Raw genomic sequence first — 72,089 nt, forward strand, 5'->3', positions numbered from 1 at the left:
ATTATCCAAACTGAAACAAAAAGAGAAAAAAGAGTGAAAAAGCGAAACAGAGCATTTGTGGTCTAAGGGAGAACACCAAAAGGCTAACACACTTGTGACTGGAATCCTAGGAAAAGAGGACGAGAGCAAAAAGGTCAGAAAAAAATATTTGAAGAGATAGTGACCAAACACTTTCCAAAACTAATGGAAAACAAACAAAAAACCCCCAAACTATCACTGTCTGAGAAGCTTAGAAAATCACAGGTGGGATCATAGTCAAATTGCTGAAAAAGGATAAAAATTTTCTTATGGATTTATTGCAGACTTAGAGGAACAATGACAAGAATGAGAACTGACTTTTCATCAGAAACTGAGGTCAGAGACAATGGAAATGCCATCTTTAGAGTGCTGCATGGAAAAAACAAACACAGCAAAACCTGTCAACCTGGAAACCTACATCCAGTGAAAATAAACTCCAAAAATGGGAATGAAATAAAGACATATGGACACAAGTAAAAGCTGAAAGAACCAATCTCCAGAAGAGCAGGACGTGCTAAAAAGGAGTTCTATAGACTAAAGGAGAACAATTTCAGAGGAAAACCTGGTCCTATGGAAAGGAGTGGGCCCAAGAAGGAGTGAATAGGTCTATAATTAAAAGGACTTTTAAAACGTATAATCAGTCATTTAAAGTAATAATGACAAAGGAAGATGGAGGTTTATGGTCTTTTAGAACTAAAACCGATGGCAACAAGAGTGCAAAGAGTGGGGGCATTGTACTTGGAAATATACTGTCCTTAGTTCTTAAACTATTGAGGAAGTAGTAAAATATTTTTTGAAAGTAAAGTGATAAATATAAATGTGTACTTTCTGGAGAAATCACTAAAATAGGATGCAAAAAAGCATGCCTAACATGACAGTTGTTGTTGTTTAGTTACTAAGTCATGTCAATAGTAGATATGAGATGAAATACTAAAAATACTAATATTAAAATACTAAAAATATTTGTCTCATTCCAAAAATTCAGGATAGGAGTAACAGAAAAACAAAAGGTGTAAAGGACTAATAGTAATCAAACCGGAATTTGGTATATTTAAAACAAAAGCATATAAATAGTTAATTACATGCAAATGGATTAAACTCCCCAGTTAAAAGGCAGTGATTGGCAAACTGGATAAAAATGCAAGACCCAACTATATGTAGTTTATGGGAAATACACTTTAAATATAAAGTCACAAACAGAAAGCAAAAGGTTGGGAAAAGATACCATGCAAACACTATGCTTAAGAAAACAGTTGAAGCTCTCCTAATATCAGAATGAATAGACTTCAAGATGATAAAAAGATAAAAGGTGCATTTTATAATGGCATTAAGTGCTAACTAATCAAGACATACGAATCTAAAAGTTGTACCTAATAACAAAGCTCCAAAATATGTAAAACAAAAATTGACAGAACTAAAGCTGAATCACGGCTGAGGAATGTACGACTCTTCTCTTTGTAACTGATATATTGAAAGATTGGTGAGTATATAGGAGATCTGAACAATACTGCCAGTAACCTGATCTAATTTACATTTAGCTAACATTCCACCCAACAAAAGCAAAATGCACACACTTCTCAAGTGCATATGGAGCATTCCTCAACATAGATCATAAACTAGACCATAAAACAAGTCTAAATAAACTTCCAAGGGCTGAATTTCTAAGTGTTCTCTGAACAAAATGTAGTCAAAGTAGAAATCAGTGACAAGATACCTACAAAATTCTTCAAATATTTGGAAATTCAGTTCAGTTCAGTCGCTCAGTCATGTCTGACTCTTTGCAACCCCATGAATTGCAGCACACCATCTCCCAGAGTTCACTCAAACTCACGTCCATTGAGTCGGTGATGCCATCCAGCCATCTCATCCTCTGTTGTCCCCTTTTCCTCCTCCCCCCAATCCTTCCCAGCATCAGAGTCTTTTCTAATGAGTCAACTCTTTGCATGAGAACAGTACTAAATAATGGACTAAATAGTCCATGAATCAAAGAAGTCACAAAAAAAATAGAAAATATTTTAAATTTTATGATAAAAGGTGACATCAAAATTTGTGAGATGCACAATTTTTAAAGGGAAATGTATAGCTTTAAATGATTATCTTAGAAAATAAGAAAGATGCAAAATCAATTACCTTTGTTTGCACCTTAAAATGTTAACAAGAGATAAGCTAATTAAACCCAAGTAAGAGTGGAAATCAATGCAATAGAAAACAAATAATAGGAAAATCAGCAAAGACTAATGTTGTTTTGTTAAAAAGAGTAATAAAAATGATAAATACCTAAGAACATTTATTTAGTGGATACAGAATTTCAGTTTTGCAAAATGAAAAGTTCCAAAGATTGGTTACACAGCAATGTGAATATACATAAAACTGTTGAACTGTAGCCTTAGAAATGATTGTGGGGGTAAATTTTATATTACATATATATTTAATCATAAAAATTTTTATAGAAAAGGAAAAAAGACACAAATTATTGATAAACCAGGAATAAAAGACGAGCTATCACTAAGGACACTAAAAGGATAATGAGGTGATACTGTGAACAACTTTACAGCAAAAGTTGTACAAAACATCCTGTTTCTATTAATACAAAGTAGCCAACGTTCAAAAAACACCCATGTCATCAGTGACATCTTACTTGAAAGGGACATACTACTTGAAAAACATAACTTGCAAAAGTGACACAGGAAGAAATAGCAAATCTAAACCCTGTACTCACTAAAGAAATTGATTTGGTAATTAAACAGTTCCCAACAAACAAATGTCCAGACCCACATAGTTTTTCTGGTGAATTCTTTCCGATATTTAAGGAAGAACTAATATCAATTCTACATAAGCTATTTCAGAAAATATAGTATGAGAGTATACTTCCCAACTTATTTTATGAATCCAGCGTTACTTTGATGCCCACATCAGACAAGGGTATTATAAGAAAGGAAAATTACAGATCAAAGTCCCTTAGTAACATAGGTATGAAAATCCTTTAAGTGTTAGCAAATGTAATCAACGATATATAGAAAAAGGGTAGAGTTCATCTCAGGATGTAAAGTTGATATACTATTAAAAACCAATCAGTATAACTTATCATGTTAGTTACAGAAGAAAATCATCCTTGCATAGATGCAGAAAAAACTATGGACAACTTTTGGTATCTATTTATGATAAGAACTCGGCAAACTGGGCATAAAAGAGAGCTTTCTTAACCTAACAAATGGTATCAACAAAAAACCTATGACTGATATACTAATTGAATATTAGTATAACTGAATGCTAACTGAATGCTTCCTTTCAGAGGCTGCAGACAAAGTGAGGATGCCTCTTTCACAACTTTTGCTCAACTTTATACTGGAGGTCTTTGACAAGGCAATACTATAAGCAAAAGAAATGAAGGACATACAGACTGAACAGGAAGAAGTGAAACTGCCTTTACTTATAGGTGACATGATTTTATACAAAGAGACTCCTAAGGATTTTTAGAAAATGAGTAGAACTTAATTAAGTAGTAATTATATTTTACAATAGTGAAAGATAAGCAGAGTTAGGATTCCATATACTAGCAATGAATAGTCAACAGTAAAATTTTTATTTATTTATTTATTTATTTTTATAGTGCCCAGTAGGGTTTTTTTTTATTTTTTTAAATTTTTAAAATTTTAAAATCTTTAATTCTTACATGCATTCCCAAACATGACCCCCCTCCCACCTCCCTCCCCACAACATCTCTCTGGGTCATAAATAACATTTACTGTAGCATAAAAAATCAAATATTTAAGTGGGCAATTTTTCCTTTGACAAAGTGACAAAATTTATATGGAAAGAAAAAAAGGCCTAGAATGACCAAAACAGTATTGAAAAAGTAAAACAAATTTGGAAGACTTATCCTACCTGATTACAAGACTGACTACATAGCTACAGTAATCAAGACAGTGCAGGATTGATGAGAGGGATAAATGGAACAGAAGAGAGTCTGCACATGCACCTACAGATATATGGTCCAAAGATTTTTGACAGGAATGTCAAGGAAATTCAATGGGCAATGACAATCTTTTTGACAACTGGTATGGGAACAATTGGTTATACTTTTAAAAAATAAAAGAACTTTGGCGTCTATCTCTAATCATGTATAAAAATCAATTCAACATAATTGAATTACCTTTTTCCTAAATGTAAAAGGTAAAGCAGTAAAATGACTAGAAGAAAAAAACAGAACTTTTTGCAACCCTAAGGTAAGCAAAGATTTCTTAGAGAAGTCACAGAAAACATGAACCATAAAAACAAAATCTGGTAAATTGGATTTCATCCAAATAAAAAATTTAGGCTCATCAAAGACATTGTTAAGAGAATAAATAGGTTAACACACATGTCTGACAAAAGACTTATAAAAACTCTTTAACATTTCAAGAATAAAAACAATTAAAAATGGGCAAAACAGTTTTAATAGAGACTTCACTAAAGGAGATAGGCAAATGTATATCACCCAACAAGTAAGCACCTGAAGAAGTGTTCAGCATCATTAGGTTTGAGGGAAATGCAAATTAAAATTACAGTGAGTTACTACTAGTTATCCACTAGAGGTTATCCACTGACAGGGTTAAAGTGAAAAAAAAAAATTGATAACATGAAATGTGAAAGAGGAAGTGGAGGGACTGGAACTCTCCTGCATTGCTGGTGGGAGTATAAAATGATTTAACCACTTAGGAAAACTGATTATTTTCTTTAAAAGTTCAAAATACATTTACCCTATGACCTAGCTATTCCACTTTCAGATATTTACCTGAGAATGAAAACACATTTTCACAAAAATTCTTGCATCAGAATGTTCATAGCAAATTTATTCATAAAATTCTGAAACTGGAAGAGAGCCCAGGTATCTATCAGCAAAGAATGAATGGATAAAGTGTGGCACAGTTGTATGACAAGTTACGAGCAATATAAAGGGATGAGCTTCTAATATACACAGTATCATGGGTGACTCTCAAAACTAGAATGAGTGAATGAAGCTAGACACCAAAGTAAGTATACTATGTGGTCCACTTATAAGAAATTCTAGAGTAGGATCGGGGAAGGCAATGGCATCCCACCCCAGTACTCTTGCCTGGAAAGTCCAATGGACGGAGGAGCCTGGTGGGCTGAAGTCCATGGGGTTGCTAAGACTCGGACACGACTGAGCGACTGCACTTTCACTTTTCACTTTCATGCATTGGAGAATGAAATGGCAACCCACTCCAGTATTCTTGCCTGGAGAATCCCAGGGATGGGGGAGCCCGGTGGGCTGCCGTCTATGGGGTCGCACAGAGTCGGACACGACTGAAGTGACTTAGCAGCAGCAGCAGAGTAGGAAAAACTAACCTATGGTAACAGAGGTCAGATAAGTGGTTGATTCTGAGGGTGAAAAATTGAAAAGAGGTGTGGTATACTTTCTGGTTGAGAGAAATGTTCCATGTCTTTGTATATATTCTTCAAAATGGATTGAACAAAACACTTAAAACCTGAACATTTCACTTTATGGAAATTATATGCTAATAAAAAAATATGGGATTAAAAAATCTTTTTCTTTCACTAGACTTCAAATCCCAGTTACCAGATTTGAAAGTACTGTATTTAAAATAAGTCAGTGACACTCTCTAACATAAATCACAGCAAGTTCTATAACCCACCTCCCAGAATAATGGCAATAAAAACAAAAATAAACAAATGGGACCTAATTAAACTTAAGAGCTTTTGCACAATGAAGGAAACTATAAGCAAGATGAAAAGGCAGCCTTCAGAATGGGAGAAAATATTAGTAAATGAAACAAATGACAAAGAATTAATCTCTAAAATCTCACGCAGCTCACTACCAGAAAAATGAACAACCCAATCAAAAAGTGGACCAAAGAACAAAAGAGACATTTCTCCAAAGAAGACATACAGATGGCTAATAAACACATGAATAGATGTTCAACTTCACTCATTATTGGAGAAATGCGAATCAAAACCACAATGAGGTACCATCTCACGCTGGTCAGAATGGCTGCTATCACAAAGTCTACAAACAATAAATGCTGGAGAGGGTGCGGAGAAAAGGGAACCCTCTTACGCTGTTGGTGGGAATGCAAATTAGTACAGCCACTATGGAGGACAGTGTGGAGATTCCTTAAAAAACTGGAAATAGAAATGCCTTAGGACCCAGCAATCCCACTTCTGGGCATATACACTGAGGAAACCAGAACTGAAAGAGACACATGTACCCCAGTGTTCATCGCAGCACTGTTTGTAATAGCCAGGACATGGAAGCAACCTAGATGTCTATCGGCAGATGAATGGATAAGAAAGTTATATGTGGTACACATACACAATGGAATATTACTCAGCTGTAAAAAAGAATGCATTTGAGTCAGTTTTAATGAGGTGGATGAAATTGGAGCCTGTTATACAGAGTGAAGTAAATCAGAATGAGAAACACCAATACAGTGTATTAACACATATATATGGAATTTAGAAAGATGATAACAATGACCCTATATGCAAGACAGCAAAAGAGACACCGAAGAACAGATTTTGGACTATGTTGGAGAAGGTGAGGGTGGGATGATTTGAAAGAATAGCTAGAAACATGTATATTACCACGTGTAAAATAGATGACCGGGACAAATTCGATGCATGAAGCAGGGCACTCAAAGCCAGTGCTCTGGGAACGACCCAGAGGGATGGGGTAGGGAGGGGGGTGGGTGGGGGATTCAGAATGGGGGGGGACATATGTACACCTGTGGCTGATTTATGTCAATGTATGGCAGAAACCACCACAATATTGTAAAGTAATTAGCCTCCAATTAAAATAAATTAATTAAAAAATCAGTTAATGATATAACTACATTTTGATGGGCAAATGCTATTATAAAACTATTGTAAACCTAATTTGAAATATTTTATGAGAGCTACATCCTATAAGCCTGTTCTTTAGCAGCAGCTCCACTCAAACCCCAGAGAGGGTGGTGGCACCCCACTCCAGTACTCTTGCCTGGAAAATCCCATGGACAGAGGAGCCTGGTAGGCTGCAGTCCATGGGGTCACTAAGAGTCGGACATGACTGAGTGACTTCACTTTCACTTTTCACTTTCATGCATTGGAGAAGGAAATGGCAACCCACTCCAGTGTTTTGCCTAGAGAATCCCAGGGAAGGGGGAGCCTGGTGGGCTGCTGTCTCTGGGGTCGCACAGAGTTGGACACAACTGAAGCGACTTAGCAGCAGCCACAGCAGCGTGCTCAAACCCAGATCTGCCCACTCAGCCTTCCCCTGGGGAGAGGAGAACTGGGTGGCAGGTGAGAGGCAGCCCCTGCCGGCCTCATGGTGAATAGGCAGAGTGTCCACAAAAATGAGCTTCAGTTATATCTGTTAATTATCTGCTGCTGAATCTGGAGCTTATGAAACCCTGTTCACTAGACTTCAAAAGCTGGTGAGTCGGCTCGGTTATCTCTTTGAGGAACCCACTTTATCCCTCTCGCCAATCTGTGACAGCAAAGATTTGGTTTCATTGCAAAATTGTCTGGCACGATGGCGTCAGGCTGACTTGGGAAGGGTTGGAAAACAGTGATGACTCAGAGCTCTGCTGAGGAGCATCTAACCCACCTATCTCCTCTGCATGCCTTAGCCTGGTGAAGGAGGGGGCAGGGTGGACCTGGCCCCCATGGGAAGGAGGCTCCTGAGGCCTTGCAGAGGTGTGGGGCTAAGTCCTCCATCCTTCCGTGGGAGCAGACCTCTCCACCGAGGCTGGGAAGGGCAGGGTTTGTTTGCTTGCTCGCCTTTCTTTTGGGTCTTTGGTAATAGTTTTCATTGACTTTCATTGACTGGGGAGTCAACGAAAACGGCATTCCTTTCCTCAGCTGGTCAGGGGCAGCTTTGATTCTGGGTTTTCCTTTTCCTATCCTTTTATTAGAGTGAAATGAGGTTCTGTATCAGGTTCTTAGGTGAGAACATATTTCTGTTTGTTCTGCTTTCCTTGTTTTCCTTACTGGAGTTTAAGTGTTGTTTTCCTAAAATGACATATATATTAATTTGTTTACATGTTTCTAAAATGAAGGACGTTAGTCGAATTTATTTATAGACAAAAACAGAATGAAAGATTGCTTTCCTACTTGTTTTTCTGCTCCCTGGCATTAATTTCAGAAGTTAAAAATCTGGGTTGTTGCTTCTTGTGCTAACAATTCCCATCTCACTAAATCATGGCACAGATGCAAAATTTCAGTTTAATTTGGATCCTGGTATTATGCTTACGGAGGTAAAGGAAGACCCAGGCTTCGTAAATCTTTTTTTGTTTTTCCACTTTTATTTTTACATGTAGCTAGACTCAAAGTTTATGTCCATTTAGCTGACCTTTTCAATAGTGAGAGCTATTTTATAAGGCAGCAGAAGTGAAAGTTATCAGCAAGACTGGGTAATGTACAGTATTTATGAATGAACGTGCAAAAACCAACCTGGGGGTGTAAAATGTGAGGCTGTACTCAGGCAGAACTGCTTGTGACTTGAGCCTTCTTTGCAGTAAAGCATAATTCATGCTGCTGTTAGCCCTTAAAACAGGAAATAATATACCCATTTAACTTAATCACAATTTATATTACATGTGCATATTTCTAAACAAATGTTGTAGATGGAGAGTTTGGTAGCAATAATATTTATGAATTACACTTTTAGTTAGCAAAGGAAATGTGTGACCTCTTACATTTGGTTTGACATTTGAATTTGGTGTTCAGTGCATTTGACAGGGGTGATGGATTCTCATTAGCTCAATGTATAAACAGGAAATGCTTCCTTGGTGAACACTTATTAATGTGGGACATCCCTGAATTTGAATTTTTAGTTGCTTATTCTGGTCCAGACTGTGAAACTTATTTAATGTTTCCCTTTCAAAAAATAAAAATAAAAGGAAAAAACAAGCTTTTAATATCGTGGCTAGACAACCTGAACACATGAATGCCAGGTTCTGGAAAACAAAATGGTTGGTGAGCGGGTGGTAAGTGAAGCTGCAGAGATCTCAGACACAGGGAGTAGCCCCAGCAGCGGGCGGCCCCCACGTGGCTTCGGCTTGCCTTAATTTCTAAATAAGATAACCTATAGGAATTAGAACATGACGTGGGGGCAGAATGGAGTAAGCTCCTACTTAACCTTTATCCAAACCAGGATTACAGCTGTTCGTGCAAACCGGGAATCAGAGCCCATTTGCAATGTGACTTCAGACAGAAATTTCATCTTGAGTTTTCAGTGTTAACTTGCGATTCAGCAACAGTCCCACAAAACAGGAGCTGAAGGGAAAGATGCAGGAAAGTTGGGAGAGACATCCAACTTCTGATGGGTAGGAGGAAAAGCCAGGCCAGTGTGCCAGCGCCCGTGGTGGGCCTGACTCTTTTGAGTCATGCTTCGAATCTAATTAGAAGTCAGTTAGAAACCCGGAAAGTGAAGCTGGCAGGCCCTTAATCTGTATTTCAGGTCTGCAGAGGGGGAAAGTAGCATTTTTATTGTTGGAGGTCAAAGTTTAAATTTAGTTTATATCAGATTACCAAAATATGCTTTCGGTAAGGTTAGATTCTCATGCTCGGAGAGAGTGGGACTGTAATGAAAGCAAACAGGGCCGGAGATAATCCCATTACAGATGAACTCTTCACTCGAGCCTCAAACATTTGGGAACCATAATAACACCATCTCAGCAAGAAGATAAAGGCCGAGCGGGCGGGAGCCTAGAGGGAAGCTCACTGAGCCCCCCTATTCAACATACCCCCCTTTCCCTTATTCCCAGAGCACACCCTGCTCCTGCTTTTTAGCTCACAGCACTTGGAGAAATGACTTACTTATTAGTTTTTCTGCTACTTCCACCCCTAAAATTTAAGCCCCACTAGGGTAGAGATTGTTTTTTTCTATTTTGTTCCCTACTGTATACCCACCGTATAGATCACAGCCTGGCTCGTAAGAATCTCTCACTAAACATTGGTGGAATGAATGAAGGAAGCTCATTTCCTCTGAGCAGCAAGCGAAGATTTTGAAACCAAGATAGGGAGCCAGCCCCTTTGGGTTCTGAAAGAAGTGACAATTGCCCTAGGAGAAGGAAGGCGACGTCATTCCTGTGGGTTCTAGAAGGAAAACCATGAGGCTCAGGTTGGAGGTTGCTGGCTCTAAGTCTGTGAGAACAGGAACCGTGCCTGCCCTGGTATCCAAGGCCTTGCACCCAGCTATGGAGGCTCAGTATCTGGGGATGGAGCTGGACAGAATTAATGAGGAGCTGGGGTTGGAAGGGCCCTCAGTTGCACGTCTGGGAGATAGTGTGTGTCCCTGCCCCAACCTCTCAGGACAGTGAAGCAGTATAGGCTGAGTGGGACCCCGTGAATACTGCCGGTCACAGACTGGACACAGATGAGGATGAACCATCCAAGGGCTGAGAAAAGAAGCTGACAGGGAGGGAGCGTCTCTTTGGAGCCAGCTTTGCGATCCCTGCTTAAAGTCCCGCCAGGACATTCCTGAGCTTGAGACAAAATAAAATGTCACCCTTCTCCACTAAGGATGTGCCCGTGGGAAGACCACATCCCTTCCTCACGCCTTCTTTTAGAAATCACGTGAAATAGACCAACGACTGCTTCTGCCTCCAGTGAACATGATTTGCAAACTACCCTTTCTCCTCCTTCCCCCATGGAAATAATGGACAGCCTGTCCTCTTCCTTCTTCAAATACTCTCTTAAGGATATTGGTATGGATCCCTGTTTTCTTTTGGCCTCTCAGAACAGAACCTTATTTATCAGTTTGTGAACTCCAGACCCCAGCTCTTTCCTTCCAACTAACTCCTGGTAATGTTATCATTCTACCAGCCAGCAAGGGGGAAAGCCAGAGGCTTCTGCAGCAAAGACCAAGTATGCAAAGCAATATGAAAGGGTCACTTACTCATTGAAGCCTCTGAGAGAAGACTGTGAGCCACACAGGGCTGGTTGCTACCCTCAAGCAGCTTAGATACCAGCTGGGAAGATCGCAGCCTCCACCTGTGTGCTTCCGAGGGAGGCAGGTTGACCTGAGCTTGGCTTGGTGATGGGAGCCAACCTGGTCCTGGCATGAATACTGTGCTGTGACCCCAGAGGTGAGCCCTGCTCCCTGGTAGGCCTCCCAGACTTTCAAGAGCCTGCCTTTGGCTCAGCTTGAAACATTCCCCACAGACCCGGTCCTCTGAAGGGAAACGGAAACCTGTCCTCTGAAGAGGCAGCGTTCAGACTGATGTGCAAACTCTCGATGGCCACTGGCACCTTCTGCAGAGAAGGGGGTGCAGCAGGCCGAGCTCAGGAGGCACTTACAAGCATCCACGGAGTGCCAGGCCTTTTCCTAGACCCCAGCCTCTAAGGACCAGGCTCACTCACAGCCCAGGACCTTTCATTTGCGTTGGCACTACTCTTGTACTCCCTAGTCCTCCGTTTATCCAAGGCCTTCCACCCTGAAACCCTTGGAAACCTCTACCATGAAGCCCTCCTTGAACACCCCAGACCCTGTCTGCCCCCGAATCTCTGTGGATTTAAAAATTGTTCTCTAAGGGCTGTGTGAATTTTGTCCCCCTGAGCTCTGTGAGCTCCCTGACTTCAGGGGCAGTGCTACTTCTCTGACCATGCCTTAGTTAATTAGTACACTCCTTAGTATTTACTGGGCTTCCCACGTGGCTCAGTGGTAAAAGAATCCACCTGCCAGTGTAGGAGACTCTGGTTCGATTCCTGGGTTGGGAAGATCCCCTGGAGGAGGAAATGGCAACCCACTTTAGCATTCTTGCCTGGGTAATACCATGGACAAACAAGCGTGGCAGGCTACAGTCCATGGGGTCACTAAGAGTCAGACATGACTAGGCATGCACACACATTAGTACTTATTAAGCATGTCTTGAGGTTCAGCTACCACTTTGCCTTTACCGAAGAACTTTGTTTTTGGAGTGATTAAAAACTTTTCTACTTAAAAATATGTTAAAAGTTATACACGTTTGCACTAAAAAAAACCCCTCAAACTATTCAGAGTTGAGTAAAGAAAAATTTAGTAACTCTTGGGTCCCACTGCCAATCCCGTTCCTGAGGTTATCAGACCTAACGGTATAGGACATCTTTACATCTCTCTCCATGCACCAACAAACTTAAAATGTATATATTGGAATTTTAACTTTTCCTATTTTAAATTATTTCTTTTAAAAAATAAAATCTGGCTCGCACTAACCAAACATATATATTGGAATTTTAACTTTTCCTATTTTAAATTATTTCTTTTAAAAAATAAAATCTGGCTCGCACTAACCAAACACTCTACCTTGACAGTGCTTTTTTAGTTAAGCCACCTCATGGTATTGTGCTAGCTAGTAAATTTGCCAGGAAAAGCTTGCTTTATCAGTAAGGGACATAAACATATTCAAACCTTCTGACATTCATGGATAACTCTTAAAAATTTTACTAATATAAAGGAAAAATGAAAAGAGATAGAATGAGTAGTAGGACAATAGATGTTCATGGATGCGGCAATATAATATATGGGTAATTAAAAAGGAAAAAAATCCAGCATGGCTTTTTCTGTTAGTACATGTAAGATGTTATTTATTCTTTTTATTCTCCTAATAGCTGTATAATTTACATTTGATGGTATAAACATAACACAATTTATTCAACACTTTAACTGATGGACATTCATTTTGATTTTACTTTTTGCCCTAATAAACAGTGCTGCTGTAAACATTCTTGTAGATATGCCCCGCAGGACATAATCCTATAAGTGAGACTGCTGGTATTTAAACTTCTAATAGACGGCGCTATACGTCTTTTCTAAAGATTATAGCAGTTTACCAGACCCTAGGAATGAGGGAGCACTCCTGCTTCCCTTCCTAGCCCTAGGCATTACTCTCCCATCACTCTGATGGGCCCGATTTGTTGTTTTAATTTGTATTTCCCCAACTAATGAAGTTGCGTATCTTTTTCACTGCTTACTGGCAATTTACATTTCCTTCTCTTTAAATTGCCTTTTTGTAGCCTTTGCCTCTTTTTCTGGCTTACCTGTAGAAGTCCTTTATTAAGATAGCATATAAACCCTTAGCAATCAGTGTTGCAATTTTTTCTCCCTTCTTTTAATTTTGTCTATGATAAATCTGGCTACCTAAAAATTTAAAACTTTGTATTGTCACGTATTAAAACTTCTCTTTCCTTATGGCTTCTGGTTTTTATGTCTTCTTTAAGAAGACCTTCTCCCTCAGAGTTTATGTATACATCCCCTTAAGTTTTCTTCTACTATTTTTTATAGTTGTATCTTTTTCATTTAGAGCTTCAGTTCACCAGGAAGCCAGGTATGAAATGATGTGTAGAGGGGTCTAGCTTTATTTAACAGGTGATGTTGGACTGACTGCCTATCCATAAAGGAAAAAACCAAACCGAAGCAAAGTTTCCTTTCCCCATTGACTACACCTGTGTCTTGTATGGAGTTATTCTACTTTTAGGATATGTTAGGTTCCCAGCCCTTGCTTTAGGGTGGAAGACAGCTCCCATTGTCTTGACACTGTACAAAGAATCAGCATGAGCACTGGTTCCCTGCTTGGGTAAATCTCTCTTTTCTTGACTTTTAGCTATCAACAGGGAAAGGGGAGGGTTTTGATCATACATTCCCGAACCCAGGCCTATGTGAAGCTCTCAGAGCAGCAAATATCCTTCTTTTGGCTTGCAGGGTGGTGAGGGGTGGTGGTGGGAAGGACCAAATTTTGAATTATGACAACCCCAAGTGGTGCCCTAAATCACCGGGTTTCTTATATGCTGGTGAAAACAGAGCCCCCGATATAAGAGGTCCTGCTCAGAGACACCCTTGTCCTTGGCAGGCTTGGGGGCGGTGTCTGTCTGGCTTTCTTTTCAGTATCTACTCTCAGGCTGAGATTTTCTTTAGGCCAAGTTTCAGCCTGGAGCAAATTTTTTATGGCTGTGAGCTAATCCCCTAGCAAACCCTGGTTTATATAGAAACGCTGACACAGTGCTAGCTCTGGTGATTCAACTGGGCCGGCTGGGCTATTTATGGCTCCCTGATGCCAATAGGGGATAATTCTCATTTAACAGATTCCGTTTCTGTGGGGACAGGGATCCTACTTTTTCTCCCCAGTGGAACTTCTTGCACCAGGACCTGAGTGAGTGGATGGCTGCCTGGGGGCAGGGGCAGCCAGGGGAGTAGCTCAGGCTGCAGTAAGTTACAACCAAGGTGGGCTTTTCATCCTGGGATTGCAAGAGCCTTAGAAACAAATAAATATTTTCATCTCCTGTTTTGTCTCTGGGCAGTGGGCCCGAAAAGCGTCTTGATTCTTCTCAGTGAGACTTGGGAGAAAAGCTGAGGATGACTTAATTCCCTCTTCCTCTTTCCCTTTCTGCACGTCTTTCTTTGTCCTAAGGACCTGCAGCAAGGGTTCTACACAGCCACTGTTTGTGGGTGTGAGCCAGGCAGGGCTGTACTCAGGGACCCCCGGGAGGTGAGGCTGTGAGCACAGCTGACGCCCCCTGAGACAGCTCCTTTGCCCCAGGTGGGGGCTGATGGGCCCAGGGGATGGATGGGTTTGGGGCTGGCAGGAGGGGGCCAGTTCTTGGTTTAGCTTCATTTCTATTATCAGCCAGTATGAATTTTGGGTTCCAGCTTGAGCTCTTAGAAGAGCTAGGGAGTGCCTTGTTTCCATTCCTCTCAACTGCCTCCTAACATAGGGTCAGACTTTTTTAAAAATTGTGGTAAACTATTCATAGCATAATATTCACCATTTGGAAGCATACAGTTCGGTGACATTAGGTCAGTTTGTATTGTGCAACCGTTTCTATCATCCATCTCCAGAATTCTTTTCATCTTACCCAGCTGAAACTCTGTGCTCATATTAAACAATAACTCCTGCTCCCTGCGGGGAGAAACTCTTGCCACTATGGGATGAAGGGGTTTGGAGCTGTGAGCTCTGATGACCTGGGGTGGGTGTTGGGAACTGAGCTTGCAGATGCCATGTAGCCTGGTGCTCTCTTCACTTCTTTCCTGACGTCACCATCATGTTCAATTCTCACTGCTGTCCAGGGCCCTGTTAGGATGGCTCTAGGGAGTCCCAAGAAGCAGCCAAGCCCTTACAGAAGGGAGTCCTCTTCACCATGCCAGGCCTGTCCCAGTGACATTTGGAGGGTTAGACAAGTGAACTTCATCATCCCTGTTTGTCAGAGAAGCTTCACAGTGACAGGGTTAAGCAGTCCAGTAACCCAGTGGCCAAACTGGGGCTTGAACTGGGGCTGCCTGGCTCCAGAGCCTGTGCCCTTAACCATTTCTTGCTAAGCTCTGGAGCTCCTGGAGTCATTCCCAGACCAACAGAGTCATTGCAAGAGCACCGAGCATTGCTCTCGACTCAGCAAAGCAACCAGATTGCGCCCGCCTCATCTGTGGCCTTTGAAGTTAGCAATGTCAAAAGCGGGACAGCCTTGTCTTTTACCAGCTTTTATGGGGCCTGTCAGGGGGATGGAAGCACTTAGAGATGGCAGGCAGATAAAGGATGGGCCAGGCCTGCCCTGATAAGGTGGCCCAGGACTGGGGGAGACACCGAAGCCGCCAGGACTGTGGTTTCTGCCTGGGAGTAAGCACGATTTCTGGCAGAGCCGGAGAAGCTGTGAAGACAGGCTGGCGGCCACAGGATTTAGTGGTTTAGCTTTGTTGAAATCCTCAACTTCAAGGACTTCCCCTGGTGACTGAGTTTTGTCAGGCTAATTAAGAGCAAGCCCAGCCCTGCAACCAGCCAAGCTCTGGGAATAGAAGAGGGAGGGGAAGGGTGGGTGAGGGATACCCAGACATCGCTGGGGGGCAAGGATCTGGTGTCAATCCTGATGGATAGATGAGGCCCCCCATGCCATGCCTGGTAAGACAGATGGTGAGGAAGATCCCGGGGTGAAGCCTGTTCCGCTTTTCACAGCTCCTCTTCCAGCCCTCCCGCCCCCACTTTCCCAAAGGCCCTGACAGGCCTGGAGCTGGGAGGACTTGTGGACTCGAGCCTGGAGGATGGTGCGGGGTTGGACATCCTTAGATTCAGAGTTCATCCATCATCTTACTCTCACATGTGAGCTTTGCTGGAGACTAGAACTTGAGACATATCTCATGAGGGATTGTAGGCCTAGAAGGAGGGGAGGAGACATGGAGGGGGCTGGTGAGTGTGCTCCTGGATAAAGGACTCCTCAGGGCTCTCCCAGGACTGTGTCCATGACACAGTGAGAATACCTGCCCAGGACCTGTGCACAGCGCAGGTTCAGGGAATAGGTGGGGTCTTACTAACTAGCTAAATCCTCCCCAATTTACTAACTAGCTATCCTCCTGAGATAGGAGAGGGATACTAATATCCCTATTTGACAGCCAAGGAACCTTTGGCTCAGAGAGGTTGAGTAACTCAACCAGTGTCACACAGAGTATATTTGAACCCATGTCTGACACCAGAGCTTCCCAGGTAGAGCTGGTGGTAAGGAATCTGCCTGCCAATGCAGGAGATACGGGATACACAGTTTCAATCCCTGGGTGGGAATATGCCCTGCAGGAGGAAATGGCAACCCACTCCAGTATTCTTGCCTGGAGAATTTCATGAACAGAGGAGCTGAGCGGGCTACAGGCCACGAGGTCGCAAAGAGTCAGACAGGACTGAGCGCGCACTCTCCTCAGGGACACCAGAGCCGAAGCTCTTTAGCACGGGTTACCATGGGGTTGCAAAGAGTTGGACTTTCACTTTCACTTCATTTTCACAGAACCGGCAGCAAAGCCTGCCTGGCTATCTGCCCTCAGGCTGATGCAGACAGACTGAGATGGGGCCCAGGTCACCTGCGGCCTCATTCAGTTCCTTCAGCATGAGAGGCTGTTGGATGCGAGCTGAGTCCCTCAGCCAGACGTATGACAGGAAGTGTGGAGGGGCCTCAAGAGCCCCCTTGGCCACTGCACGGTGCTGGGAGCAGACCAGGGGGAACACTTGAGGGCAGGGTCCGTGTGGGGAGTCTGTGCTCATACCCGAAGAAGCTGAACAATGAGCCAGGCAGTTCCTGCCTTTGCTCACAGAGCAGGAGCACAGGTAGCCGGCTGAGGGACACGGGGTGGGAGTAGGGCTTTGGAGTCAGGAGGCCCAGCTGAGATGGAGGGGGCGCTGGGTCTGGGAGGATGAGCGGGAGTTGTGGGGTGAGCTCCTCCTTCCTCAGGGAGTGGGGTGAAGAGAACTGCTGCTGGCAGAGGAGTCCAGAGGTCTGTTTGGTGAAAACCCTAGCTCTGCTGAGTTCATGACCTTTAGCAATTTAACCTCTCTGTGCCTTTCTGCGTCCTGGGAATAAAAATAGTCCATGTGGCATGTGGTTGTTCTGAAGACCAGATAAATGAATGCAGACAGAAAGCTAGGTGTGTCCTCAGTAAACTGTGAAATGACCATGCAGGCTCTGGGCTGCTGCTATTCTCCTCGCTGAGAAATACTAGCAGGCACAACCTTTGCACAGAGGTGGAGGAAGGGGGCAGCTGCATGACCTGCGAGTGGGCAGGCTGCCCGTGTCTTACTGCCCCGGCTCCCCCGACTCCCTTACTTCCTCCATGTTCACATGGGTCTTCCCAGTGTGACATGGCAAGTGTCACAATAGAACATTTTCCAGGGTTGGTGGATTTCCTCTAGCTTGACTAAGAGTTAGTTAAAGCTTGTGGGGAGGACCATCCCAAACAGTGGAGAGGTGCTTGCTTCTTTCAACACACTGTCTTTGATCAGTCTTGGTCTTCCTGGTGCAAGGCACCGAGCGAGGCTCTGGGAGAACAAGCCAGTCACAGTCCTTGCCCTTGAGAGCTCACAGTCCAGGGAGAAGACATCATTCATTCATGCATTCACTCAGCCACCATTTACCAAGCACCTGCTTTGTGCCTCCCCTGGTGGCTCAGAGGGTAAAGCGTCTGCCTGCAATGCAGGAGACCTGGGTTCGATCCCTGGGTCGGGAAGATCCCCTGGAGAAGGAAACGGCAACCCACTCCAGTATTCTTGCCTGGAGAATCCCATGGACAGAGGAGCCTGGTGGGCTACAGTCCACTGGGTCGCAAAGAGTCGGACACGACTTCACTTTCAGTTTACTTTGTGCCAGCGACCTTTCTAGACATTGAGAACTCAGCAGAGAACAGGACAATCAGCAACAGCCCCCAGGCTACTCTTGTGGTTTGCTTTTCCAGGATGGCATCAAGATGCAGTCAGTCTAGAGTGATCACCATGATCCTCAGTCCCTACTATGTGCTGGGCACTGGGAATCCAGTGTGGGCAGTAGGGCAGAGTGGTTAACAGTGGGTCTCTGGGTCCCGTAGCCTGGGTTTGTATCTTAGCTCTGTTTACTGGCTGTGAGCCCCTAGGCAGGCTGGATCTAAGTCTGCTTTGTCTGTCAAATAGGGATACTAATGATGCCTTCCTCATGGGGTCACGGTAAGGATGCAATGAAATGATGTGTGAAAGGCACTCAGGACTTGGCATGCTAGCTGCACTCACACAACATCCACCTGTTGGGACCACTGTTGTCACCACCCTTCTCCAGCTTTCAGGGGCTCACCTGAGACCCTGGGAGGACTATCCTCTCTTCCCAGTCAATTGTAGGATTTAACATGCAAGTACTGTTAGAAAAGTCATGCATGTAATTCTGGTTCAAGGTTAACCAATCTCCTCCTTTTCTAAGTAATCTTTAAAAATCAGTTAAACTCTGTAAATGAACTATATGGGAATAGAATCTTGAAAAGTGTAGATACATGTATACGTATAGCTGATTTACTTGGCAGCACAGCAGAAACTAACACAGCATTATAAATCAACTATACTCCCCCCAAAATTAATTTTAAAATAAAAAGAAATAAAAACCAATTAGAAAAAGGCAGGCAGCCCAGTGGAAAGATGGGTAAAGAAAGATTTGAGCAAATAGTTCACAGGAAAAGAAATAAGAACAGCTTATTAGCAAATGAAAAGAAGTTCAACCATATCAATATTTTTCAAAATATCTGTTAATATAGCAAGGTAAAATTTTCACCTTGCAAGCAAATGAAGGTTTAAAAATCTGCTGATACCTTTTGTTGGAAAGGATATGGGGAAATAGACATATTCACATAAGTGAGTGGGGAGTGTGAATTGGTGCAAGATCTGTGGAGAAAGTTTGGAAGGTTCTATTAAAAATGCTCCATCCTTTTGACTTAGCATTTCTATATACATCTTATATATTTATCTTATGGATATGCTAATAAATGAATGCAGTGATATGCATCTAAGGACATTTACTACCTCCCTGTTTATTGTAGAGAAAAAAATAGAAAGAACTATAAACATCCACCAATGGAGGACTGGTTAAACTAAGGTACCTGAATACAATGGCCTACCCGACAGCCGTTATAAAGTACCTGGGGCCCTAAAATGTATCTTGCAGATCTTAACATATTGCTAAGATATGTTTTTTAAAAAACTATAGAAAAAGGAAAGTGTAGAGTAATATGCCCATTTGGTTTACTCTCATTTGGGTTAAAATAAAAGGTATAAGCTGATACACATGTTTATATGTACAGAATATACCCCAAGGAATGTGTAAGAAACCACTCACAGTGGTTTCCTTCAGACAGAGGTCCCGGGAGCCTGAGCAGGAAGGGGGATCTTCATTCTACCTTCTTGTATTCTCAGATATCTGTGAGTTACTATAATAATTACAAGGGAAAAATCAAGCCAACTGAAGCTACTCATTGCTAGTTACAACATTTATAGTTAAAAGATGGAATCTTGTTCCAAGTTTTTCTGGTTTGTGTTTTTGTGTTCGGACTGATACAGTATTCTTCCTCTGAAATCCTCCTGATTAGCTAAGAGATGGCTCTCAGGCAGGGTTGCCCATTTAGATGGTTTCAGCGTAAACCAGCGTCCTGCCATTGCTTTGATCGAGGCGGAGGAGAAAGCCCAGGGGTTGAGCCTGACCTAGCTGGTGACAGGGACCCCTCTCCTTCCTGTTTGACCCAGCATTCTTATCTGCCCCTGTAGAATCAGAATCCAAAAGCCTCTAGGGTAAGGCTTGAGGTTCTCAGAGCATCCTCAGTACCAACCTTACCCCTGTCCTGGTGAATACATAGGTGTTTTCTAGGAGCGAGACCATACACCCAGGTGGTCCTGGAGTTGTTGTTGAGTCGCTAAGTCATGCCTGAATCTTTGCAACCCCATGGACTGCAGCACACCCGCTTTCCTGTCCTTCACGACCTCTGGGAGTTTGCTCAGACTCAAGCCCATTGAGTCAGTGATGTCGTCCAACCATCTCAGCCTCTTTCACCCCCTTCTCCTCCTGCCCTCAGTCTTTTGCAGCATCAGGATCTTTTCCAATGACTCAGCTCTTTTCATCAGGTGGCCAAAGTACTGGAGTTTTAGTATCAGTCCTTCCAATGAGCATTACGGGTTGATTTCCTTTAGGATTGGCTGGTTTGATCTTGCAGTCTAAGGGACTCTCAAGAGATTTTTCCAGCACCACAATTCAAAAGCATCAACTCTTGGGCACTCAGCCTTCTTTATGGTCCAGCTCTCACCTCCATACACGACTAATTGGAAAACCATAGGTTTGACTATATGGACCTTTGTCAGAAAAGTGATGGCTCTGCTTTTTAATATGCTGTCTAGGTTTGTCATGGTTTTTCTTCCAAGGAGTAAGCGTCTTTTCATTTCGTGGCTGCAATCACTGTCCACGGTGATTTTCAAACCCCTCCCCCCCCAAAAAAATCTGTTACTGTTTCCACTTTTGGCTAAAATGAATCCTTCCAATATAGGATTTGGAAGTGCCTCCAAATCCTATTCCCATCTATTCCTTCCAAATAGATTTTCAGTGAGAAAATCTATTTTTTGTGAGGGCTATTAGGACAGCTTTCATGTGTATGGAACTTGGGGCACAATCTACTGTTTGTCCCTGAATCCTTGGTAGCTAGAGGTGACTTCTGTCAGGAAGTAGAGAGGTAGGAGCTTTTGGAGCAAGCAGCATGCAAGCTGACTTGTAACTTCTAATAATAATTCAGAAGCCAGAATGCCCATACTTTTTTCTCCCTCATTCCCTCTCACCCCTTCTTCTTCCTTTCCTTTTCCTCTTTCTCATTGTTTTACTGTTTAAAATTTTTATTAGTGTTTGTTTTAAATTTCATGTAAAAAAATAAAAATTACATTTGCAACTGGTTTAGAGAGTCAGATGTTACTGCTGCTGCTGCTGCTGCTAAGTTGCTTCAGTCGTGTCCGACTCTCTGCAACCCCATAGACGGCAGTCCACCAGGCTCCCGCATCCCTGGGATTCTCCAGGCAAGAATACTGGAGTGGGTTGCCATTTCCTTCTCCAATGCATGAAAGTGGAAAGTGAAATTGAAGTCGCTCAGTCGTGTCTGACTCTTCGCAACCCCTTGGACTGCAGCCCACCAGGCTCCTCTGTCCATGGGATTTTCCAGGCAAGAGTACTGGAGTAGGGTGCCGTCACTAGACTTGTGTAAACACCCACAGGCACACACCCCCCATATCTTGGTCTTGGACTTCTCATTTTCTACTTCTCAGAGGCAACTATTGATACTTCTAGTAATCAAGTGGATTCTTTTGATATTTCCTTCTGTGTCTCTAAATAATGTACTTATGCTCTGCTTGAATTCTTCCATCTTTGGCATTGTTGATTGACTTCCTACTGTGAAAATGAGGATTTAACTCTCTTTTCATCATCACCTGCGCTTCCCATCTCCCATTGTTCCAAAACAGTTAATAGCATAATTTCATTATATCAGTGTTTGGTGATTGAATTATTGTGACCCTTGAAGTTCTATTCATAGCTGAACTATGATGACTCGTACTTTCCTGACCAACATTTCCTCTCATCAGTTACCTTTTTTCCACCTCTGCTCAGTGATTTGTTATAGGTCACTAGTTCAACACCAATCTCTTCTCTAGTTGAATAAAGTCTGTCTTAAAATTGTTTTCACAAACTTTGTTCTATCGTGTCCACCTTCTGAGAAAATCTCTCCCACAGCCTCTGAACTTGGTCGGGTGCTTTCTAGATCTGCTATCCAGTTTTTGTTTGAGGTTTCTTCATTAGCATATTGGCGATTCCCTCCGTTTTATTTTTCTGCTGATCTTCTGTTTCCTGGATCCCATATCCTCCTGTTTCTTTGGTTTCTTCTTTGCTTTAGTGGAGCGCATTTTTTTCACCATTAACTTATAAAGAAGTAAGTATTTTTGGTACCCTTGGATATTTGAAAATGTGTTTATTCTAGCCTCATGCTTACTTGATGGTTTGGCTGGGTATAGAATTCTGGGTTGGAAATAATCTTTCAAAAATTGATGGCCTTGTGCCATTGTCTTCATGGTTACAGTGTTGCCAAGGAGGCCATTAGTGAAATCTGTTTCTCTCTCTCCCTCTCTACTATAGGAAATTTTCTTTGCCCTGTCGGTTTGAAATTTTGTGATGCAGTTCTTTAGTGTAGATATATTTTTATTCATCGTGCAGGGCACTTTGTGAGCATTTTTGAAACTTATATCCTTCAATTCTGGTTGCTGCTGCTGCTAAGTTGCTTCAGTCATATCTGACTCTATGCGACCCCATAGACAGCAGGCTACCAGGCTCCGCCGTACCTGGGATTCTCCAGGCAAGAAGGAACACTGGAGTGGGTCGCCATTTCCTCCTCCGATGCATGAAAGTGAAAAGGGAAAGTGAAGTCACTCAGTCGTGTCCCGACTCTTCGCTCTTACCTATGAAAATTGTTTCCTTTGTTATTTCCACTTTCATTTCCCCTCTTTTTATGTTCTACCTCCCCGCCTACTCCCTGAAACACCTATTATTTAGAGGTACATGTACTGAACTATTTCCTCAGTATTCTCATTTTTTTCTCTTCCATTTTTTTTGTTTTCTCTATTTTCTGAGCTGTTTATCTTTGAAATTTTTATGCATTGTGTTTCTTCCATCATTTAAAAAAATTTCCAAGATCTCTCTCTTGTTTTCTAAACATTCCTTTTTAAAATAACATCTTTTTCTTGATTCATAGATATAATATCTTCTCTAAGGTACTGTGATTTCACTGAAGTTTTCTTCTCCTTCCCTATTTATTTTGGTCTCTATATTTCATATTATATAGTCTCCACAAATGCCTTGTTAATCTTGATTGCCTGATCACATTTAAGAGTAGAGGTCATTTAAAAGCTGACTTGAAAGCTCTGCGTCCTTTAGGTGGGGCTATTTAAACTCTGAACTTCATGTAGCATAATCTAGGTAGGCTGTTTTCAAGAGAATCCTCACTGCTGACGTCTTTTGATTTTGTCTCTTGTACTAGTTAGATTGTTCAGAGAAATTGTCTCCAGTCTTCTGCCTAGAAGACATATGTTTGGCTCTCAGCATTCATGGACTTAGGGAGGGAAGGAAGGCTAACCATCTCCTTAGTATGTGTATTACTAGTCTGCTCAGGCTGTCATGACAAAACACCCTAGTCTGGGTGGCTTAAGCAACAGAAATTTATTTTCTCACTGTTTTGGAGACTAGAAGAGCAAGGATAGAAGCTTGGTTCTGGTGAGGCCTCTCTTCAGAAGGCCACCTTCTCTCTGTTCCTCACGTGATCTTCCTACTGTGGGCAGGAAGGACAATGCCTCGGTGTCACCCCTTCCTCTCCTCATGAGGACAGTAGTCCTATTGAACAGAACCCTAACTTGTGACCTCATTTGACCTTAATTACCTTCTTAAAGGCCCAATCTCCAAATATGATAACGTGGGGAGTTCAGTCACTCCGTCGTGTCCGGCTCTTTGTGACCCCATGGACTGCAGCATGCCAGCCTCCCTGTCCATCACCAACTCCTGGAGTCCACCCAAACTCATGTCCATTGAGTCGGTGATGCCATCCAACCATCTCATCCTCTGTCGTCCCCTTCTCCTCCTGCCTTCAATCTTTCCCAGCATCAGGGTCTTTTCAAATGAGTCAGCTCTTCACATCAGGTGGCCAAAGTGTTGGAGTTTCAGCTTCAGCATCAGTCCTTCCAATGAACATTCACAACTGATTTCCTTTAGGATGGACTGGTTGGATCTCCTTGCAGTCCAAAGGACTCTCAAGAGTCTTCTCCAACACTACAGTTCGAAAACATCAATTCTTCAGCACTCAGCTTTCTTTATAGTCCAACTCTCACACACATACATGACTACTGGAAAAACCATAGCCTTGACTAGATAGACCTTTATTGGCAAAGTAATGTCTCTGCTTTTTAATATGCTGTCTAGGTTGGTCATAACTTTTCTTCCAAGGAGGAAGTGTCTTTTTATTTCATGGCTGCAGTCACCATCTGCAGTGATTTTGGAGCCCAAGAAAATAAAGTCAGCCACTGTTTCTCCATCTATTTCCCATGAAGTGATGGGACCTGATGCCATGATCTTTGTTTTCTGAATGTTGAGCTTTAAGCCAACTTTTTCACTCTCCTCTTTCACTTTCATCAAGAGGCTTTTGAGTTCCTCTTCACTTTCTGCCATAAGGGTGGTGACATCTGCATATCTGAGGTTTTTGATATTTCTCCCAGCAATCTTGATTCCAGCTTGTGCTTCTTCCAGCCCATCATTTCTCATGATGTACTCTGCATATAAGTTAAATGAGGAGGGTGGCAATATACAGCCTTGACGTACTCCTTTTCCTATTTGGAACCAGTCTGTTGTTCCATGTCCAGTTCTAACTGTTGCTTCCTGGCCTGCATACAGATTTCTCAAGAGGCAGGTCAGATGGTCTGATATTCCCATCTTTCTCAGAATTTTCCACAGTTTATTGTGATCCGCACAGTCAAAGGCGTTGGTATAGTCAATAAAGTAGAAATAGATGCTTTTCTGGAACTTTCTTGCTCTTTTGATGATCCAGCAGATGTTGGCAATTTGATCTCTGGTTCCTCTGCCTTTTCTAAAACCAGCTTGAATATCTGGAAGTTCACGGTTCACGTATTGCTAAAGCCTAGCTTGGAGAATCTTGAGCATTACTTCACTAGCATGTGAGATGAGTGCAGTTGTATGGTAGTTTGAACACTCTTTGGCATTGCCTTTCTTTGGGGTTGGAATGAAAACTGACCTTTTCCAGTCCTGTGGCCACTGCTGAGTTTTCCATATTTGCTGGCATATTGAGTGTAGCACTTTCATAGCATCATCTTTTAGGATTTGAAATAGCTCAACTGGAATTCCATCACCTCCACTAGCTTTGTTCATAGCGATGCTTTCTAAGCCCCACTTAACTTCACATTCCAGGATGTCTGGTTCTAGGTGAGTGATCACACCATCATGATTATCTTGGTTGTGAAGATCTTTTTTGTACAGTTCTTCCATGTTTTCTTGCCACCTCTTCCTATGGGGAGTTAGGCCTTCAATATGTGAACTTGTGAGAGGTCTAATTCAGTTCAGAATGGTATGTAAAATTTCACTTAACTGTTCTGTTTTCATTCTGATACTTTCATCTTCTGCTGTGTTTGATGATCTCAATTCTGTTTCATCCTCTCTAGAAAATAATCTTCGAGTCTACTGCTGGAGTGGTGATGAGGCTGCCACCTGGATACATTGAATGAGAACGTGTCTCTGAAGGTCTGACAGTTCTTAAACAGATTATAAACCAGTTCTTCTTTTAATAGGTGCGCAGTCACCGCCACGTCTAGTGTTGCTTTGACTTTTGGCCTGCATTACTGTCGACTTAGGGCTCAGTTTCTCAGGTCTGCTAAATTGGTTACCACTTATCCAGCCTCCAGAATGTTCTTGCTTTTGTAATCTCTCCTGTTTTCTCTATCCATGGGAATTACATCATAAAAATATCTTTCTGTTGTCAGCTTGTGGTGTTTCTGGAGGAAGTAGAGGTAAATGCATGTTTGTCTAATTCTCCGTCTTTAACTGGACACCATGTGTCTCCTTCCCTTGAAAGCAGTAGAAGCCCATCTGAGGAGTTAGCTTTGGCTCCCAGTCCATTTCTCCACCAGCTCTGGTGTTTCCACAAAACACATCTGCTGCATCCGAATGCATTTGATTTTGATGTGTTGATTGATTTCTGAGGACCAATAGTCTGACATTGCTTGACCAAAAGATAGAAATATACTCTGAGCTCATCACAAGTATGCAAACAATTTTAATACACTCAGAAAATGATTTGTGCTTCAAGTTGAACAAAGCTTCCACATTTTCCTGAACAGCATTTCCTTGTGTTTAAAAACTTGATATATTTCCAGGGGAATCTAATCCATATGTTTCCTTTTTTGTTTTTGCTTTTAATGCATCTTAATATTGTTTCATAAAACACTATTTAAGCTGAAATTCTTTATTAGTTTTCTTTTTTCCCTTAAGAAAGCCTTTTCCATTAGCTTTTATTTAGAACTGTATTTTTTTCAAAACTTTCCGACCACCAAGTTGAATTGAACCCCTAAATGTCTGAGTTTCACTTGAAAGTTTGACTTTTGTTGGCTTCTAGTTGCAAACCCATATTTTCTAAAATCTTGTGTTTTCTTTCTGTGTTTCCCAGCTAAGCAGATCTGTACCCAGAACCCATTCCACAGAATCCTGTACTCCACAGTAATTTGGACCAGAAAGAAAGTACATACATGCAGCATACCTCTTGTTGTGGTCTGCCATGCCACTGGGTAGATAAGAGTAGAAGGAGATATCCCCCTGCCTTGGGGAGTTCAGTCTACTTAGGGAGATAAGTAAGAAAAGAAAGTCTATCATTTCCTTCCTGTATGTCAGATAATGAACACTTGGCCGTGACTGTCCTATTTAAATCCAATGATACACATGTATTTTATCTAAATTAATCCTCTTAATAAGTCTTCAGGATGAACATAATTATTACCCCAATTTACTGAATAAGGGCACTTGAGACTCCAAATGTTGCTGAGCTTGCCCAAGATTGTACAACTATGAAGTGGTAGAGAGCCTGGTTTAGAAGGTAGGCAGAATTCCAACATATGAAAAGCAGGAAAATGATTTAGGTACCTGGTTTGGAATGAGTATTGAATAGTGGTTGTGAAATTAATACAACAGGGCCAGTGATAGATACTATAAGGCTGAGAGAAGACTTGTGAGGGCTGCCACCATTAAGAAAGATGTCCTAGAGGAGACTGTTATCCCAAACCTGTCTTCACTTGCCCTGTGGCCATGTCCGGTGACTGTCGTCTGTTACCTGGATACCTACTTTGTTGTTGTTCAGTCACTCAATCGTGTCTTGACTCTTGTGACCCCATGGCCTGCAACACACCAGGCTTCCCTGTCCTTCACTAGGATACCTAGGAGAGCCTGTCAATTGCTCTCCCCACTTTCCTTCTTGACCCATTACTAACTCTTCTCCACACAGCAGCCAACATGATCTTTTTATTATTATTATTCAAGGTAAAATTTACCTACAGTGAAATGCATGCAACTTAAGTATTTAATCTGATGAATTTTGACAAAATGTATATACCTATGTAACCAACACCACATTCAAAACATAGAACATTTCTATTACCCTGTGTTCCCTTTTTGTCAATATCTACCTCTGATGGGCAACTAAAACTCGTTACTATAACCATAGATTAGTTTTGTATGTTTTGAGTTTCATGTAAATGAAATTACACATTATAACTCATTTGTGTCTGCTTTTTTTCCCAATCAGGATGTTTTAAGATTCATCCCTGCTGTTCTGTGTAGTTGTACCTCGTTTCTGAAACTGTGAAATAGTATTTCAACTATAAAAATATCACCTTTATTGATTGATTTTTGTGTTGAAGGAGATTGAGTTGTTACAGTTTGGAATTATTGTGAGTGAAATTGATACATTCTTGTACCAGAGAGTTAGTGAACATACATTTTTATTCTCTTGAGTGGCTAAGAATGCAATTGCTGGTCATACATAGATACATATTTACTATTTCAAGAAAATGTAAAAATGTTTCCAAAGTTCTTTCACCATTTTATACTTCATTAGCAATGTATGGAGGTTCGGTTTGTTCTTTTTCCCCCTGAGACACTAGGACAGTGAAAAATAAAAAAGATAACACCCAATGGTGGAGAGACAGAGGGAGCTGGAATAATTGGATATGGACATGGGGCAAATACAGCTTGGCCTATTATCTGTGCGAGGTAGAAGTCAAGACTTAACTTTTTTCTCAGTAGCACTATACAGGTATTCCAGCATTCAGTCAGTCAGTCAGTCAGTTCAGTCGCTCACTCGTGTCCGACTCTTTGCGACCCCATGAATCACAGCACGCCAGGCCTCCCTGTCCATCACCATCTCCCGGAGTTCACTCAGACTCACATCCATCGAGTCCGTGATGCCATCCAGCCATCTCATCCTCTGTCGTCCCTTTCTCCTCCTGCCCCCAATCCTTCCCAGCATCAGAGTCTTTTCCAATGAGTCACCTCTTCGCATGAGGTGGCCAAAGTACTGGAGTTTCAGCTTTAGCATCATTCCTTCCAAAGAAATCCCAGGGTTGATCTCCTTCAGAATGGACTGGTTGGATCTCCTTGCAGTCCAAAGGACTCTCAAGTCTTTTCCAACACCGCAGTTCAAAAGCATCAATTCCTTGGCGCTCAGCCTTCTTCACAGTCCAACCCTCACATCCATACATGACCACAGGAAAAACCATAGCCTTGGCTAGACAGACCTTAGTTGGCAAAGTAATGTCTCTGCTTTTGAATATGCTATCTAGATTGGTCATAACTTTCCTTCCAAGGAGTAAGCGGCTTTTAATTTCATGGCTACAATCACCTTCTGCAGTGATTTTGGAGCCCCCAAAAATAAAGTCTGACGCTGTTTCCACTGTTTCCCCATCTATTTCCCATGAAGTGATGGGACCGGATGCCATGATCTTCGTTTTCTGAATGTTGAGCTTTAAGCCAACTTTTTCACTCTCCTCTTTCACTTTCATCAAGAGGCTTTTGAGTTCCTCTTCACTTTCTGCCATAAGGGTGGTGTCATCTGCATATCTGAGGTTATTGATATTTCTCCTGGCAATCTTGAGTCTAGCTTGTGTTTCTTCCAGTCCAGCGTTTCTCATGATGTACTCTGCATAGAAGTTAAATGAGCAGGGTGACAGTATACAGCCTTGACGTACTCCTTTTCCTATTTGGAACCAGTCTGTTGTTCCATGTCCAGTTCTAACTGTTGCATCCTGACCTGCATACAGATTCCAGCATTATTATTATAATATTACTATGTAGCATTAGTTTTTAAAAAAGACTTTACTTTTGCAATGGAATTGTCTTGGCTCATTTGTCAAAAGTCATGTTATTAGAGTCTATTTCTGGGTTATCCATTCTATTCCACTGCTATATTTGGTAATCTTTATGCCAACACTGAAAGGACAACATTGGAAGGACTGATACCTGAAGCTGAAGCTCCAATACTTTGGCCACCTGAGGCAAAGATCTCACTCACTGGAAAAGACTCTGATGCTGGAAAAGATTGAGAGCAGGAGGCGAAGGGGGCAACAGAGGATGAGATGGTTGGATGGTGGCACTGAGTCAATAGACATGAATTTGAGCAAACTCTAGGAGATAGTGACCTGGCGTGCTGCAGTCCATGGGGTCGCAAATAGTCAGACATGACTTAGCGACTGAACAACAACATGCCAACACTACACAATATTAATTTTTTAGCTTGGGGCTGGTGCATGGGGATGACCCAGAAAGATGTTATGGGGAGGGAGGTGGGAGGGGGGTTCATGTTTGGGAATGCATGTAAGAATTAAAGATTTTAAAATGTAAAAAATAAAAAACTAAAAATAAAAAAAAAATAATAAATTAAAAAAAATAAAGATTTTAAAATTTAAAAAATAAAAAACTAAAATTTAAAAAAAAATAAAAAAAAATAAAAAAAAATAAAATTATTTTAACCGAGTTATAATTGATATATTACTTTTGGGTATACAACATAATGATTTATTATTTGTATGTATTGCAAAATGATCACCACGATAAATCCACTTAACATCCATCACCATTTTTTTCTTGTGATGAGAACTTTCAAGATCCATTCCCCTAGCTCCTTTCAAATATGCAATATAGTGTTATTAAGTACAGTCATCATGCTGTGCTTAACATTCCCGTGACTTACTCATCTTATAACTGAAAATTTGTTCTTTGTGACCCCTTTTACTCAGTTAACTACCCCTAACCCTCACTTCAGGCAACCACTAACCAGTTCTCTACGTCCCAAACTTGGGATTTGTTTTTCATATTTCATGTATAAGTGAGATCGTATGATGTTTGGCTGTCTCTCTCTGACTTATTTCACTTATCATAATGCCCTCAATGGCTTCCCTGGTGGCTCAGACAGTAAAGAGTACGCCTGTGATGTGGGAGACTTGGGTTCGATCCCTGGGTCGGGAAGATCCCCTGGAGAAGAAAATGGCAACCCACTATGCTTGTCTGGAGAATCTCAAGGACAGAGGAGCCTGGAGGGCTACAGTCCATACAGTCAGAGAGAGTCAGACACAACTGAGCAACTATCACACAATGCCCTCAGTGTCCACCCATGGACTGCATTCCAAATGAACCTTTTTCATGGCTGAATAATATTCGAGCGTGTGTGTGTCCCCTTTATCATTATGAAATGTCCCTCTTTTTCTGGCATTATTCATCCTCTTAAAGCCTACTTTGTCTCTAATTAAGTCACTTCTGCTTTCTCCTGATTAGACTTTGCCTGATATACCTTTTTATGTATTTTTACTTTTAATGTATCTGTGTCTCATTTTAAAGTGCATTTTTCATTGAGAATACATGGTTGTGTTTTATCTATATTGAGAATCCCTGCTTTTAATTGGACTATTTAGAATAAAATTTAATATTAGTATAGATATAGTTGAGTTTAAGTATATCATCTAACTATTTATATTCTATTTGTTTCTGCTGTTTTAATACCTTTTTAATAGTATATTTTTTTCCTGCTTTGTCAGAGAGTTTTTAAATGATTTTATTTTCTCCTGCTCATGGCTTATTATGTTAACCTTCATTTTACTGTGGTTTTTCACTTGTAGTAATTGCTTTTAGTTTTTAAATGTTTGTATTTAACTTGCCACAGTATATTTTAAAATAATTTTATATCATGTTATTTATAACATAAGAACTTTATGACAGTATAGTTCAATTTACCCAGTCCTATTTCTTTTGCGATTTTAAAATTAAACTTCACTTCCAGATATGTAATAATGCCAAAATCTCTCTTCTCTCTATTGCATTAAACAGTCAAGTCTCTCTTAAAGGAAATTTGAAACCTTTTTATTCTGTAATAACTTGAGACTTACAGGAAAGTTATAAAATTAGGATGGAGATTTCCTATGTACCCTCCACCCAGCTTCCCTTTATGTTCACTAACATCTTATAAACCATAGTACATATATTAAAAACTAAGAAATCAACATTGACACAATACTGTTAAGTAAACCAGATTTTATTCACATTTCATCAGTATTTCTGATGTCCTTTTTCTGTTCCAGGAGCCAATCCAGATTCCCACCACACACTTAATTATCACCTCTCCCGGGACAATAGTGTTAGTCTGTCCGTCACGCGCTAGTCCTTAGCAATCACCTCCCCCAGTCCTTACCGATCTGTGACAGTTGCTTATCTTTACTAGCCTTTCATGGTCTCGACACTCTTAGAGAGGTGTTTTGTAGAATCTCCCTCACTCTGGGCGGAGTGTTTTCTCATGATTAGGTTGAGGTTGTACAAAGATACCCCAGTAGTGATGCGTCCTTCTCAGTTACCCCATCAGGGGGCACGTGATGTTAATACTTACTACTGATGGAGCTAACAGTGATCACCAAGCTGAGGCAGTGTCTGCCAGGAGTTTCCACTGAGAGTTATTTTTCCTTAATGTCTGAAAGAAATACTTTGAGACTATGCAAATATCCCATTTCTCCTCAAACTTTGTCCCACTAATTTTAGCATCCATCAATGGATCTTATCTGTAACAATATTCAGGATGTTCTAATGGTGGTTTTGTTTCCCTTACCCCTTCTGCTTGTGTTAATTGGAATTCTTGAAAGAACTATTCCTTCTAATCCATGTCTCTCTTTCTCTTAGTTTTGGTCCTTGTATATATTTTTTATCTTACAGGTTATTCTGTTGTTATACATTTTATTGCTTAAATTATTTCAACTTTGGCCAAGGAGAGCTCTTTGATATTTGATTCCTGAGCCCTTTACAGGTATCCTCTTTTTTTTTTTTTTTTTTTGTGAGCACCTTGTCACTTTCTGGCACACAAGAAGCTCCAGGTTCCTCTTGTATTTTCTCTGACCCAGGATTGGATTTAACCACTTATCCAAGGATGCTTGCCTGGTAGCTTAGTTGGTGAAGAATCCGCCTGAAATGTAGGAGACCCTGGTTCGATTCCTGGGTTGGGAAGATCTGCTGGAGAAGGGATAGGCTACCCGCTCCAGTATTCTTGGGCTTTCCAGCTGGCTCAGTTAGTAAAGAATCCACCTGCAATGCAGGAAACCTGGGTTTGATCCTTGAGTTGGGAAGGTTCCTAGGAGAAGGAACAGCTACCCACTGTTGTATTCTGGCCTGGAAAATTCCATGGACTGTAGAGTCCATGGGGTCACAAAATGTCGGACATGACTGAGTGATTTTCCCTTTCACTTTCCAAGGAGCCCTGGTTGTGGTGGTGGTTGTCGTGGGGTTTTTTTGCTTTTTAATTGAAGAGTGATATTTAGAAGCTAAAATCTGTGCAGTGAAGTCCTCAGTGGTATTGAAATGTCATTGTTTCTAGTGTCTGTCAGCACCAAACTTGTATGTATATATATACACACTAACTTATTCGTAGACTCATTTATGTTTATTTTTGTATCTGTCAAAGTGAATATATTTTGAGTTCTTATTGATTCTCAAACAATTGAGTTCTTATTGATACTTCTAATTCCAACCCAATACCAGTGTCCCTTCTGACCTTCCCCATTTGCTTCTTTATAACTGCTTTTATAGAAAGTTAGAAACAGAATTTTCATTATTTACCCTATATCTGTTTATTTGTTCAACTCTAGTAAACATTGGAAATTGCTTCAAAATTGTTAACCCATATCTCTGTGAGAAACAAATTTAGCAAATACAAATTGTATTTGAGTACAGTTCTTTTTCTTTTTAGCTCTATAGTACCTAATTTAAATATGGTTTTTGAAAGTTACTGAGGAAGGCAATGGCACCCCACTCCAGTACTCTTGCCTGGAAAATCCCATGGACGGAGGAGCCTGGTAGGCTGCAGTCCATGGGGTCACTAGGAGTTGGACACAACTGAGCAACTTCACTTTCACTTTTCACTTGCATGCATTGGAGAAGGAAATGGCAACCCACTCCAGTGTTCTTGCCTGGAGAATCCCAGGGACGGGGGTAACCCCAGTGGGTTGCCATCTATGGGGTCACACAGAGTCGGACACGACTGAAGCGACTTAGCAAGGTTAGTTCTTCACTTTTCCATTCTCTCCAGTGTGCTTATGCTATTCATTAGTAACACTTAGATTATATATTAAGATAACAATTTATATTCCGTCTTGTGTTCCCACCACATCCTGGTTGATTGTATTTTATATAAATTTACACGCAGTGAAACTTCCTCACCGCCACAATTGGTGAAAGTCCGTGTAGAGCAACAAAGACTGAGCACATCCAAAACCAAACAAACATATAAAGAAGGCTTGCTCTTTGTAGTGTACACTCCTAAGGGTGCATATAGTCATGTCTTCACCACCAGACTTGTGATACAGAACAGAAAATTATAGCAACCCATACATTCTCTCTTAATTTGCATTATATCAGCCCCTTCACTGTCCTCTATCCCTGACAACTACTGATCGTTAGTTTGTTTGCCTTTTTCAAAGTTCATAAAAATGGGAGTGTGGGGTATATAGATTTTAGGTCTGACTTCTTCCATTTAGCCAAATGCATTTAAGATTTATCTGTGTTGCCTGAATCAGTGGTTAGTTTCTTTTCATTGTTAGCTTTTATTTATTGTTGTATGGATGAACCATCAGCATGGTGATTATCCATTCACTAGTTTAGAAGTGTCTGGGTTGTTTTCAGCTTTCGGTGATTATGAGTAAAGATGTTGTATAAATGTATAGGTTTTTGTGTGAAATTAAGTCTTTACCCAAGAGAAATAAAAAGTCCTGGACTGTTTGGTCTTATGGTAGTTCTACATTTAACTTTATATAGTAAACAACAGCTGGCAAATTGTTTGCAGCAGTGGCTTCTTATTTTGTATTTCTACCTTCAAGGTATATAAGTTCCAGTTGTTTTGCACCCTTGCCAGCAATTAGTTTTGTCATAAAAACAGAGCAAACAAAAACCCATAGGCATTCTTAGTATGTAGTGATTTCACTGTGGTTTTAATTTGTGTTTGCCTGGTGACTAATGATATGGAGCATCTTTTCATATGTTTATTTTCCATTTGTATATCTTTGATAAAGTGTCTGTTTAAATTTTTGACCATCTTTAATTAGATTGTTGTCTTTCTAAGTTAATTTTTATTGGAGTATAGTTGACTTACAGTGTTGTGTTAGTTTCTGCTGTACAGCAAAGTGAATCGGGTTTACATGCACATATATCCACTCTTTTTTAGATTATTTTCCCATATAGGCCATTACAGAGTACTGAGGAGAGTTTCCTGTGCTGTGCAATAGGTCCTTACTAGTTATCTGTTCAGTTCAGTTCAGTCGCTCAATTGTGTCCGACTCTTTGCGACCCCATGAATCGCAGCACGCCAGGCCTCCCTGTCCATCACCAACTCCCGGAGTTCACTCAGACTCATGTCGATCACGTCAATGATGCCATCCAGCCATCTCATCCTCTGTCGTCCCCTTCTCCTCCTGCCCCCAACCCCTCCCAGCATCAAAGTCTTTTCCAATGAGTCAACTTTTCTCATGAGGTGGCCAAAGGTACTGGAGTTTCAGCTTTAGCATCATTCCTTCCAAAGAAATCCCAGGGCTGATCTCCTTCAGGATGGATTTGTTGGATCTCCTTGCAGTCCAAGGGACTCTCAAGAGTCTTCTCCAACGCCACAGTTCAAAAGCACCAATTCTTCGAGCTCAGCCTTCTTCACAGTCCAACCCTCACATCCATACATGACTACTGGAAAAACCATAGCCTTCACTAGATGGACCTTAGTCGGCAAAGTAATGTCTCTGCTCTTGAATATGCTGTCTAGGTTGGTCATAACTTTCCTTCCAAGGAGTAAGTGTCTTTTTATTTCATGGCTGCAGTCACCATCTGCAGTGATTTTGGAGCCCATAAAATAAAGTCTGACACTGTTTCCACTGTTTCCCCATTTATTTCCCATGAAGTGATGGGACCGGATGCCATGATCTTTGTTTTGTGAATGTTGAGCTTTAAGCCAACTTTTTCACTCTCCTCTTTCACTTTCATCAAGAGGCTTTTGAGTTCCTCTTCACTTTCTGCCATAAGGGTGGTGACATCTGCATATCTGAGGTTATTGACATTTCTCCCGGCAATCTTGATTCCAGCTTGTGCTTCTTCCAGTCCAGCATTTCTCATGATGTACTCTGCATATAAGTTAAATAAGCAGGGTGACAATATATAGCCTTGATGTACTCCTTTTCCTATTTGGAACCAGTCTGTTTTTCTAACTGTTGCTTCCTGACCTGCATATAGGTTTCTCAAGAGGCAGGTCAGGTGGTCTGGGATTCCCATCTCTTTCAGAATTTTCCACAGTGTATTGTAATCCACACAGTCAAAGGCTTTGGCATAGTCAATAAAACAAAACTAGATGTTTTTCTGGAACTCTCTTGCTTTTTCCATGATCCAGTGGATGTTGGCAATTTGATCTCTGGTTCCCCTGCCTTTTCTAAAACCAGCTTGAACATCAGGAAGTTCACGGTTCACGTATTGCTGAAGCCTGGCTTGGAGAATTTTGAGCATTACTTTACTAGCATGTGAGATGAGTGCAACTGTGCAGTAGTTTGAGCATTCTTTGGCATTGCCTTTCTTTGGGATTGGAATGAAAACTGACCTTTTCCAGTCCTGTGGCCACTGCTGAGTTTTCCAGAAGTGCTGGCATATTGAGTGTAGCACTTTCACAGCATCATCTTTCAGGATTTGAAACAGCTCAACTGGAATTCCATCACTTCTACTAGCTTTGTTCGTAGTGATGCTTTCTGAGACCCACTTGACTTCACATTCCATGATGTCTGGCTCTAGATGAGTGATCACACCATCGTGATTATCCAGGTCATGAAGACCTTTTTTGTACAGTTCTTCTGTGTATTATTGCCACCTCTTCTTAATATCTTCTGCTTCTGTTAGGTCCATACCATTTCTGTCCTTTATTGTGCCCATCTTTGCATGAAATGTTCCCTTGGTATCTCTAATTTTCTTGAGAGATCTCTAGTCTTTCCCATTCTGTTCTTTTCCTCTATTTCTTGGCATTGATTGCTGAAAAAGGCTTTCTTATCTCTTCTTGCTATTCTCTGGAACTCTGCATTCAGATGCTTATATCTTTCCTTTTCTCCTTTGCTTTTCGCCTCTCTTCTTTTCTCAGCTATTTGTAAGGCCTCCCCAGACAGCCATTTTGCTTTTTTGCATTTCTTTTCCATGGGGATGGTCTTGATCCCCGTCTCCTGTACAATGTCACGAACCTCATTCCATAGTTCATGAGGCACTCTATCAGATCTAGGCCCTTAAATCTATTTCTCACTTCCACTGTATAATCATAAGGGATTTGATTTAAGTCATACCTGAATGGTCTAGCGGTTTTCCCTACTTTCTTCAATTTAAGAATGTGGTCCCGGTAGAATGTGGTCCACTGGAGAAGGGGATGGCAAACCACTTCAGTATTCTTGCCTTGAGAACCCCATGAACAGTATGAAAAGCAAAATGATAGGATACTGAAAGAGGAACTCCCCAGGTCAGTAGGTGCCCAATATACTACTGGAGATCAGTGGAGAAATAACTCTAGAAAGAATGAAGGGATGGAGCCAAACAAAAACAATACCCAGCTGTGGATGTGACTGGTGGTAGAAGTAAGGTCCGATGCTGTAAAGAGCAATATTGCATAGGAACCTGGAATGTCAGGTCCATGAATCAAGGCAAATTGGAAGTGGTCAAAAAAGAGATGGCAAGAGTGAACGTCGACATTCTAGGAATCAGCGAATGGGCGAATTCAACCTAGATGACCATTATATCTACTACTGCAGGCAGGAATCCCTCAGAAGAAATGGAGTAGCCATCATGGTCAACAAAAGAGTCTGAAATGCAGTACTTGGATGCAATCTCAAAAACGACAGAATGGTCTCTGTTCGTTTCCAAGGTAAACCATTCAATATCACAGTTATCCAAGTCTATGCCCCAACCAGTAACGCTGAAGAAGCTGAAGTCGAATGGTTGTATGAAGACCTACAAGACCTTTTAGAACTAACACCCAAAAAAGATGTCCTTTTCATTATAGGGGACTGGAATGCAAAAGTAGGAAGTCAAGAAACACCTGGAGTAACAGGCAAATTTGGCCTTGGAATGCCGAATGAAGCAGGGCAAGGACTAATAGAGTTTTGCCAAGAAAATGCACTGGTCATAGCAAACACTCTCTTCAACAACACAAGAGAAGACTCTACACATGGACATCACCAGATAGTCAACGCCGAAATCAGATTGATTATATTCTTTGCAGCCAAAGATGGAGAAGCTCTATACAGTCAACAAAAACAAGACCAGGAGCTGACTGTGGCTCAGATCATGAACTCCTTATTACCAAATTCAGTGCTACAATAAAGCAACTCAATATAGAAAAAAAAACAACCCAATCAAAAAAATGGGCATAAGACCCGAATGGACTTTTTTCAAAGAATATGCATAGATGGCTAACAGACATATGAAATTATGTTCAGTGTTGCTAATTATTAGAGAAATGCAAATCATAACAATGAGATATCATCTCACACCTGTCAGAATGACTATCCTCAAAAGTCTACAAATGATGAATGTGGGAGAAGATGTGGAGGAAAGGGAAACCTTTATACTGTTGGTGGGAATGTAAATCAGTGCAGCCAGTAAGGAAAACAGTATGGTAGTTCCTCAAAAAGCTAAAAATTAGAACTGCCATATGATCCAGCTATTTGGAAAAAAATGAAAGCACTAATTTGGAAAGATTATTTGTTTTCTTATTGTTGAGCATTGAGGGTACTTTACATATTCTGGGAACAGGTCTTTTATTAGATATGTAGTTTCCAAATATTTTGTCCCATTCCATGGCTTGTCTTTTCATGCTCTTAACAGTGTGGTTCCTATAAAAAGGCTTTTTAACCTTAAAAGAAGAAAGAAAGAAACCCTAACAGCCTTTTAACCTTGAAAAAATCTAATTGGTCGATTTTTCTTTTATGAATCATGGTGTAGCTAGAACATCTTGGGGAAAATTAACATTTGAGTAATATTGAGTCTTCCAACTCATAAACATGGTATATTTCTCCATTTAGTTAGGTCTTTGATTTCTTTCATCAATGATTTATAGTTTTCATCTACAGATCCTATGTGAGTTTTGTTAGATTTACACCAAAGTGTTTCATTTTTTGGTGCTATTCTAAGTAGTACTGCTTTGTGTGTGTGTGTGTGCTCAGTTGTTTGACTCTGTGTGACCCCATGGACTGTATCCAGAAGGAAGCAGGGCAAAGGCTAATAGAGTTTTGCCAAGAGAATGCACTGGTCATAGCAAACACTCTCTTCCAACAACATAAGAGAAGACTCTGCACACGGACATCACCAGATGGTCAATACCAAAATCAGATTGATTATATTCTTTGCAGCCAAAGATGGAGAAGCTCTATACAGTCAGCAAAAACAAGACTGGGAGCTGACTGTGGCTCAGATCATGAACTCCTTATTGCCAAATTCAGACTCAAATTGAAGAAAGTAGGGAAAACCACTAGACCATTCAGGTATGACCTAAATCAAACCCCTTGCAATTATACAGTGAAAGTGACAAATAGATTCAAGGGATTAGATCTGATAGAGTGCCTGAAGAACTATGGACAAAGATTTGTGACATTGTACATGAGGCAGGGATCAAGACCATCCCCAAGAAAAAGAAATACAAGGCCTCCTGTCTGAGGAGGCCTTACAAATAGCTGAGAAAAGAAGAGAAGTGAAAGGCAAAGGAGAAAAGGAAAGATATACCCATTTGAATGCAGAGTTCCAAAGAATAGCAAGGAGAGATAAGAAAGCCTTCCTCAGTGATCAGTGCAAAGAAATAGAGGAAAAGAACAGAATGGGAAAGACTAGAGATCTCTTCAAGAAAATTAGAGATACCAAGGGAACATTTCATGCAAAGATGGGTACAATAAAGGACAGAAATGGTATGGACTTAACAGAAGCAGAAGATATTAAGAAGAGGTGGCAAGAATACACAGAACTGTACAAAAAAGATCTTCATGACCCAGATTATCACGATGGTGTGATCACTCACCTAGAGCCAGACATCCTGAAATGTGAAGTCAAATGGGCCTTAGGAAGCATCACTATGAACAAAGCTGGTGGAGGTGATGGAATTCCAGTTGAGCTATTTCAAATCCTGAAAGATGATGCTGTGAAAGTGCTGCACTCAACATGTCAGCAAATTTGGAAAACTCAGCAGTGGCCACAGGACTGGAAAAGGTCAGTTTTCATTCCAGTCCCTAAGAAAGGCAATGCCAAAGAATGTTCAAACTACCGCACAATTGTACTCATCTCACACGCTAGCAAAGCAATACTCAAAATTCTCCAAGCCAGGCTTCAACAATACGTGAACCATGAACTTCCCAAATGTTCAAGCTGGTTTTAGAAAAGGCAGAGGAACCAGAGAGATTGCCAATATCTGCTGGATCATGGAAAAAGCAAGAGAGTTCCAGAAAAGCACCTATTTCTGCTTTATTAACGACATCAGAGCCTTTGACTGTGTGGATCACAACAAACTGTGGAAAATTCCTCAAGAGAAGGGAATACCAGACCACCTGATCTGCCTCCTAAGAAATCTGTATGCAGGTCAAGAAGCAACAGTTAGAACTGGACATGGAACAACAGACTGGTTCCAAATTGGGAAAGGAGTACATCAAGGCTGTATATTGTCACCCTGCTTATTTAACTTCTATGCAGAGTACATCATGAGCAATGCTGGGCTGGATGAAGCACAAGCTGGAATCAAGATTGCTGGGAGAAATATCAATTACCTCAAATATGCAGATGACACCACCCTTATGGCAGAAAGTGAAGAGGAACTCAAAAGCCTCTTGATGAAAGTGAAAGAGGAGAGTGAAAAAGTTGGCTTAAAGCTCAACATTCAGAAAAGGAAGATCATGGCATCTGGTCCCATCACTTCATGGGAAATAGATGGGGAAACAGTGTCAGACTTTATTTTGTGGGGCTCCAAAATCACTGCAGATGGTGATTTCAGCCATGAAATTAAAAGACACTTACTCCTTGGAAGCAAAGTTATGACCAACCTAGACAGCATATTAAAAAGCAGAGATATTACTTTTCCAACAAAAGTCCATCTAGTCAAGGCTATGGTTTTTCCAGTGGTCATGTATGGATGTGAGAGTTGGACTATAAAGAAAGCTGAGCGTTAAAGAATTGATGCTTTTGAACTGTGGTGTTGGAGAAGACTCTTGAGAGCCCCTTGTACTACGAGAGCAAACTAGTTCATCCTAAAGGAAATCAGTCCTGAATATTCATTGGAACAGCTGTTACTGAAGCTGAAACTCCAATACTTTGGCCACCTGATGAGAAGAACTGACTTATTGGAAAAGACCCTGGTGTTGGGAAAGATTGAAGGCACGAGAAGGGATGACAGAGGTTAAGATGGTTGGATGGCATCACTGACTCAATGGACATGAGTTTGAGTAAGCTCCAGGAGTTGGTGATGAACAGGAAAGCCTGGCGTGCTGCAGTTCATGGGGTTGAAGAGTCAGACATGATTGAGCGACTAAAGTGAACTGGATAATTAAAGATGTTAAGCATCTTCTCGTGTGCCTCTTGGCCATCTGTTTGTCTTCTTTAGAAAAGTGTCTATTTAAGTCTTCAGCCCACTATTTTTATAAATTGTTTGGTTTTTTGATATTGAACTGCATGGGTTGCTTGTATATTTTGGAGATTAATCCCTTGTCAGTTGTATAGTTTGCAAATATTTTCTCCCATTCTGTGGGTTGTCTTTTTGTTTTGTTTATGGTTTCCTTTGCTGTGCAAAAGCTTTTAAGTTTAATTAGGTCCTATTTGTTTGTTTTTATGTCCATTACTGTAGGAGATGGATAGAAAAACATATTGCTGTGATTTATGTCAGAGAGTGTTCTCCCTGTATTTTCCTCTAAGAGTTTTATAGTATTAGGTCTTATATTTAGTTCTTTAATCTATTTTGAGTTTAATTTTGTGTGTGATGTTAAAGAATGCTTTAATTTCACTTTTTTACATGTCCAGTTTTCCCAGCATCATTTATTGAAAAGACTGTCTTTTCTCCATTGTGTATTCTTGCCTCCTTTCTTGTGGATTAATCAGTCATAGGTGCATGGGTTCATTTCTAGATTTTATATCCTGTACCATTGATCTCTGTTTCCTTTTTTGTGGCAATACCCTACTGTTTTGATTGCTGTAGCTTTGTGCATGCATGCATGCTCAGTCATGTTTGACTCTTGGTGACCCTTACAGACCTCTGCTCTATAGCTCTCCAGTTTCCTCTGTCCATGGAATTTTCCGGACAGGAATATTGGAGTGGATTGCCATTTCCTACTCCAGGGGATCTTCCCGACCCAAAGATCGAACCCACGTCTCTTGCGTCTCCTGCGTTGGCAGGTGGATTCTTTACTACTGCTCTACCTGTAGCTTTGTAGTATAGTCTGAACTCAAGGAGCTTGGTTCCTCCAGCTCCATTTTTCTTTCTCAAGAAAGAAAAATTGCTTTGGCTATTTAGGGTCTTTTGGGTCTCCATATCGATTAATTTTGTTGTTGTTGTTCTAGTGAGAATGCCATTGGCAATTTGATAGGGATTGCCTTGAATCTATATATTGCTTTGGATAATATAGTCATTTTGACAGTATTGATTTTCCCAGTCCAAGAACATGGTATATCTTTCCATCTGTTTGTGTCATCTTCAGTTTTTTCATCGGTGTCTTAGAGTTTTTGGATTTCAGGTCTTTTGTCTTCTTAGGTTTATTCCTAGGTGTTTCCTTCTTTTTGATGAGATGGTAAATGGGATTGCTTCTTTAATTTCTCTTTCTGATCTTTCATTGTTAGTGTATAGAAATGCAACAGATTTCTGTGCATTAAATTTATTTCCTGCAACTTTACCCAATTCACTGATGAGCTCCAGTCCCTTCCTGATAGCACCCTTAGAATGTTTTTTGTATAGTATCATGTTACCTGCAAATAGTGACAGTTTTACTTCTTTTCCAATTTGGATTTCTTTTCTTTCTCTGATTGCCATGGCTAGGACTTCCAAAACTGTGTTGAATAAAGGTGGAGAGAGTTACCTCCTTGTCTTGTTCCTTAGAGGGGATGCTTTCAAGTTATTTACCATTGACTATGATGTTAGCTGTAGGTTTTCACAACTGGCCTTTATTATGTTGAGGTATGTTCCCTCAATGCCCATTTTCTGGTGTTCTCTCTGTTTGGCTCCTCTGTATATAATTTCACGCCTTTTGGATTAATTGAATATTTTTAAATTTTTACTTATATGTTAGCTTTTATTATATCTTCATATATATCTAACATTATAATCATATATATATTAGTGATTACAAATGATACAACATAAACCTAACTTTGCAGTCTATTCAGAGTTAATATTTTACACTTTAAGTAAAATATAGAAAACTTACAACCTAAAAGGTACTTATTAGCCCCCCACTCTGTTGTAGTTGTCACAGGTATTATATAAACATACACTGACCCCTTTCTTCAGGGCTCTGTAGATGATCACTTTTTCTTTGAACAGTCATGTATTTTTGAAAACCTAAATAGAAAACAAAATGGTCTATTATGTTCACCTTTCCTATTTCTGTTTCTTCATTTCTGAGGACTGAAATTGCTTCCTTTAACCTGGAAAGCTTCCTTCAGCATACATCTTGGAGCAATTCTGCTGGTGACAAATTCGTTTTGGTTCCTTCTTTTCATTTCTGAAGGTGATTTTCACTTGACCCACAATTCTGTGTTAACGTTTCTTTCAGCACTTTGATGATGCTGTTTCACTATCTTCTGATCCCCACAGCTTCTGATATGAAGTGAGCAGTCAAATAATTAATCTCCTACATATAATGTGCTTTCTCTAGCTGCTTTCAAGACTTTCCCCCTTATCTTAGTGTTTAGTAGTTTATCTTTTTTTTTCTTTTTAGTTTTTTATTTTTTTAATTTTAAAATCTTTAATTCTTACAGGCGTTCCCAAACATGAACCCCTCTCCCACCTCCCTCCCCATAACATCTCTGTGGGTCATCCCCATGCACCAGCCCCAAGCATGCTGTATCCTGCGTCAGACATAGACTGGCGATTCACTTCTTACATGATAGTATACATGTTAGAATGCCATTCTCCCAAATCATCCCACCCTCTCCCTCTCCCTCTGAGTCCAAAAGTCCGTTATACACATCTGTGTCTTTTTTCCTGTCTTGCATACAGGGTCGTTATTGCCATCTTTCTAAATTCCATATATATGTGTTAGTATACTGTATTGGTGTTTTTATTTCTGGCTTACTTCACTCTGTATAATCGGCTCCAGTTTCATCCACCTCATTAGAACTGATTCAAATGTATTCTTTTTAACGGCTGAGTAATACTCCATTGTGTATATGTACCACAGCTTTCTTATCCATTCATCTGCTGATGGACATCTAGGTTGTTTCCATGTCCTGGCTATTATAAACAGTGCTGCGATGAACATTGGGGTACATGTGTCTCTTTCAATTCTGGTTTCCTCGGTGTGTATGCCCAGCAGTGGGATTGCTGGGTCATAAGGTAGTTCTATTTGCAATTTTTTAAGGAATCTCCACACTGTTCTCCATAGTGGCTGTACTAGTTTGCATTCCCACCAACAGTGTAGGAGGGTTCCCTTTTCTCCACACCCTCTCCAGCATTTATTGCTTGCAGATTTTTGGATCACAGACATTCTGACTGGTGTGAAGTGGTACCTCATTGTGGTTTTGATTTCCATTTCTCTAATAATGAGTGATGTTGAGCATCTTTTCATGTGTTTGTTAGCCATCCGTATGTCTTCTTTGGCCCATTTTTTGATTGGGTCGTTTATTTTTCTGGAATTGAGCTGCATAAGTTGCTTGTATATTTTTGAGATTAGTTGTTTGTCAGTTGCTTCATTTGCTATTATTTTCTCCCATTCAGAAGGCTGTCTTTTCACCTTGCTTATATTTTCCTTTGTTGTGCAGAAGCTTTTAATTTTAATTAGATCCCATTTGTTTATTTTTGCTTTTACTTCCAGTATTCTGGGAGGTGGATCATAGAGGATCCTGCTGTGATTTATGTCAGAGACTGTTTTGCCTATGTTCTCCTCTAGGAGTTTTATAGTTTCTGGTCTTACATTTAGATCTTTAATCCATTTTGAGTTTATTTTTGTGTGCGGTATTAGAAAGTGATCTAGTTTCATTCTTTTACAAGTGGTTGACCAGTTTTCCCAGCACCATTTGTTAAAGAGATTGTCTTTACTCCATTGTATATTCTTGCCTCCTTTGTAGTAGTTTAATCTTAATGTGTCTGTATGACCTGGGTTGTTTTGTGTTTTTTTTTTTGCATTTATTCTGTTTTAGATGTATTTGATTTCTTTGTTCTGTAAGTTTATATTTTTTTTTGCCAAATTTGCTAAACTGGACATTTTTTTCTTAAATCTTTTTTTCTTTTCTACCATGGGGACCCCAATGGCATGAACGTTAGACCTTTCAAAATTGACACACAAATCCCTAATGGTCTGTTCGTTTTTTCTCTCAGTAATTTTTGTCTTTTCTTTAGTTTGGGTAATTTTTATAGATCTATATTTATTGATCTTATTCTTTTTTTCTGTCATCTCCATCCTACTATTGTACCTATCCAGTAGTTTTTAATTTTAATATATTGTATTTATCGGTTTCAGATTTTCCATTTGATTCTTTTTTGTAATTTCTATTTCTTTGCTGAACACATGTGGTTTTTCATTCATTTCAAGAGAGTTTGCCTTTACTATATAGAGAATGATTATCTAGCTGCTTGAAAGACTTGGATATTCTAACATCTCATTCACCTTGAGGTTGGCACCTGTTGAGTGTCTTTGCCTTTGAGAATTGATCAAATTTTCTTGGTAGGTTGAGTAATTTTGTATTATACCCAGGGAGTTCTGTATATTAGCTTGTCAGGCTCGGGTCCTGTTAAAATATGCTGGAGAATGTTGATTGTTTTGTTTTAGCATGCCACCAGTCTGGTTGGCTTCAAAGGACAAGTTCTGCCTCACCTTCTGTGGGGAGCCTTTTCTCACCTTTCCCCAATCCCTCCTCCATAGGATTCCCCCCACACTCTCCAGCTCTCAGAGACCCCCTGGTCTGGTCCTCTGTCTAGAAAGCTTGGGTTCTCTTATTGCTTTAGCTACTGACACTGTTGCAGCTTTGCATGATTGGGCCTATAGAAAATACTGATATGGTCATAGAATAGAGAAGAAAATAGCACACTTTGCTCAACAGGATCCCCCTTGCTCAAAAGGATGGGCTTCTTGCAGGGGTTAGGTGCCTGCGTTATATCCTTTCCATGGTCCTGCACTTCTCAGACTGAAGCTGGCCTTGTGGTGCGGCCATGAGGGAAAAAGGATATTAAAAACACTGCAGACTCCTTCACACTCTTTGGCTTAATTTAGGAGCCACGTTGGCCAAAAGGGTCATTTCTTAGATTTTTTGTTTCCTGCAATCACTTTGCAGTCTCCCAGTTTGAATCACCCTTCAGTTAAAGCCAAGAGATAGGACTTCCCTGGTGGTCTAGTGGCTAATACTCCATGCTACGAACACAGGGGGCTCTGGCTTTGTTCCCTACTCAGGGAACTAGATCCCACATGCCACAGCTAAGAGTCTGCATGCTGCAACTAAAGATTCCATGTGCAGCGATGAAAAAAGAAGATCCCGCATGCCACAACTAAGGCTTGAAGCCAAATGAGTAAATAACAAGAGAGAAAGGGAGAAAAGATAAAAACACGTAACTCATTACTATCATACTGATTATACTTCAGGTTTTAACTTTCCTTCCCACACCACCTGCTCTTATTTGCTTTTCAAGATCCTCAGGTAGCTGCTTTCTGAATTCTGTCCAGCATCTTTAGTTGTCATCATTTGGATAGACTGTGGTAGACTCATTCCATCATAGTTGGAACTGGAGTTAAGCCAGGTTTCACTTAGGGGCTTTAACCTGTGGCTTCTGCATTTGACAGCTCATTTTTGGAAACTTACACCTGCAAGGTTCATGCAGACTCAGAGAACTCAGTTTGACAGAAAGATTTTGTTTCTGTGCAACAAGGAGTACATTCTTACCTCCTAGGTTCATGCAGGGTTGATTCTCTGTCTCTGTTTCTTTGAACTGTGTCAGGACATTAGCGATTAACTGGCATTGGTCTCATTGTATTTGGGGTAGATAGAGCCAGAAAGACTAAGTACAAGTCTAGTCTCTGTTATACACTCAGTTCAGGTGCTCAGTCGTGTCCGACTCTGCAACCCCATGGACTGCAGCATACCAGGTTTCCCTGTCCATCACCAACTCCCAGAGCTTACTCAAACTCATGTCCATAGAGTCTGTGATACCATCCAACCATCTCATCCTCTGTCGTCTCCTTCTCCTCCCATCTTCAATCTTTCCCAGCATCAGAGTCTTTTCTAGTGAGTCAGGTCTTCACATCAGGTGGCCAAAGTACTGGAATTTCTGCTTCATCACCAATCCTTCCAATGAATATTCAAGGCTGATTTCCTTTAGGATAGGCTAGTTTGATCTCCTTGCAGTCCAAGGGACTCTCAAGAGTCTTCTCCAACACCACAGTTCAAAAGCATCAATTCTTTGACACTCAGTTTTCTTTATCGTCCAACTCTCACATCCATACATGACTATTAGAAAAATGTAGCTTTGACTAGATGGACCTTTGTTGGCAAAGTAATGTCTCTGCTTTTTAATATGCTGTCTAGGCTGATCATAGCTTTTCTTCCAAGGAGCAAGCATCTTTTAATTTCATGGCTGCAGTCACCATCTGCAGTGATTTTGGAGCCCCTCAAAATAAAGTCTGTCACTGTTTCCATTGTTTCCCCATCTGTTTGCCATGAAGTGATTGGATTGGACATCATAATCTTAATTTTCTGAATGTTGAGCTTTAAGCCAGCTTTTTCACTCTCCTCTTTCACTTTCATCAAGAGGCTCTTTAGTTCTTCTTCCTTTTCTGCTATAAGAGTGGTGTCATCTGCATATCTGAGATTATTGAGACTTCTCCCAGCAATCTTGATTCCAGCTTGTGCTTCATCCAGCCCAGCATTTCTCATGATGTACTCTGCATATAAGTTAAATAAGCATGGGGACAGTATACAGCCTTGATGTACTCTTTTCCCAATTCGGAACCAGTTTGTTGTTTGATGTATAGTTCTAACTGTTGCTTCTTAACCTGCATACAGATTTCTCAGGAGGTAGGTAAGACAGTCTGGTATTCCCATCTCTTGAAGAATTTTCCAAAGTTTGTTGTGATCCATACAGTCAAAGGCTTTAGCGTAGTCAGTAAAGCAGAAGTAGATGTTTTTCTGGAACTCTCTTCGTTTTTCGATGATCTAGTGGATGCTGGCAATTTGATCTCTGGTTCCTCTGCCTTTTCTAAATCCAGCTTGAACATCTGGAAGTTCACGGTTCACGTACTGTTGAAGCCTGGCTTGGAGAATTTTGAGCATTTCTTTGCTAGTGTGTGAGATGAGTGCAATTGTGTGGTAGTTTGAACATTCTTTGGCATTGCCTTTCTTTGGGAGTGGAATGAAAACTGACCTTTTCCAGGTTATACAGTAGCTGTTTGATATTGCAAGGGCCATTTTACTTCTCTGAACTGGAATTTCCACATCTATAAAGTATTAGATGAAGATGCCTGACTTGAATGCTAATTCATTGAACAATTATTTAGTATATGTCATGAGCCAGACCTTATTCTAGGCACGGGGCATATAGTAATTAAAAAAAAAATCAGACAAAAAATTCCATCTTCATGCACCTTATATTCCAGTAATGGGTGGATAGTAGGAAATATGAATGTGGAAATTACATGTAATTTATTAAAAGCAAGACTAAAAACTGCTCACTATGTGCTCCTCACGTAAACATGGAAAACTTAAATAGCACATTTCTCATGAAGCAGCTGCCAGTCAACTTTCCCTGGCATAGGGAGCTCCAATTAGCTTGACTTAAAACGAGCCTTGGCTTACCTCTCTGACCATCCAGTTGTGCGTATGCTTCCTGTTTATGTTCAGTGTTGAAAGTGCTCCAGTCCTGGACAGACCCCATTGGAAGCATTGCCCAGTTGTTAACTACTCCAGGCAGAGCAACTATATGTAAGAGATGAGGCTTTGTTTAGAAAAATGGGCCTGGAGTAAAGTCAGATCCTTGATGACTATGAGCTTTTTAAAGCCTTAAGACCAAAAGGTCATTGTGGTTTCATTCTTGTGGCTATTGTAGCTGAAGAAAAGATAACCTACCTTCCCTGATTTACACAGATGGCAGAGTTACAGTAAGTTAAAATTTTCTACGTGTACACTTTCCTGTCCATTTTCTGTGTGTACGCTTTCCTATCCATGATCTCCTTTAAGTCTCACAATATCCCTGGAAGGAGACGGAGAAGAAAGAGAAGAGGGAAGGGTAGGTGGAGGAGGGAGATGATGAAAATGATGACAATGGTGTGATGAGACTAATAGTTAACATTTATGAAGCACTTGCTATGAACTTAGCACTTGATATGGATTGTCTCATTTAATAAATGAGCAGGACCAAGATCACTTAGTTTCATTGCAGGGAAGACTGAGACTTGGGGAGTCAATGGATGGAATAGTCTCAGCCTCTGGCCCACTCTGGTGCTCTCTGTGCTGTTCCCTGTCTGCCTGGAGGATGGGCAGTGCCAGGGTCCTGTAGGTTGTGTGACTCCAGCCACCTCCCAGGGTCCCCCTGCAAGGTTCTGCCAAGCACTCCTCCCGCCTCCCCACCCACCTCCCACCACTTCGGGCACAGGAAGGTTCACAGCAAGGCCCCTGAGATGCACACATTTCCTGGGTGGTGACCTCTCCCCCGATCTGGGAGCCTGGGCTGTGGATTAATGTGTCCGTCACACTAACTTGTTATCACCCAGGAAGGTGTGATGTTGAGCATCATGTCCTGGCTGACTCAATGTGCCAAACAGATCTGTGACTTGTTGGTTTGGCTGTTTTGACACTGGAACATTTTGTCATGGTATGAAGAAAAATGTTGAAAATGTATGAAAACATCAGCTTATCGTGTTTGTTTTATTACCTAATGATGTGAAGGATGTCCCTGACTCCTACCCCCTTGCCTAAATATGAGGTTATAGAATAGATGGGGCCCTGGGCTGGCATGAGGGTAAGGAGGATGTTATTAAATCTTTACAAACTGTATTTCTTGGTGGTAGGCTGGCATGAAGACTTAGCTGATTTTTTTTTGAATGCCACCTCAACAAACCCCACATTCTTGTGAGAGGTCACTCTTCATTGGCCACCCAAAGGGCAAGTTTGAGGGTCCAGACACTAGAGGGAACCAAAGCCAGGGTGGTCCCTGACCTAAAGAAAGGAGTTCTCCAGAACGTCACAGCACTTGCTGTATCCCTCTTGCCCCAATTCACCTTTATTTCCATCTGCTGAAGCCCCAGGCTCTGCCGCCTCTTCCTCTCCTGGCATTTCCATGCGAGCACTTGGATGGGGTATGTGGACGCAGACACTGGGCTCTTTCTTAAAACTGCATCGGGTTTTGTTTGCTCAAACGGTTTTCTTAAAATGAGTCTCAAGGTTTTGATTGCTCATCTCTGGCTTTCCTCAGTGTTTATGCCGCAGCAGTAAAAGCAGGAGCTAAAACTGAGAGGCTGTCTCAGATCCTGGCAGATACTGTCTACTGAGAATGTGAGCTTTCAAGTCAGGTGGACAAGGGGTAGCCTGGCCTCTACTACTTAATTGATCAGGCAGGATAACTTCTCTGAACTTTGGTGCTATGGACTGAATTATGTCACCCCTCCCCCATTCACATACTGAAGTCATAACCTCTGATGTGATTATATTTGAGGATGAGATCCTTGGGGAGATATTTGGGTTTAGATAAGATCATGAGGGTGAGATTATTGCCTCTATAAAAAGAGACACTAGAGAGCTTTCTCATGTGCTCCTTGCCAATTCCACTCCCCCCCCCCCAATCCCACCCATATGAAGACACAGTGATAAGATGGCCATTTGTAAGCCAAAAGGAGAGCTCTCACTAGAACCTGGAAGTGCTGGCACCCTGAGCTTGAACTTTCCAGCCTCAAGTACTATGAGAAATTAATCTGCTTTTTTAAGCTACTCAGTCTGTGGGGTTTTTTTTTTTTTTTTTTTTTTGGCAACCAGAACAGATCAAGGCACTTGGCTTTCTCACCTGTGGAGTGGAGTCTTGTAGAATTTAGAGTTTGAACTAACTGTATATAAGTGACTAATAGCTTGCATATTACTAGATATTTCTTTTCATTAATATCATCACAACAGTTATCATGATAATTATAATTAAAGATAATCTCATTTTAGGGGATGGGATGTTCCACTGAAATGAATTATGGAGTTAACACAATTTTACTTTCTTATGCAACGATCTCTAAAACCAAGCACAGTCTAGACCAAATAACATATTATCACTTTCCTGCCTTCTTAAATAGTATAGTGAAAATATTTCATAGTGCATAGCATTAGCAAAAGTGCATAATGTTATATTTGTTTCCTATATTTATACATAAAATTATATATATGAGTGTACTAAAACATGATAAAATATATTTCTAATGACTTACAATGTTGAATATGTGCTTATTTGCCATCTGTTTATCTTCTTAGGAGAGGTGTCTGTTCAGGTCTTTTACTCGCTTTCAGAACTAATTTTCCCTCCATATTATTGAGTTTTAAGAATTCTTCCAGTTTGTGGCTTTTCTTTTTTATTCTCTTTACAGTGTCTTTTGTAGAGCAGAAGTTTTAAATTTTAATCAAGTTCAACTTACCGAATATTCCATTCATGGATTGTGATTTTGGTGTTGCATCTAAAACCTCATTGCCAAACCTGAGCAGCCCTATACCTGTCAAAGTAATTGAATATATTTTCAAAAATCTCCACATGGATAGAACAGTTCTATCCCCAGATGATTTCACTAGTAAATTCTATCAAATATTTAAGAGATAAATAGCAGGAACCTTACACTAAATCATTCAGAATGATTGAGGAAGGAATATTTCTTGACTTATTTACGAGGACAGCATCATCATGGTAACAAAGCCTGACAAAAACGTGCGCAAATTATATAGATCAATATCTTGCATGAACGTGAGAACATGAGATGCATTCAGTTCAGTCGCTCAGTTGTGTCCGACTCTTTGCAACATCATGGACTCCAGGACACCAGACTTCCCTGTCCATCACCAACTCCTGGAGCTTGCTCTCAAACTCATGTCCATTGAGTTGGTGATGCCATCCAGCCATCTCATCCTCTGTCATCCCCTTCTCCTCCTGCCTTCAATCTTTTCCAGCACCAGGGTCTTTTCAAATGAGTCAGTTCTTCACATCAAGTGGCCAAAGTATTGGAGTTTCAGCTTCAGCATCAGTCCTTCCAAAGAATATTCAGGACTGATTTCCTTTAGGATTGATTGGTTTGACCTCCTTGCAGTCCAAAGGACTCTCAAGAGTCTTCTCCAACACCACAGTTCAAAAGCATTACTTCTTCAATGCTAGCTTTCTTTATAGTCCAATTCTCACACCCATACATAACTACTGGGAAAACCATAGCTTTGACAAGACAAACCTTCACCGTCAAAGTAATGTCTCTGCTCTTTAATATGCTGTCTACGTTGAGCATAGCTTTTCTTCCAAGGAGCAAGCATCTTTTAATTTCATGGCTGCAGTCACCATCTGCAGTGATTTCAGAACCCACCCACAATAAAGTCTCTCACTTTTGTAAAGTAATTAGCCTTCAATTAAAATAAGAACCAAAAGTCTACAAGCAATAAATTCTGGAGAGGGTGTGGAGAAAAGGGAACCCTCTTACACTGTTGGTGGGAATGCAAACTCGTACAGCCACTATGGAGAACAGTATGGAGATTCCTTAAAAAACTGGAAATAGAACTGCCTTATGATTCAGCAATCCCACTTCTGGGCATACACACCGAGGAAACCAGAATTGAAAGAGACACGTGTACCCCAATGTTCTTTGCAGCACTGTTTATAATAGCCAGGACATGGAAGCAACCTAGATGTCCATCAGCAGATGAATGGATAAGAAAGCTGTGGTACATATACACAATGGAGTATTACTCAGCCATTAAAAAGAATTCATTTGAATCAGTTCTAATGAGGTGGATGAAACTGGAGCCTATTATACAGAGTGAAGTAAGCCAGAAAGAAAAACACTAATACAGTATACTAACGCATATATATGGAATTTATAAAGATGGTAACGAAAACCCTGTATGCGAGACAGCAAAAGAGACACAGATGTATAGACTTTTGGACTCTGTGGGAGAGGGAAAGGGTGGGATGATTTGGGAGAATGGCATTGAAACATATAATATCATATATGAAACGAATCGCCAGTCCAGGTTCGATGCATGATACTGGATGCTTGGGCCACTGAGACGACCCAGAGGGATGGTACGGGGAGGGAGGAGGGAGAGGGGTCCAGGATGGGGAACACGTGTATGCCTGTGGCAGATTCATGTTGATGTATGGCAAAACCAATACAATATTGTAAAGTAATTAACCTCCAATTAAAATAAATAAATTTATATTTTAAAAAATAAAATAAAAATAAAGTTCAAATTCAAAAAAAAAAATAAAATAAATTTATATTGAAAAAATAAAATCACACACACAAAAAAAAGTCTCTCACTTTTTCCATTGTTTCCCATCTATTTGCTGCATTAAGGACACAAAAGTCCTTGGTATACCTTTGTGAAATCAAATCCAGCAGTGTGAAAAAGGAAGATGCATCATGATCAAGCTGTGTTTATTCTAGAAACACAGGTTGATTTAATATTTGAAAAATCAATCAATATAAGTCACCTTAACACAGAATAAAGTAAGGAAACCGTATCATTATCTCAAAGACAGAAAAAGCAGTTGACAAAATTCAGTAGCCCTCATCATCATAAAAAGTCAGCAATTTAGAAAGAAAACAGATTTCTTCAACCTGATTTAAAAAACATCTTTTTATCAGCTTATCTCATAATGGAAAAATATGAAACACATTCTTTCTAATGTGAAAACAAGATAATGTTGTCCACTGTCATCTCTTCAGTATTAACTGGAGGTCCTAGCATGTGCAGTAAGTCAAGTAAAGGAAGTGAGACATATAGGGGTGGAGGAATTAAAATTGTCTTCATTGTTGTATGATATAATCATGCATAAAAATCCTAAGGAATCCATAAAACTGCAACTAGACCTGATAAGAGAATTTAACAAATTCAGAGGATACAAGATCAGTTTACAAAACTCAGGTTTTTTTTCTGTATACTAGGAACAATTAGAAAATGAAATTCAAGAGACTGTTGGATTTATAATAGCATAAAAACCATAAAATACATAAGATACAGTTTAACAAAATGTGTTCTAGACCTCTACAGTAAAACTGCAAGATATAACTGAGAAAATTTCAAGAGACTTGGATGAATTCAGAGATATGCCATATTCATGGATTGTAACACTCAGTATATAGTTAAGATGTCAGTTCTTCCCAAGTAATGCAATCCAAATTTGCTACAGCAAACTTTTAAAAAATAAATTAACAAACTGATTCTGAAATTTATATAAAAACACTGAAGTCTTAAAATACCCAAAGCAATCTTGAAAAATAAGAACAAAGTTGGAGAATTTAAACTACCTGATTTCAAAACTTACTAATATAAAGTACAGTCATCTCTAGTGTGATGTTGATGTAAGGACCGGCATATAAATTAAAAGAATAGAACAGGAAGTCCAGAAACAGACCCATGTATATAGTCAATTAATTTTCAACCAAAGTTCCGATTCAGTGGGGAGTGGATATTCTTGTCAAATATTAGTATTGGAACAACTTTATAGCCATTGGATGGCAATATGGAAAAGAAAAGTCACCTTGACCTGTTGCACCTTACACCATACACATACGCAGAGCTTAAATGTAAAGTCTACAATTTAAAATCTTCTGGAAGAATAAATAGAAAATTTACCCCACATTTGGATAGGTTAAAATTTATTTGGGCACACACAAAAAGTCACTAATCATAAAAATGTATAAATTGGATTTGATAAAGATTAAAACTTTCTACCCAGCAAAAGATACATTACAAAGTCAAATAGAGAAGATATTCACAGGTCTGATCAAGGACTTTTAGCCAGAATATGTGAAGAACTTTACAACTCAATAAGAATATCTAGTGTTAAAATAAGCAAGATTACTTTGTGGTTTTTTTTATTATTTATTTACTTTACAATATTGTATTGGTTTTGCCATACTTCAGCATGAATCCTCCACGGGTATACATGTGTCGATTGGGAACAGCAAGATTACTTTAAATAGATACTTCACACCAGAACATATATGAATGAATGATATGCACATGATTATATGTTCAACACATATATTTAGCAGGAAGATTCAATGAAATAACTCATCCAGTAGAATGATCACAATTTTAACAGCTTTTTTCATTTTTATTTGCAATTTAACCCCCAAACTGACTTACACTGTTCCTTCCTGAAAATACTAAGATGCTGAAAGGAACAGTCATCTCTATTGTCTCCTCAATGATAAGTTTCTCAGAAAATTTGTGCAGTCATTATTATTATTATATATTTCATCTTTATTACTTTATCTTTAAAAGGCTATTAAATAGCTACATTTTAGATTAATATTATTCTTTCTATTATAATTTTATTGGGAAATAATTGATATACATCATTGTATCATCTGCAGTGTTGAGCATGATAGTTTGATATATTTTATACTGTAAAATGATAACAACAATAGGATTAGTTGAAATATAGCATCTCATATCAATAAAACTGAAAGGGAAGCACAGTTTAAATTTATAAATGTCATAAGAGATGATGATTTAACATTTCTACCCCTTCTTCCTTTCTCCCAAGTTTTATCATACTTTTAATTATATCAATAGTTAGTATTTATATCATTATAACAATATAAATGTATTCTCTGCAGAACCTATTAGAGTCCTGTTGATTACATGTCTTTTAGAAATGTTAAGTATAGTTGTCTATAATACTATGTTTTTTCCAGGGGTGCACCATAGTGATTCACTATTTCTATACATTACAAAATGATCACAATGATAAGTCCAGATACCATCTGTCACTATACAAACTTAGTACACTATTGTTGACTGTATTCGCCTGCTCTACACTTCATGCTCATTGCCCACTGGCTGTGTAACTGGAAGCTTGTGCCTCTTGATCCTCATTGCCTCTCTCATTCTTTCCTCTACTCCCGTTCCTCTGGCAACCTTCAATGACTCTGCTTTGTTGTTTCATTTGTTTTTTAATTCCCTCATGTAAGTGAAGTCATACAGCATCTGTTCTTCTCTGTTTGACTTATTTCATTAGGGCCATCCAGGTTGTTGCAGACGGCAAGCTTTCGTTCTTTTCATTGCTGAGTAATATTCTGTATATGCGTGTGCGCATGTGTGTATGGCATCTTTTTCATCCGTTCATCTGTCAGTGGACACTTCAATTGGTTCTGTTTCTTGGGTATTGTAGATAATGTTGCAATGAACATAGGGGTGCTTATAGCTTTTCAAATTGTTGATTTTGTTTTCTTCGGAAAAATATTCAATAGTGGAATTGCTGGATTGTGTGTAGTTCTGTTTTTAATTTTTTTGAGGAATGTCTGTACTGTTTTCCATAGTGGCTGCACCAGTTTACATTTAAGTCAACAGTACACAGAAGTTCCCTATTCTCCACATCCTTGCCTGCACTTATTTTTTATCTTTTTGATAATACTCATTCTGACACATGGGAAGTAGTATATTATTGTGCTTTTGATTTGCATTTCCCTGATGACTAGAGTTGTTGAGCATTTTATCACGTGTCTATTGTCTATCTCTATGTCTTTAAAAAAACATCTGTTCAGGTCCTCTGCCCATTTTTAAATTGGATTGTTTGGGGGTTGTTATTAGGTTGAGCTGCATGAGTTCTTTGTATATTTTGAATATTAACCCCCTGTCAGATATATCATTTGCAAATATATTCTCCCATTCAGTAGGCACCTTTTTTTATTTAGTTGATGATTTCCTTTGCTGGGCAAAAGCTTTTTAGGTTTATATAACTAACTCACCTAGAGCCAGACATCATGGAATGTGAAGTCAAGTGGGTCTTAGAAAGCATCACTACGAACAAAGCTAGTGGAGGTGATGGAATTCCAGTTGAGCTATTTCAAATCCTGAAAGATGATGCTATGAAAGTGCTGCACTCAATATGCCAGCAAACATGGAAACCTCAGCAGTGCCACAGGACTGGAAAAGGTCAGTTTTCATTCCAATCCCAAAGAAAGGCAATGCCAAGGAATGCTCAAACTACCGCACAATTGCACTCATCTCACACTCTAGTAAAGTAATGCTCAAAATTCTCCAAGCCAGGCTTCAACAATACATGAACTGTGAACTTCCCAAATGTTCAAGCTGGTTTTAGAAAGGCAGAGGAACCAGAGAGATTGCCAATATCTGCTGGATCATGGAAAAAGCAAGAGAGTTCCAGAAAAGCACCTATTTCTGCTTTATTGACTACATCAGAGCCTTTGTGTGGATCACAACAAACTGTGGAAAATTCTTCAAAAAAAGGTAATACCAGACCACCTGACCTGCCTCCTGAGAAATCTGTATGCAGGTCAAGAAGCAACAGTTAGAACTGGACATGGAACAGACTGGTTCCAAATAGGGAAAGGAGTACGTCAAGGCTATATATTGTCACCCTGCTTATTTGACTTATATGCAGAGTACATCATGAGAAACACTGGGCTGGAAGAAGCACAAGCTGGAATCAAGATTGCCAGGAGAAATATCAATAACCTCAGATATGCAGATGACAGCACCCTTATGGCAGAAAGTGAAGAGGAGCTGAAGAGCCTCTTGATGAAAGTGAAAGAGGAGAGTGAAAAAGTTGGCTTAAAGCTCAACATTCAGAAAAGGAAGATCATGGCATCCGGTCCCATCACTTCATGGGAAATAGATGGGGAAACAGTGGAGACAGTGTCAGACTTTATTTTTGGGGGCTCCAAAATCACTGCAGATGGTGATTTCAGCCATGAAATTAAAAGACACTTACTCCTTGGAAGGAAAGTTATGACCAACTTACACAGCATATTCAAAAGCAGAGACATTACTTTGCCAACAAAGGCCCATCTAGTCAAGGCTATTGTTTTCCAGTGGTCATGTATGGATGTGAGAGTTGGACTATAAAGAAATCTGAGCACCAAAGGGTTGATGCTTTTGAACTGTGGTGTTGGAGAAGACTCTTGAGAATCTCTTGGACTGCAAGGAGATCCAACCGGTCCATCCTAAAGGAGATCAGTCCTGGGTGTTCATTGGAAGGACTGAAGTTGAAGCTGAAACTCCAATACTTTGGCCACCTCATGTGAAGAGCTGACTCATTTGAAAAGACCCTGTTGCTGGGAGGGAGTGAGGGCAGGAGGAGAAGGGGATGACAGAGGATGAGATGGCTAGATGGCATCACTAACTCAATGAACATGCGTTTGAGTAAACTCCGGGAGTAGGTGATGGACAGGGAGTCGTGGCGTGCTGTGGTTCGTGAGGTCACAAAGAGTCGGACATGACTGAGCCACTGAACTGAATTCTCTTTATTTCTTTTTGCTTTTGTTTCTTTTGCCTGAGAAGGCAGATACAAAAAATATTGCTAAGATTGATGCCACGGGGTAAAATTGTCTCTATTTTCTTCTAGGAGTTTTATGGTTTCAGTCTTACCTTTAGGTGTTTAATCCATTTGAGTTTATTTTGTGTATGGTATGAGAAAGTAGTGCAGCTGATTGTTTTGTATGCAGTTGCCCAGCTTTCCCATCACCATTTATTGAAGAGGCTGTTGTTTCCCCATTGTATATTCTTGCCTCCTTTGTGATAGATTAATTGACCACATAAGTATGGGTTCATTTATGGGCTCTCTCTTCTGTTCCATTGATTTGTGTGTCTGTCTTGTACCTGTAGCATACTCTTGATTTACTCTAGCTTTGTAATATAATATGGAACCCGGGAACATATCTCCAGCTTTGTTCTTTTTTCTCAGCCTTGTTTTAGCTACTCAAGGGTTTTTGTGTTTCCTTACAAATTTTAGAATTATTTATTCTAGTTCTATGAAAAACACCATTGTTATTTTGATAGGTTTTGCACTCAGTCTGTAGACTGCCTTGTGTAGTATGATTATCTCAACAATAGCAATTCTCCCAGCTCATGAACATGGTATATCATTCCGTTTGTGTCCTGTTCAATTTCTTCCATCGTTATCTTATAGTTTTCCAAGTACATGTATTTTACCTTGTTAGTTAGATTTATTCCTAGATATTTTGTTATTTTCGAAGCAGTTTTAAATGGGGTTGTTTTCATAATTTCTCTTTCTGATAGTCCATTGTTAGTATATAGATTTTGTGTCCTGTGACTTTATTGAATTGTTAGTTCTAATAGGTTTGGGGTTTTCTGTATATAGTATCATGTCATCTGACTATAATGACAGCATCACCTCTTCCTTTACAATCTGGACTCTTTATTATCTGATTATACTATGTTGAATAAAAATATCAAGAGTGGGCATCTTTGTCTTGTTCCTGATCTTCGAGGCAATACTTTAAGCTTTTCACCACCGAGTAGGATGTTGGCTGTAAGTTTGTCATATATCACCTTTATTATGTTGAATTATAGGCCCTCTATATATACTTTGTTGAGAGTTATCATAAAGAGACGTTGAATTTTGTAAAAAACCTTTCTGCATCTATTAGATGGTCATATGATTTTCACTCTTCAGTTGTTAATATAGTGTGTCACAAATCATTGTTTTGTGAGTAAAGTAAGTCCTCTACCTACTGAACCTTCAAAGATGTGAATGTGTGTTCACGTGCCCAATCACGTAAGTTAGTTCACGTGTCTGACGTACATTGCCATCCATGCATCTTCTACAAGTGGTTGTGCCTTTGTGTAACTTACTGTAAGTTACTGTATAGAGCGTGGCAGAACAGTATCTTTATTTCAAGCCTAGGAAACAAGGGTAAAATCAGTGTCAGTGTAGTTGGTACTGCTAAGAAACACTGAGATAATGATGGAAACAAAAGTGAAAATAATTGAGTGGAGCAAGGCGAAATATGGATTTGGAGGCCCAGAGCAAAGATGAAGAGAGACAAGGGGAAGAAGTATCTGAAGAACTGAAGAGATTCCTGCTGCAGGAAATGGCAAGGGGATTTTCTTTATTTGAGGAGACACTGTTAGTTTGTGAGGCATAGGACCTGAATATAGAATGGTACATGAAGGTTGCAGCAACTGTTGAGAATGCAATCCAGTGCTACCGTGTCATCTGGGACAAGAAAAAAAGAGCTACTACCCAGACAACACTAGATCACCTTTTCCAAGAGGCTCACTGTTATTTTGTTGAGTAAGTTCTTTGTCCCTTTCTTTCTCTCCTCTTCTTCTGGGACCCGTATAGTATGTACGTTAGTAAGCTTGACGTTGTCCCAGTGGTCTCTTAAGCTGTTCTTATTTGTGAAAATGTGTTTCTTTTTAAGGTTCAACTTGAGCAGTTTCCACTACTCTGTCTTCCAGTTTGCAGATCTGTTCCTCTGTATCATCTGTTGTCGATTCTTTCCCGTGTTTTTTTTATTTCTGTTATTGTATTCTTCAACTCTGTTTGATTCTTTTTATAACACCTTGTTATAGTCGCTGTATTCACCTATTCTTCTCTTGAACTTGTTGAACATCTTTATGATCATTACCTTGAACTCTTATCAGGTAGGTTGATTATCTCCAGTTCACTTGGTTTTTGTAAGATTTTATCTTATTCTTTCATTTGGAACTTATTCCTCTGTCATCCCATTTTGCATAATTCTTTGTTATTACTTCTATGTATTAGATATGTTGGTTATGTTTCTGGGAGAAATGGTCTTATGTGGAAATTCCCAGTGGGGCCCAGCAGCACATTGCCCTCTGGCCACCAGAGCTGTATGCTCCAGGGATGCCCCCTGTGTGGGCTGCATGGGTCCTCCTATTGTGACGAGGCCAATTACTCTGGATGCACTGGTAGGTGGGTACCAGTACCTTGAGGTAGCTGGATGATGGGCTTGGAGGTGCTTAGGGATGGTGCTGATCTGGTGTTCATGGAATTGAGTTTCTATATGTCTATGCAGCAGGGTCCTGGGACAAGTGCTGACTAGCTAATGGGAGGGTAACCCCCAGCGCTGTTAGGATAGAGCGGCACTTGCCAGCACCTGCATCCTTGTGGTAGGACGAGTTCTCTAAGGTCGCTGCCGACATCTGTGTCCCAGGGTGATCACGGTTGTCTTCTCACTCTTCAGGAGACTCTTCAAGATTAAGCAAGTAGGTCTTGTAATTTGAGAGTAGATCTTGTAAGTCAAACAAGTAATTTGAGACTCCCTTCAAATTACTGCTTCTACACAGGGCCTTGGAGTGTGTGGGATTTTGTGTGCCCTGTTTAAGAGTGGGCTTCCCTGGTGGCTCAGACAGTAAAGAATCTGCGTGCAGTGCAGGAGATGCAGGTTGTCACTGGGTCGGGAAGATCCCCTGGAAGAGGGCATGGCAACCCACTCCAGTCTTCTTGCCTGGAGAATTCCGTGGACAGAGGAGCCTGGTGGGCTACAGTCTATGGGTGGCAAAGAGTCGGGCTGAGTGACTAACACTTTCACTTTAAGAGTGGAGTCTCTGTTTCTCAAAGCCATCTGGTTGTCTTGTAAGCGTGCTCTGCTGGCCTTCAAAGCCAGATATTCTGGGCCCTCATCTTCCTGGTGTAGGGCCCATGGGCTGGGGAGTGTGATGTGGGGCTCAGACCCCTTACTCCCTGGAGAGAACCTCCATAATTGCGATTGTCCTCCTGTCGTGGACCGCCTACCCAGGGGTGTGGATCTCGACTATCCCACGTCTTCATCCCTCCTACCCATCTCATGTGATTCCTTCTTTACATCTTTAATTGTGGCAAATCTTTTCTGCTAGGCTTCAGGTTGTTCTGACTGATAATTGCTCTGAAAATAGTTGTAATTCTGGTGTGTCTGTGGGAAGAGTTGAGCTCAGGGTCTTCCTATTCCATCACCATGGTCATTTCCCTTAAAATTTTGATGAGTGGCGATGCTGAATGTTGGTAGAGATGTGGAGCGGTTAGCGTTGCTCTGCATGCTGATGCAAAACCATGCAGCCACTTTGGAAAAGAGTTTGGCTGTGTATGTTTAACATATGTTTACCATGTGGCCCAGCAGTTAAACTCCTTGTTACTTACCCAAGAATAATGAAAATATGCACCCCCTCTTAAAAGAGAGTTGTACAAGAACATTCTTAAAGGAGTTATTCATAATAGCCCCAAACAGTAAATAATCAACCGGTCATCAGCTGCTGAATGAGTAAACAAATCGTAGTGTATCCATGGACTTCCCTGGTGCTCCAGCAGTCAAGAATCTGCCTGCCAAGGCAGGAGATGCAGATTCGATTCCTGGGCCTGAAAGATCCCCTGGAGAAGGAAATGGCAACCCACCCCAGCATTCTTGCCTAGGAAATCCCATGGACAGAGGAGCCTGGTGGGCTACAGTCCATGGGGTCCCAAAAGAGTCAGACGTGACTTAGTGACTAAACAACAATGGAATACTGCTGCTGCTAAGTCGCTTCAGTCGCGTCCGACTCTGTGCAACCCCAGAGACAGCAGACCACCGGGCTCCCCCATCCCTGGGATTCTCTAGGCAAGAACAATGGAACACTACTTGATCATAAAAAGGAGTGAAACATTCATATATACAACAAAGTGGATGACTCTCAAAGAGCATAAAGCTGAATGAAAATACTGCATACTGTATGATTTTATTTGCATGCAATTCTGGGAAAGCCAAAACTGTAGTTACAAAATGCAGATCAGGGGTGACTGAAAAGGTACAAGGGAAGGGATCGAGTGCACAAGGGCTCAAGGGAACCTTTTCTGCTGATAAAAATATTCTGTATCTTGATTGTGGTTGTGGTTACATGACTATATATAATTACCAAAGTTAATCGAACTGTATCCTTAACATAGGTGAGTGCTATTGACTGTAATTTATGCCTCAATAAATCTGAAGAAAAAGAAAATATGTCAAATACCAAAAAAGCTGACATTTTCAAGTGCTAGGGAGGATGTAGGGTAAGTGTAACTCTCATATATGGTTGGCTGAGGTGTAAAATTGTACAGCCTCTCTGGGAAACGGGTTGGCAGCTCTTTTAAAGTTAAATATGCACTTAACAGTATCCCGTTCCTAGGTGTTTATTCAAGAGAAATGGAAACATATGTCCACTACGAGACATTTATATGAATATTAATAGCAGTTTCACTCCTAGGAGCCCCAAACTAGACACAGTCCAAATGCTCATCAGTAAGTGAATAGATAAACAAGTTGTGGCAATTCGTACAATGAAATAAATACCACCTAGCAATAAAGATCAGGAAGCTACTGAAATACACAGTCTTGTGGATGACTCTCCAAAACATTATGCTGAGTGAAAGAAGAACACATCTTCCAGGATTCCATTTACATGACGTTTTAGCACAAGTAAAACTATCGTGATTGGAATCACATTCATTGCTGGCTGGAGGTGAGGGAAACTGACTGTAAAAAGGGTATGAGGGAACTTTTGAGGGTGATGGAATTACTCAAGATCTTGACTGCAGGTTTACATATGTGTGTGTATACATACATATATAAATATTTTATATGTATATATAAAATACATGTATAAAAATGCCGTCTCTCTCTTTATATGTATGGCCTAATATAAGTTCTGACTAAAGACCCCTCAGTTTGAGTGTTCAGGCATTCTGAGTTATAAATAGTAGAAAAAAATTTTTAACCTTTTTTCCCCAAAGACATAGTTGTGTGCACCGTTTAAAAGTGGGCTTCCCTGTGGCTGAGGGTAAATTCACACTCACTATGACCTTGAATTGTTACCATTTTAATGTGATTATTTTACTTTTTCAGGGATTCTCTTTAGCTTGCTTCCCTGTACTGAGAGAGTATTGTGAGAATTACATTTTTAGTTCTAAGCACTCATCTTACTCTCTGCCAAGGCTAAGCTGTCCTTCCGGCTTCTGGAAATATGATTAGGGGCTGGCCTTTCATCCAGGGCCACTAAGTCCCTTGTTTACCAGTCTGTGTCTACTATACGTGTAAGAAACTTGAGGCCATTTAGATAATTTCCATGGCCGGGGGGGGGGGGACAAAAAACCTTGTTATTTCAATTATCTAGTGGCATTCATTGAAAAAAATGATTTTGCTTTATCTAAGCAGCTGATCCACTGGCCCACTTTGAGAAGAAGGGTGCAGATGAACCGTATTCAAAAGCGCACACTGTTACTGGGAGCTGCGGATGCATATTATGAAGAACCAGGGATGTGCCAGGCACAGGGTTCAGTCCTTCACTAGCATTAGTTTTTGTCCTCATATCAGGCACTCAGGCAGCTCCCATCAGCTCCATCTTTCCCCAGTGCCTGAGGGGTCAGCTTAGGGAATTAATGCTACTTTCAAATTGTGGAATAGAATTGAAACCTAGACTCTTCTCCCCAGATCCGTGTTCTTTCTGCAGCATCTCTCCATCGAAAATAAATTATGGTCCACAGATGGTCAAGGAAACTGTCCCACTTTCATTGTATCTGAAATGCCATCTTGCCTTCGTTTGTCCAGAGTGGATGTTCCTGCCACATGTGAATGACTGAAGACCGTGGCAGGGGACAGGTCCCCGCTGTGTCACCATCCGACAAGCAGCCAGCAGGACTGGTTTCTGAAGTCCCTGAGGTTCTGGCCTGATCTGGCTCCCCTCTAAGTCTGCAGAATGTGTGCCTCCTGACCTCTCAGCCCACCGGGAAGATCCCACAGTTTTCTTGTGAAAAGATCAACCCAAAGTTCTCAGGGTTTCAAGGGCTTGTGTTACCCACTGCTCTAGCAAGCGCATTTTACACTGGATTGAATTTCCCCTGCTTTATGCAGGAACTCTGCCCTGTGCGTGAGCACACCCCCAGAGTCATAAATATTAAGAACAAGTTTTTTCTTTCGTTTTTTTTCCCCGCTGCCCAGGGGTGATAAGAGTCAGCGAAACCAGGCAGGTGAATATTCTGCATGGATCACCTCAGTTCTGTGGGCTCCCCGTGGGCAGGGTGCGCTAGGCTGGGTGGCGCTTGCTTTGCTGAGGCAGAAGAAATGCTTTTGTGCGTGTTGGAGGCTGGGGGAAGGTTCATGGCCAGGTCACGGCGCCAGCATTCTTGCCTCGGCCACAGAGGCAAGGCAGCGGTGGGCCCCAGCCGGAGAAGCCCAGGCCGGGGCGGGGAGGGGGCATGGGTCCTGGGAGGCAGAGCTGCAGCTGCTGTGTTTGGTTTCCCTTTGGTCCCAGGGATTTAGATAAAAGGGCTGCTTTTATTGATTGGGGAGATTGGGAAAGGGAGGGAGGGGGCTCTAGAATCATTCTTTGTCTTTATGTTTTTCTAAGCAAACATTTATTGAGCATTTACTGTGGACCCGGCATCGTGGTGAATGCTTTTCATGCATTATCAGGTCGAATCCACGTGACAGCCCTGCTGTTAGAGTCTCATTCCAGCGAGGAGGCGACTAAAGCTCAGAAAGGTTAAGTAATCTGCCCAAGGTCACACAGCTTGTAAATGGGTGAAGAGTGTGGGCCCGGGAGCCCTCGCTCACCTGAACTATTCCAGTAGTCTCTACTGCATTCTTTCTATCCTGCATCCCCAATCCACTTGCCACTCTGCCCCCAGGGTGATCTACTTTTTAAATTTTTTCTTAATTTTAAACTTTTCATTTGGTATTGAGGCATAGCCAATTAATAATGTGATAGATTGAGGTGAACAGCAAAGGAACTCAGCCATATACATACATACATACATACATACATACATACACATACATGTATCCATTCTTCCCCAAACCCCCTCCCATCCAGGCTACCACATAACCTTGAGCAGACTTCCATGCGCTGTACAGTAGGTCCTTGCTGGCTGCCCATTTTAAATATAGCAGTGTGTACATGTCCATCCCAGCGTCCCTAACACGATCTCTTCCTCCTGGCAACTGTAAGTTTATTTTCTAAGTCTGTGAGAGTCTCTGTCTTGTGAGTTCATTTGTGCCATCTCTTTTCTGATTCCACATATAAGGGCTGTCACGGTATTTCTCCTTCTGTCGGACTGACTTCACAGAGTGGTCTTTCCAGAACTCGGCCCTGCTGTCCAGCTGCCAGTGGCCCTGCTTTTCCCATGGTGCAGAATTCGCAGAGTGACCAGAGCACTGCTTACCCTTCCCCCGGGACTCCCACTGAGCTGGGCCCTTCCCTGCCCCCGGCTTCCCTCCCTCACACCGGGCTGTCCCCTACAATACCCCCACCTCCTGCCCAACGCCCAGAGCACCTCTTGAGGGCCCTGCTGTAGAGAGCCCCCTTTCCCTGCCAGTCACTGCTCCTCCGCTGGCTCCTCCTGGCTCTGAGAAGCCTGGCCGTGGTCAGACAGGGTTCCAGAGGGGACAGCTGTGTGTGGTTTGTCTTCCCCTGTGGCCCGTGTGGGAACGGGCCATGTAGTGGGTATTCTGCTACTCCTTGTTACGATGACTCTTGTGGGAAAACCTACCTTTTCACCCCTTTGTCCTCAGCACCCAAGGTGCTTCACAGTCTCAGGGATCTCCAAGATCCTTCTCCCACTTGGCAGCGGACCCATCCTTAAAGCGGGGCTGGCCTTAGTGGCCATTTCTTGCCTAGTAATAAAGTCACAGGAAAAAACTGACCTTAGATTTAAGATGAAGGTGCTGCCTCTGGGTGGGATGAAGCAGGCAGTAAAACATGACAACCGAATGGGCCACCTGGGGGAGGGTCTGGGTGGTCCTAAGAGATGCTGGGGTAGCGTATGGAGACATTTAGGGACAACATCAGGCCCCCACAGGGACACAGCATGAGAGCAGGTGAGGGGCCTCTGAGAGCCCAGGTGTTCCCTGGCCAACAGGAAACCAGAGGGGCAGGGATTATCCCATCTGAGATCACAGAGACCGAGGTGCTTTGGATGCCATTTGCTAAAATGAGTTAGGGCCCCAGCTGGGTATTCAAGTTGTATAAAAAACTTCCAAGAGGTATTTCTGGGGGATCAGTATTACCCACTCTAGATAATGAGCAGATAATGCTTCAATGGGAACCCCTCCACTGAGCGCTATTGAAGAGATCTCCCCGGGCCTCGGTTTCCTTGTCTGTGACAAGAGGTCCCATCACAGCGGCTTCCGTCAGGCAGGTGATGGTGTCCAGGAGATGAGACTCTGCCCCTGTGCAGTGGGAGTGAGGGCGGGCTGCCTGAAAAGGTGTTGTCCTGGGATCTGTAGTGTCCGCGGTCGCTCTGTGGGATAGCATAGAACACTTGTTGTCGGATGCTTGCATTTCCTTATAGGTTCCATCAACTCAGAGTTTTCACAGCAGTTTCTGGATGGGGACACGTCTCCTGCCCCACCCATCCTGCATGTGGGGCACAGAGGGGCTCATTTCACTCCTAACACTCCTGGGGATATGGCAGGGGTGGGTGGTGGGGTTGGTATTCCCATTTTTCAAGTGGGTGTGACGTGGCTCAGGACAGGTGATGGCCTCAGGTCACACAGATGAGTTGTGGGGTGGAGGGTAGAAGTCAGGTCAGGCTCACTTGAGCGCTTGTGCCCCAGGCTGCTCTGTTGGTGGCCTTGCTGTGACCTCAATGACAGAAAGGCCTCCCAAGTGCACGGCGTGGGACAGCAGACTGGGGCTCATCTTTTGTCCGCTCTTCCTGGTCCTCCCAGGACACAGGGATCATAGAATGTACCAACCATGTTTCTCTGCAGCCACCCCTTGGCGAGGGACGGCAGATCGTGGGTGGGGTGGCCCTTCCCTTCTTGACCTGATAGCCTCCGTGTGTTGCAGGCGGCTCTGCCCTGTGCAAGGCTCACTCAGTCTGGAAGGCTCTTGCTGGAGGCAGCTGGGGGCAGCATTGCGAGGTTTATAGTTCCTTCCCAAGCTTACTGGTTCAGGTAGAAACAAAAGAAAATGACGCTTTGGGCAATGGCACGGCTCACAGGTGTACATAACTCCTTACAGAGCGCTGCTCCCCCAAGGTCATGTTGAAGAGGCCCACAGGCCTGACGTCTTTGCTGAAGGACGCAGGAAGGGCGTCTGGGACAATGGCTAGGGCTTGCGGCTGGCCGACCACGGCTGCCAAGGGCCAAGGGAGGACTAGAGTGCGCACAAGAACTCAGGCCTCTGTGTCAAATGGCCTGGAGCTAACTCCCATTCCCTTCTGCAGTCTGAGCCTGAGCAAGGAACTTCGGCTCCCTGCCCCCTCGTCTGTGCAGCAGGGGGGTGATGGTGGTGGTGGTGTTGTTGATGGTGGCGATAGTGACAGGCTCTCATCACTGGGGCAGGTGAAGCCCTGCAGGGACCCTGGGCTGTGGAAAGCAGCCCCAAAGTGCTGGAAGCAGTTGACGGCTGCTGTTTCGGCTCTGGTGGAGTCAGGTCCCCCCAGTCCCTTTCCTCGGCAGGCCAGGAGGAGGCTGACTGGCTGCTGACCCCGCAGGACAGGTTCCTCCACAAGACGGGTTCTGCGCCTGCCCAGAGCCCTCTGCACGGGAGACACATGGAGATCGTGTTAAGGCCCCAGAGTCCATTGTTCAGTCAATCAGGCTAATCTGCCTGGCCCTCGATAAGGGCAGGGATCAGGTTTCAGGGAGATTTTCCTGGGATTACTTCTAGTAGCCGCTCAGTCTAGACAGGCCTCTCAGTTACAGAGGTGCAGACAAAGGCGAGGACCGGGAGTGCCCGGCCACGAGGCGGGCCCAGAGCCCTACCCCAAGAGCCTTCCCCCACAGTCCCTGCTTTCTTCCTGGGGGGTCAGGGCAAGGCAGGCATCACCTCGCTGGCAGGCGGCCCTGGTCTGTCTGAGAGAGGGTTCTGAGCCCCCTTCGTGTGTCCAGGCGGGGCCCTAACGTAGTGTGAGTGCCTGGTGTCCATGGAGCCCTCGCGCTATATGAAAGCACAGCTCACACTTTGCCCCATTCAGTCCTGCAGGGGCTCATGAGGTGGCTGCTGAAGACAACGGGCTGTCCCCACACTGAAGAGGTGGGCAGGGAAGTCTACCCACCTGCTCGCTTCTGGTTCCTTGCCTGTTTTTTTTTCCTACTTCCTTGCTCTGAGGCTTGGGCAGTTGCTTTTGGACATCAGTGTGCCCATCTGTAGAATAGGCATGATACCTACCCCGCCAAACAGAATCTTTGTGTGAGTCACCAAGAGAACGTGTGTGAAATGGTTTTGGAAATTGTGAAGGGCTGTGCTCACGATGGTCTCGAGTTCCTAGCATGCTGACTGCCACGGAATTGACCATGAATAAGTGGAAGGATGAATGAGTGAGTGTGAATGACCTACCCTCTAACACAGAATTGCTGAGTCTCAGTTGCTCCCGTTCTCCGCCTCCCTCACTCCCCCGACTCTGGGAAGTATGCGGAGCAGCCTGAGGCCAAAAGGGACAGGGAGGTGCAGGTCCAGCCTGCTCCTCAGTTTTTCTGGAAGATGAGGGGGAGCCATGTCCTGCTCTCACTGGCATCCTGGGGACATTGTCGGTGTGACCCTCTCCAATGTCACTGTGTCCAAATAGAATGTGTCTGCCCTTCTTGAGCCTGGGGAACAGAGCCTGGAGAGGGGCTTTGAGGAAATGTCCTTTGGGGCTGGATGTCAACTTTGGTCACATACGTGTGCACAGGGCATGGGGGGTGGGAGGAAAGGAGGAGACAGATAAACAGTTCTTTGTTTCCTGGCTCATCTACCTGGGGTTTGAAACAGGCTGTCCATTACTTCCTGGTTCTCTTCAGCTATACAAGCTAGATTAGGCTTAAAAGTACAAGGTATCACTCATTTAATGAATTGGGTTTTCTCAGAGCAGCAAAACTAAAAGTCAAAACAGAATGGAAATAACAACAGGAAAACTTACAAGTTCAGTGAGACTTTCAGGCATTGCTCTCTGGACACAAGGAACCTACCTCTTAGGGTTATGTGATTTAAAGCCTCTGATCCAAAATTGACCTTGTACATGCAGCTTGGAGGGCAGAGGCTGCACAGTGATGACCCTGGTTGGCTGACTTGCACACCCCTTACTCAGTGTTGGACAGTTATCCAGTCTGTCTGCTCTGTTCTTCAGATCAGAGTGTAGAATGAACAGGGAGAATAGCGAGGTGGGCAGAGGAGGTCTCTATAGCCAGGACCCTCAGGAGAGGTGTGAGGAAGGCATGGGGACCTTAGGGAGCTTTGAGTCTCAATGACCTGAGTTTGAGGCCTGGATCCACCATCTGCCAGCTGTGTGACTTAGGCAAGTCAGTTAACTCTCTATGAACCTCTGCTTTCTCATCTACGAAATGGGGAGAATGATAGCACTGACATCATGAGGCCGCTGTGAAGGTATGTCGGAGACGGTGGGCAGGAAAGGGCGTGTGGGGAGAGAGGCCTTCAGAAGGGTCTGCCTTTGGGAGGATGAGTGTGGGGAGCTACTAGCAGGGCTGTGAACCCAGCAGCAATGCTTTCCCTGTGCGCTGCGGCAGGTGTTTGACTTGCCCGGCCTTGGGTGCCTCGACTCGTTTCCATGTTCACAGATGTATTGAAAAAGGCCAGTGGGCTCAGGACGAACACCAGTTGAACCCTGTAATGGAGTCTGAATCTCCACCAAGCCATGCATGGCTGCTCCCAGAGAGACGAGCGGAGTTATAATGAAGTCAGCATGTGCTCACAGCCATCGACTGTGTTAATAGCCTCTTTGGATCTGATGAACCCAGCTCTTTTCCACAGTCCCTGAGCAAACCACGTTGGTGGAAGGGAAGTGGGGAGCGCGGAGCAGGAAATGGTAGCAGCTCTGCCACCGCCTCTCGGCAGGACTTTGGATGGACCACTTGACAGCTCTGGGCCTCAGTTTCCATAAGCTGCCACACGCGGTCATTCTTGTTCTGTCCACCCACTGGGCCATTTGGAAGACCAAGTGGAAATAGGTACTAAAAAGGTGTCAGAATCTTATGCAAACATCTTGAGTTGTTATTAATGGAAGAACATGGTGACGTATGGATAGTCACTGGCAACAGTTGATTTGTAAAATTCTGTAGTTAAATATTATGTTTCTGAGCTCCATGGGTGACTTGGAAAATATACCAACCACAACAAGCGTTTGCATTTTGAGGAGTGTACATGTTTTGGGTTTTACATTTAATTGCACACCCTTCTATCTTCCTAAATAGAGCAGAGAAGACAAAATTTAACCTTTTCTTGTTGACCTGGCCATTATAAACATTATCAGCAATGGTAGCTGCTGGAGGCCAATTAATGAATATGCCTTTCCCATGTATTATCTTACTTAATTCTTGTCACAAGCGTGGGAGACAGAGCACATTATTTATTCTGTTTTATACTGAGAAAACTGAACTCATAGGAGTGAGATAACTCATATCACACTGCCAATAAGAAGAGGGACAGGCGTTTGAGACCCTGAAATCTATTGCCCTCTAGTATTGCCAATAAGTTATTTAAAAATACTTTGCCTCTCTTCCCTTCCTCTCTCTTTTCTTCCTTCCTTCCTTCATCAATACCTCAGTCAAAAAGCCATCAGGCATTGGTATGGTGGGAATGAGAGACTTGGCAAATCCTTTCCCCAAATAACACGGGGCCAAATTGTCAAAAACAACCATTTCAGGGGATCTAGAAACTGACCAAGATTACATGTTTCCGGTAAGAAGGTAAAATGTTACAGCAGCTTTGAAAACCAGGGTGGCAGCTTCTTAAAAAGTTAAATATAAACACACTATGCACCCAATTAGGGATCTGCCTGTATTGGTTTCCTGTCATTGCTGTAACAAATTACCGCAAGCTTAGTGACCAAAAATCACACAAATATACCATCTTACCATTTAGGAGGCTAGAGGTCTGCCAGGGCCTGACTGGGATACAGTCCAGGGGTCCACAGGGCTGCATTCCTTAGGAAGCGCTGGAGGAGAAACTGTCCAGCTTCTGGACGCTGCCCACAGTTTCTTGGTACATGGCCGCCTTCCTCCACCTTCAAGACAATCAGTAACAGTGGGTTAAGTCCTTCTCACATCACTCTGACCTCTTCTGCCTCTCCTACTTTTAAAGACCCATATGAGTAAACAGGACCTACCCAGATAATCCAGGATAATCTTGCTTTCTCAAGACCAGTTTATTAGCAACCATAATTCCATATCCAACCTAAATTCCCCCTTGCCATGTAACATATATGCACAGGTTCTAGAGATTAGGACATGGGGGCTTCCCAGGTGGCTCAGTGGTAAGAGTCCGCCTGCCAATGCAGGAGACACAGGAGACGGGTTTGATCACTGGGTCGGGAAGATCCCCTGGAGGAGGGTATGGTAACCTTCTCCAGTATTCTTGCCTGGAGAATCCAACGGACAGAGGAGCCTGTCCATGGCAGGCTGCAGTCCATGTGGTCACAAAGAGTCAGACATGACTGTGTGACTGAGCATGAGCATGGGGGTTTAGGACATAATATAAAATAATCTAGGATAATCTTGCTTTATTAAAGTTGGCTGATTAGTAAATTAGACTTCTTTGGGAGCCATTATTCTGCCTACCATACAACCCAAGATAATGAAAATATGTATCCACACAAAGACTTGTGCATGAATGTTCATAACATT

The sequence above is a fragment of the Ovis canadensis genome, chromosome 5 (assembly GCF_042477335.2).
Source record: "Ovis canadensis isolate MfBH-ARS-UI-01 breed Bighorn chromosome 5, ARS-UI_OviCan_v2, whole genome shotgun sequence".
Lineage (NCBI taxonomy): Eukaryota > Metazoa > Chordata > Mammalia > Artiodactyla > Bovidae > Ovis > Ovis canadensis.